Source organism: Helianthus annuus, chromosome 11 (assembly GCF_002127325.2).
Source record: "Helianthus annuus cultivar XRQ/B chromosome 11, HanXRQr2.0-SUNRISE, whole genome shotgun sequence".
Classification (NCBI taxonomy): domain Eukaryota; kingdom Viridiplantae; phylum Streptophyta; class Magnoliopsida; order Asterales; family Asteraceae; genus Helianthus; species Helianthus annuus.
This window is the reverse complement of record NC_035443.2, coordinates 185,111,088-185,178,716: the sequence shown is the minus strand read 5'-3', so window position 1 is coordinate 185,178,716 and position 67,629 is coordinate 185,111,088. Positions and strand designations below refer to the sequence as shown.

Below are 67,629 nucleotides of genomic sequence, written 5' to 3'. Positions count from 1 at the left end.
AAACAGGAACATACCTCTTTACTTGAGGTGTTGTTACGTAGATGGGCTTTTCCATATGCTTCTTAGCTGCAAATTCATTCATAATAGACTTGTAAACGGTTTTATTCTGCAACAAGTAATTAATTAGAAGTTCAAAATTGATGATGAGAACAAACACCTACTGCCACTAGGTTAATAGGCCATTGACAAGCAAATTAACTAAGTGCAAGAGTTTGTAGACATGAAATAACCTTTCATATATATTTTCTTGCTTGAGTCTTTGAGTGATCAGTGATAGCAATATACGCGGACTTAGCCGCATCCATCTCTGCGGCACGCTTATTAGGAAATGTAGTGGTGGACGAAACATTAGTCGCTTTGATCCGTTTTTGTGTAAAAATTGATTTGTTAAAACAGTTTTGTTAGTAATAATTTAAATCGTAATTTAACATTTTATTCAGACAAAAACTCAAAAAGGTCATTTACCATACCTTAGACCTTGTTTGGAGGAAATCGAGAAGCATTTTATTCGAATGAACACTCCAATGTCAGTATCTTCTTCGTTTGGCCTCCAAGTTTTAGGTGTAATTCGGTTGTATCAGTTTAGCCTAGTTATGTGAATGTTTTTTTAATTGCATTTTCACTCTCCCTTAGTCCTAAATTCCTAATCAACTGTTTGATACATCGCAGGGGAGTGGTGAACCCACCACCTACGCGATAGCAGCTGTTGTAGGCTCATTGATTATTGATTATATGAATGACTTTAAATCCAGCAATAGTACCAACGTCCTTTTTTTAATATTCCTCTTGCACTTCATATCCTCCTACACTTTGGAGTCCCCGAATCTCCTTCCAATCAACCTCTTTGACTCTGAAAATTGATGATTAGTCATAAGCCAAAACAAAACACGGTAAAAACAGATACTAACAACTGATAAACTTGAAATATGGTTAACTCAGCGCAACAAAACAGGGTAAAAACAGATACTAACCAAACAACTACAATATATTTAAGTATTAGCAAACTAAAATGGATGGTCTGGGTTTGTATCTTGTTGCTTGGTGAGAAATAAGAGTGTTTTCTAGGTTAATCGTGTAGATCTGCTTTGATACTGTCTTTGTGACAAAACCAATTTGAATATGTTTTTTAAATATTGTTTTATCATTTGTTTTTTAAGATTTGCATATGACTTTCAAGATTTGCATATGATGAGGATAAACAATTCTTTATGTTTATACAATACTTTCAGATTCAAAGAGGTTGATTGGAAGGAGATTCAGTGACTCCAAAGTGTAGAAGGATATGAAGTGCACGAAGAATATTCAAAAAAGGACGTTGGTACTATTGTTGGATTTAAAGTCATTCGTATAATCAATGAGCCTACAGCAGCTGCTATCGCGTAGGTGGTGGGTTCACCGCTCCCCTGCGATGTATCAAACAGTTGATTAGGAATTTAGGACTAAGGGAGAGTGAAAATGCAATTAAAAAAAACATTCACATAACTAGGCTAAACTAATACATGATTAGCAACCAAATAACACCTAAAACTTGGAGGCCAAACGAAGAAGATACCGACATTGGAGTGTTCATTCGACTGAAATGCTTCTCGATTTCGTCCAAACAAGGTCTAAGGTATGGTACAATAACCTTTTTGAGTTTTCGTCCTAATAAAATGTTAAATTACGATTTAAATTTTTACTAACAAAAATGTTTTAACAAATCGATTTTTACACAAAAACGGATCAAACCGACTAATGTTTCGTTCACCAAATAGTGGAACGAGGCGCTGTCGAAACCGTCACGAAATGGAAATAGGCAACAATGGAATGGAAATGGGCAACAATGGATCAAACCGACAAATGTTTCGTTCACCAAATAGTGGAACGAGGCGCTGTCGAAACCATCACGAAATGGAAATAGGCAACAATGGAATGGAAATTGGCAACAATGCTTTATAATTGAATATGCTGTAGCTACAAATGAGAATGATCTATAAATGGTTTTTAATTGAAATTATAATAGCCACAAATGTTTTGTAATGGATTTCTTACTGCAAATTACAATTTTTCCTATTGTGTAATTCTTGTTTATTAAAAAATTTCGTCTGATGCATGATTTGAAACGGCTAGGTACTACAGATTAAATGTCTCGATATAGAACAATCGGAAAAGTTGGTACATTGGGGACAGTCTACAATTCATTAGACCCTGCATGCCTAGGGTGACATAAGGCGTTGAGGTCTGTGCCTTAGTACGCCTCGCACCTAGGCACGGTTTATAAAACCCATGATGGGATACCTAGCTACTTGCTCACCAAGGTTGTACGTTCTGCAAACTAAATTGCCGCCCTTTATGATTTTCTTGTAATTATAGCCAATCATCCCATTAAGTAATGCAAAGTCAAAATAATCTCTTGAAACATAACGGGAATTTAAAACCATTAGGTACAGGGGCGGACCTAGGTGAAGCCCAGGGTGGGCGGGCGCAACCTTTGAAAAAAAAAATTAGTTTATTTTTTAGGCAAAAAACTCAACCGCGCCCTCCTGAAAATATACTTGAACCACTCATCCGCACGACCGCACCCCGAGCAAATAATTTCTGAGTCCGCCACTGATTAGACATACAGATTAAACCACAAAAATGAAATTTGGCATATAAGGAGGATATGCTATTGCCCCCTTTACTGGCTTACAAGGATCATGTACAAATTGCTTACATGTGACGTAAATGTTTTACAAATATTTTATTGTATTACATTAATAAAAACTTGAACTTACTCAGCATAGCTAACTTTTGCATGCACGTTAAATTGAAAGGCGGTGGCACATCAAGTGTAGTGTGGCTACAACAGCGGTTGATGTATAATGATGATCGGAAAATGGAAGAGAGACATGCCTATAAGGAGAAACACAGAATTTCGATTGGATTGAGAGGAGATACTCACGAAATGATGGATATAAAGGGTTGGAGACAAGTTTAATGTGGTGTTCATCAGTTACAAGAACGATTACAAGTTACATTTCAGCAAACATTATGTCAACAGTTTCAACAGTTCCATGTATAAATAATTTTTTTAAATTGTATCTTAAACTTAATAACTAATAATAGTTAAGTCTATAATTTTTTTTTCATTTTTTAGTGTTAGCAACCTAGCGAAAAATGCCATACTGCTTTAAAATATTTATTTTTTCACTAATGTTGCAGTTATGAAAGTTTCAAATACTAAAATTCTTACGTAAATAATTCATACATTAGTTTCTTATTAATATTTACTTAGATCATCGGTAATGCTTACTGCCCCCAAGGGTGTTATTTGCCACATCAGCATCATCGCATCATAACGCTTCCTTAAAAAACATGTAATAGTTATTGTTCCTTAACGATTCAATCATTATTTTCCGTTTTGTTTTCTCTCCATTAGGCGTTATACTAGAAATGCATCTCACTCTTGATGCCCTGAAATGTTATCAAACCCCTTCACGCCCATAATACCCCATTATGTATGATCTTAGGGGATACGGAGTGGTGCGATAAGGGTGAGCGGCAAGGGGGTTTGCCGCGCGGGAACACCGCCGCCGACCCCCCTTTGCCGCTCGGTTTTAATCTTGATCGATGACCAAATGCCGCTGCGGTGAAAGGAGGAAGGAGAGAGAGGGGGTGTGTGTGGTGGGGTCCATGGCATCTCTCAACCAATCACACATTTTTCCTTTTTTTAAAAAAAAATTACCACTTCAGCAAGTGTCTAACCATTGTCAACACTTTGCAACATAGTTTAAACATTTTTCACTGATTGACGTGGCGCACTTTGATTGATTGATTTTTTAATTTGTCACTCTCAAGTGTCTAACCATTCCTTATACCCTTATAATATTAAAATACCGAATTTATTTCCATACCATTAAACTAATTAAATTTAATCATAATTACATCTTAAATTCCATAATCACAAAATTTATTAAGATATCTATTATTATTATTATTTTAGGTTTCAAAAATGTGGGTGATAAAAAAGAAACCAAAATTTAACCATTAATAGTTGTTTGATTTGGTTCGATTATACTTTCAATTGTTCAGTTTCAGTTTTTAATCAAAAACCTAAAAATGTTTGGGGTATAGATTATTTGATACCCAAACACAAAGGTAAAATTGGGGGCGTGAATTTCTGACACGACCCGAAAACCAGACACGAACCTAACACGAAATTCGCGGGTTTAGGTTTACTCTAAACGGGTTCGGGTCAGTTTCAGGTTGAACCCGTGAACCCGTTTAGGTTAACGGGTCGGGTTCGGGTCAACCTGGTCGGGTTGGCGGGTTGACCCATTTAACACATTTATACTATATTATATTTTTTTACAATATATTTTATGTAATAAATTAAATGGGGTGTGTATTTTATGCAAGATTATAACTAAAAAAGAGAAATTAACATAGATTTTATAATTTAAATATGATATTATTATATACATATGTATTTTTTTGTGTAAATTTTAATTTTAATATATTAATTTAAGAAAAAAACAAAAAAATTCGGGTTGAACGGGTCGTGTTCGGGTCAACCCATGAAACTTCGGGTCGTGTTCGGGTTTTTATGTAGTATGCGATTTTCGGGTTCGGGTCGGGTTCGGGTTTGTGTAAAATTTTCGGGTTCGGGTCGGATTGAACCCGCCAACCTGCGAACACGACCCGTTTAACACCCCTAGGTAAAATACAAAAAGAGATTATCTCTAAATATGTTTAGTATAATCAATTAAATATAATTACAGTGGAGAGTTCAAATGAGAATAAATTTTTGTAAAAAGATAAAACAAGAAATTTCAACCAATAAGAATGTTTAATTTTTACTTCATTTAATATAAGTATTAATGTTACTATAAGGGTACATTGGTAAATTTACATAGTTCATTAATTTGAGTTTTCCTCTTTAATAGATAACTACATTAAATAATTTGTTACTTATCCTCAAAATATATATTTTTTCAAAAAAATAAAACAAAATAATTTAAAGTGTAGGATAAATTACGAGTTGTGTAGCATAAATTTCAACGTGTACGATGAATTTCGAAATATGTAGAATAACTTTTGATGTGTGTAGACAAAAAAAGTTAGTGTGGAGGATAATAGTCTTTATGACTAATTAATTAGTCAAAAATGATAATAAATAAGATAACTGAAAAAAACTATTCATTGTTTTACAAAATTACTCTTTGTTCTTTTTCTTCTCAATTAAATTGTCTTCTCAAACGAACCTTCCCCTATAATTACAATAGAATTAATCTCGTATATATCCTTACAAACTTAACAAATTTCATATATACCCAGCTGAAACTAAAAAATATCATATACACCCAAGTTTAATATTAAACTTGTATATATGTACACATACATACATACACACATACACAAATATATATATATAGGGAGGAGCTCATGCGAGAACCACCCTTATTGTGAGAACCTTGAGAACCAATGTGAACACAACCTAAAATAGCTAAAAAAACCTAAAAAAAAACCTAAAAAATCCTAACCCCCAACCCCCCCCCCCAAAAAAAAAACCTAAACCCCCCACCCCCCAAAAAACCTAACCCCCCCCCCCCCCAAACCTAAACCCCCCCCCCCAAGCTAAAAAAAACCTAAAAAAAACCTAACCCCCACCCCCCACCCCCCCCCCAAAAAAAAAACCTAAACCCCCTCCCCCACCCCCCCCCCACCAAAAAAAACCTAACCCCCCCCCCCCAAGCTAAAAAAAACCTAAAAAAAGCTAAAAAAAGCTAAAAAAAACCTAACCCCCACCCCCCCCCCCAAAAAAAAACCTAAACCCCCCTCCCCCACCCCCCAAAAACCTAACCCCCCCCCCCACCCAAGCTAAAATGCAAAAAACTAAACCCCCAAAAAACCTTAAAAAATCTAAAAAAATCAAAACAAAATCTAAAAAAATTTTTTTGATTTTTTTAATATTTTTTAGGTTAAAATCGCTACTTTTCGAAGCAAAAAAAAAATTTTAAAAAAAAATAAAATTTTTTTTTTTTTTGCTTCGAAAAGTAGCGATTTTAACCTAAAAAATATTAAAAATATCAAAAAAAAAAAAATTTTGTGTGATTTTTAGCTATTTTTAGGCATTTTTGGTGTGTTCACATTGGTTCTCGCGGTTCTCACAATAAGAGGTGGTTCTCGCATGATCTTCTCCCTATATATATATATATAGGGTAGGGATCCTAAGAGAAGTCCACCCTATATGAGAAACTTGAGAATCATTCTGGACCACACATTTTTCTAAGCCTTTCGTAATATACACATATGTATAGTTTAAAATTGACTATATACATATATGTATATTGAGTTATACACATATGTATATAGTCAATTTTAAACTATACATATGTGTATATTACGGAAAGCTTAGAAAAATGTGTGGTCCAGAATGCTTCTCAAGTTTCTCAACTAGCCTATCACTTTTCACATGCGTACACATACACAAATACATATATATAGATATTGACATTATACTCATATACATACGTACACATACATACATATCCACATACACAAATACATATATATAGATACTCACATTATACTCATATGCATACGTCCACATAGTTACATAGTTACGTACATTTAATATTTAAAATAAGAATAATTATATAGGTTGTTTCTTACACATTTGTGACAAACCCTTAAATGTCATAAGAAATGTGTCACAACTTGCAATGGATTTAAGCATTTTGTCATAAATCCGTAGGAAATTGTATTGATACATGGATTGTTTCCTACGCCTTTGTGACAATTTGCAATGGATTTAAGAATTTTGTCATAAATGCGTAGGAAATTATATTGATACAAGGATATTTATCGAAAATGTGTCACAAGTTGTGACGCAATCCCGACGGATGGTTTATGAATCTATATTTTGTCATAAATCCGTAAGAATTTATATTGATACATGGATTGTTTCCTACGCCTTTATGACAATTTGCAATGGATTTAAGCATTTTGTCATAAATGCGTAGGAAATTGTATTGATACAAGGATATTTGTCAGAAATGTGTCACAAGTTGTGATGCAATCCCGACGGATGGTTTATTTTAATTAATAAATAAATATTTTATCAGAATTGTGTAGGAAATGCTATCATTTTCCCTTATTTATTTTGCATATATTAATATTTATTCGGTACACAGTTATTATTAACCTTTTGTAGATTATTTGTGACGCAACTATCAATTAAATAGGGTTTTTTTATTTTTTGTCGGAAACTTGTCACAAGTTGTGACGGAATTCCGACGGATGGTTTAAGTTAATTAAAAAATAAATATTTCGTCATCAATGTGTAGGAAACGATATTATTTTTGACAGATTTGTGATGCAACTGTTAGTTAATTAGGTTTTTCTTATTTTTCGTCACAAATGTGTAGAAAACAATATTATTTTCCCTTATTTATTTGGCTTATATAAATATTTAATCGGTAAAGAATAATAATTAACCTTTTGTAGGTTATTTTTGACAGATTTGTGACGCAATTGTCAATTAATTAGGGTTTTCTTGTTTTTCGTCATGGATGCATCGGAAATTTGTAACAAAATCATGAATTTTTTTTTGTAGGAAACTCGTCATAAAGGTGTTGTAATCTGTGACGAAAAAAATTGTGTAGGAAATTTCTGTAGGAAATTATCCCCTTTTCTAGTAGTGAATGAATTTTTACCATTCTACCCCTTTCTATTATATTTGTTTATAACCTAACTTTTGAATTTATTTTGGATTGTGGTTGATGTCAAGAAACCGAAATGTTCTCTCGAAGGCACATAAAAAACAATAAGCAAGCTTCGAATCACATTATCGAACTCCAATAGAAAACAAACCATATGTTATGCTCGCATTACAGAATCGTATTAGATAATGAATTTTGATCACCATTCTTTTGTTCGTTTTTGTTATGAACACTTTCCTACATCATTTTTTGTTGATGTTCAATTGTGCTTCTGTTTTCCAGTTACCAAGAATCATGGTGTTTTACATAGTTTTCAAGTTAATATTTCAATAGTTTTCAATTTCAATCTCAGCTTTTTTTTTTTCTTTAGTTCCATTTTGATCGAATGGGTATACAAAAAATTTGTTAAAGATGGATATAATATGATTATTTAGGGTTTTAGAAAGTAAGGGTTAAATGGGTTAAATGGTCATTTATTGAATTTTTTTTGATGAATCAGGTATATTTGATATTTTAATTACTTTGTAAGAGTAAGTATAGGACACGCACCACAATCCAGTAACATCAGTGTTCTGAAACCATTCTCGTCGTGTACGCCAAACCCTTCCCTTCCTGTCGTTCAATGTTTGAAAATTTTAGGTCCAGAAATTGGCTCTTGAACTCGGTGATTTCTTGTTATGGATGGTGTAACAAGTGCGAAATCCAAGTTACGCCACAACTGAGCGAGAGACTACATAAACGAAAATATTAACTTTTAACAGTTCGTGTATTGAATCGAGCAGAGTTTCATTACAAGTTATACACATATGAGCTCTCTAAAACCCTCTCTCTCTACACTCTCTCTAGCTCATTCAAGCTTTTAAAAATCCAAGTGACAGTGAACCTATTTATACAGACACAACATACATGACAAACGACAGTGAATATGCTAAACGACAGTGTCACTGTCGTGTGGACTTACACCTCAAGGAAGGTCACATTGATTCTTACCAAGGACAGTGATGATCCACCGTCGTTTGGAACTACCTAACAATAAACGAAGGTGCACGTGCATGTTGACTTCTATTCAAACGATAGTAAATGCATTGCATGTCAAACTATGGTATAGTTGTTGCATGTTATTGTATAATATCTTCAGGCGATTGACGTGTTACCTATCATTCACTTGAATCTTGTATCACTTATGTCACTTGAAACTTGTACGTCCATTCGAACCGACGAAGGAGCATCATTTGACGTCGGATGCGAACGAACGTCGCTAGCTAGCGACATACAAAAATGCATCAACAGAAATCGTTGAAACCCACCAAAATGCCAATGAACCTACATTGTTTTGTTGTATCATGAAATGTTTTTGGTATTTTACGTTTTACTCGTTCAATCAGTTCATTTGCTTAGTTTATCTTTAATATGTATCTGATACATGTCTGTCTAATATGTAGCTGGGTTTAGGGTAATCGGTTATGAAGGCCACCTGACTTTCGACCTGGTTTATGAAGCAAGGAACGGGGAAGAAGCAAGTCAGGGTAACGAGGAACAAGCACGGGTTGTTGCAAATCGTTGATGGTAGTCAGGATTTGGAGAAAACGCCTAAAAGTATGTATCTGTGCGAACGATTTTTGGTGTTGACATGTGGCGTTGGTGCTAACTTACACTAAGGGTAATATTGTCAAAAAGCCAATGCACATGCCACTCACATGCCAAAGATCATGCAAGTCACATACATATTTCATCATCTTTTTTAAACTCTCGTAACTTTTTATAAGTGATTATTTTATTAAAAAAAATTACACCATAAAATCAAGTGTTTTATGATTTACATAACCTTATGCATTTTTTCTACAGAACCCAATATATATATATATATATATATGTGTGTGTGTGTGTGTGTGTGTGTGTGTGTGTGTTTTTGGATAACTTATCATGACTTAATCTAGGTATTTTAACTTAATCTAGGACCTGAAAGTTTCGCAAAAATTTAATCTTGGTGGTTATAATTGATATTTTTATTTTTACATGGGTATATATATAGAGAAAGTATAATGTACATCAGGACTTAACCTACATTAACATACACGACAAAAAATATAACGTGCGTTATTATCATAGAACGTGCGTGATTATAGTCCCATGCGTGATTATACCCCTGATCCAACGGTTACCATTGTCTCCTACGTGATGTTGATGTATGATAAGGCTTTTTGTATGTTAACCTTACTCTATATATATATATATATATATATATATATATATATATATATATATATATATATATATATATATATATATATATATATATATATATATATATATATATATATAAGGTAAGGTTCATGTGACAACCGCGAGAACCAATATAAACACAACCTAAAATAGCTAAAAAAACCTAAACCTAACCCCCCTCCCCCCCCCCCCCCAAAAAAAAAAAACTAACCCCCCCCCCCCCCCAAGGTAAATGCCAAAACTAAACCCTCAAAAAACCTAAAAAAAATCAAAAACCAACTAAAAAATAAAAAAAAACACACAAAATTTTTTTTAATATTTTTTACATTAAAATTGCTACATTTAGTAGCCAAAAATTTTTTTTTTTTTTGCTACTAAAAGTAGCGTTTTTTAATAAAAAATAGTAAAAAAAATTGTGTGTTTTTTAGCTATTTTTAGGTATTTTTCGTTGTGTTCACATTGTTTCTCGCGGTTCTCGCAATAAAGAGTGGTTCCTAACGGATTTTTCTCCTATATATATATATATATAGGTAAAGGATCCTGTAAAAAGTACATCTTTTGTAAGAAGTGTAAGAAATAATCTTGGAATGACAAGTGTCCCTCCTCTTAATTAATTCAAAAGGGTAGATTAGTAATTGTACATTTTTGTCATTTAATTGATTTACAAATATAACTGGAAAAAAAAACTGGCGATGAGAAATTTTAGGGATTGATCGTTTCATCTCCATCTCCGATTCAGATCATCTTCTCCGACCATCTTGAATCATAGTCAATTTATCCAGTTATTTTAAAACACCACGCCATGAATCTGATTATACAATGTCTCCATATAAAACACCATGACTTGAATCATAGATGTTTAAAACACCACACCATGAACAATGTCTACAGATAACACCATGACTTGAATCATAGTTATGGTGTTTTAAAATCTGGGAATGTTTTTGTATTGATAAAACACCACGCCATGAATAATGTCTCCTGATAAAACACCATGACTTGAATCATAGATGTTTTAAAACACTACGCCATGAACAATGTCTCCAGATAAAACACCATGACTTGAATCATAGTCATGATGTTTTAAAATCTGGGAATGTTTTCTATTGATAAAACACTACGCCATGAACAATGTCTCCAGATAAAACACCATGAGTTGAATCATAAGCGTTTAAAACACCACGACATGAACAATGTCTCCAGATAAAACACCATGACCTGAATCATAGTTAATTTATCCAGTTGTTTTAAAACACCACGCCATGAATCTGATTATAGATCTATTTATGATAAAGTATGAAGAAATTCGTTGATTTTTTGGAGATTGATGACGGTTACCATATAATTCACTGATCTTTAGGAAGTTGATGGAAGTTTTGAAACGGTTACCATATTTGAAACGTTGGAAAAGTCACTATTGCCCTTCAATTTTTACATAAGGTCCTTCTAATTAAAACACAATTTACATTTTATACCCTATTGATCTCAACCATTAGATCAAATATCCAATGGTTTAAAACACTTCTTACCCTTCTTACATTTTAGACACTTTTTACCATATCCCTACCCTATATATATATATATATATATATATATATATATATATGTGTGTGTGTGTGTGTGTGTGTGTGTGTGATATTTTTAAAGTTTATAGAAGTATACATGAAATTGCCCCAATACAATAAATGGTATAAATAATATAGCACCGACCACTTCCTCCTTGAAGCCCGTTTTGTGGTGGCAGAAGTTGCATCAACTTTCTTGTTTGAAAATTTTTGTACCACTTAGGGGAGGTAGGGTGGCAGCGTGATGAACAAACTTCACGCGTGATGGCAATTTGCACACCGCCGTCACCATACAATTTAACGCGTTGAAAAAAGAATGCGTGGAAAACTTCATGCGTTGAAGTTGTTTGAAATGTGACCGTTTGGCATTTTTGACCGTTAAACGGTAATTTTTAATAAAAAAAACCTTTAAACCATTTGTATATACTTCTCAATTTTTAACCATTTCACCTACACCAAAACACAAACACATATCACACATTCTACATATTTCTTAAATGGATTTTTCTACGGATTCGACGTTTCCGATGGATCACAGCGATATCGATACCCAGTCGTCTTCTGACAATGAGACGCTTAAATATTTTGTGTCAGTGTATAACGAACTTGAATCAAGTTCGTCCTGCCCAAAGAAGAAGATGGTAGATCGTGATCGTATACATGCCAACGAAGTGTTAATGAACGATTATTTTGTAGAGAATCCAATCTACAATGCCGAAACGTTTAGAGATCGGTTTCGTTTACCAAAAGAATTATTTTTAAAGTTTGTTGGAGACATCGAATCAACCGAAGAATGGTTTCAAGAAGGTTGCGATGCAAGGGGCAAACCAAGTTTCACGCCGATACAAAAATGCACGTCCGCCATTCGCCAACTAGCGACAGGTAACCCTCCCGATCAATTTGATGAATACCTAGCTATGGCGGCCAGAACTTACCGTGAATGTCTACAATTTTTTTGCAACGCAGTCATTAAATTGTATGGTAAAGAGTTTTTACGTAAACCGACAAGACACGACATCTCACGTCTTTACGCCGCACATGAGGCTAGAAGGCATTTTACAGGGATGCTCGGTAGCATCGATTGTACACATATCGAGTGGAAAAATTGTCCAAGAGACTTGCGAGGGGCGTATGTTAGGGGAGAAATCAAAAGACCAACCATCATACTTGAAGCGGTGACGTCGAATGATTTATGGTTTTGGCATTCATATTTCGGTGTTCCAGGTTCAAACAACGACATTAATGTTTTGCACACGTCGCCGTTGTTCCAAACTGTAACGGACGGTACCGCACCCTTTTGTCCATTCTATGTTAACGGACGATATTACAGACGATGCTTTCTTCTTGTGGAGGGTATCTACCCATCATGGTCTGTTTTTGTGAAAGCTCCTTCATTTCATGTCGAGGCTAAAGAAATCATGTTCAAAAATTTGCAAGAATCGACAATAAAAGATGTTGAGAGGGCTTTTGGTGTTTTAAAGGATAGATGGGGCATAAGCCGACAGATAGGGATGGCAATGGGTCGGGTTTGGGTCGGGTATTGGTAATCCCACACCCATACCCGGTTGTAAAATCGTGTCCCATACCCGACCCAATACCCGTCGAGTATTTGTCGGGTAATTACCCGTCTGGTACCGGGTATACCCCGCGGGTATCGGGTATACCCATTAGTTTGTTAAAAGATATACATTGAGATTTCCAAATACATTTTTTACTATTATAATTATTATATAATTTTATTTATGCAACAACTATTATAAATTAAAAATATACATTACATACATATAAGTTTTATTATAAATTAATAATAACTTTATAATATTTATACACTTATATGTATACACTTCACAACATACAAAATATAAATACTATTATCAAATAAATATCCTAAAAGAAAATTTATTTTTTTCACATTATGGACATATTAAAATAAATCACTAATAGATAAGGGTTAACGGGAAATAAAAATATAAACTAAAAAATTCGGGTATTTGATCGGGTATATAGTTCGGGTAAACGGGTAGGTGGTTTTGGGTAATCGGGTCGGGTATCACCTAATCCCATACTCGACCCATACCCGCGAATATTTTTAAAACGAATCCCATACCCGGCCCAATACCCATCAAGTATCGGGTATACCCGTCCCATTTGTGTCGGGTTTTGGGTATACCCGTCGGACTCGGGTATTTTTGCCATCCCTACTGACAGGTTCGTGCAATGAACAAGAAATCAATATATAGCATAGTATATGCATGTATCATATTACACAATATGCTAATCAAAGAAAATGGACGTGCAATATCTCCGGATTGGGTGCCGGATCCTCCTACACAAGTTCACGTTCTAGAAAATATCCAACAAGACTTGCGTGATGAAGAAACTCACTTTCGGTTGAGAGATACGATTTAATCGAATTAGTAGATTCTTTAGGTTTGGAGTTTTATGATTCGGACGAGGAGTAAAGTTTCTTTATTATTATTTTTTTAAATTGTAGTTTAAAATATTTCTAGTATGTTTAATTGAACTAGTATGTTTTAATTTTAATGAAATTTATTATTGTTAATTTCTAATTTAAAAAAATTAAAAAAAGTTGTGAGTGATGGAATTCCATCACTAGTGATGACCACCACAACTAAAAAAAGATTGTGAGTAATGGAATAATGGTTGATGACATGACGGAACTTGATTGGATGTTGTGAATGATGAGTGATGATGAACCCCACTCCTCTTAGGGGTAAATTGGAAATGAAATATAAGGCTAGGTTTTCTTTTACCTATTTTTTTTATATTCCAGCTTCTTTCATTAATTTATTTCTTTTAGAAATATGTGATTGTAAACCCCTTTACATTTTACAAACAATTAACTAAGTAAACAAGAAAGTCTAATAGGATCAACTTGTTAATTATGAACTTCAAGGCTGATGTAACGAGAAATCTGTGGTTAATAACTTCATAATATTATTATTGTATGTTTGTATATAGTAATACTAGGCTATCACCCGGGAACATCCCGGGTTAGGAGAATTTAATTTTCGATAATAACAGGTACACAAACAATATATTGAAAGTCGTTAGTAACGTGACCCGCACATTGCGGCAGGTGGGAATGTACAGAAAACTTGACACTATTCAAATGTTTTTTTTAAAAATTGTGAGAACATTCACTGATAATCCTATATAAAATATGAGATAAGATTATTGGTTTAGTGTTTGAGGATATAATCATTGATTTTAAAATAAAGAACATGTTGCTATTGAAACAGCTGATATAATTACATTACATAAAAAACAATACATGAACATTGAGTAATCGAAACTGAAACTTATTTGCTCCTGTATCTTATCTGCTACTGAAGTAGTACCCTATGCTACAGAATTTGTACCAGTACCAAAGGTGTCATATGGTTCGAGCCACTCCAATGCATATCATGTCCAACTTCATTATGCTCAACTCAGCTTTATCACGTACCAATTGAAACTCGGGGCAAATTTTCTTTGCTTCATCACCTCTCATGGAGCTTAACACTGAATGTGACATGAATAAACAGATAGTTAGAGATGAGTACCCAAAATGTCTAAAAAACCAATTCGTGTTTAGCCGGAACCACCACAAAACCTGACCAAAACGTCACTGAAGCGCTTAAATGGCTACAATCAACAACACAGGTTTTGATTACATATGTATGTGTGTATACACTAATATATATACACTAATTCTAAAACGAAATAAAGCATGACAGTTAAGATGACTCATTTTGACCCATTTGCCTATATTTTGACCCAATCCTTAATAACATAATAACCTAAGATAATAATATATAACAGATCATAAAAACCTAAGTTTAACCATCTATTAGCCTAAATAACACTTTGAACCTGTAAATTATCCTCTTTCCCTTCTCCACTACAAATTTTTGTTGGTTTAGAAAGGAAATACAGCTCGGGCTTGAGGAAGTTATTTAGATTAATTATTAGTAGATAAATAAAATTGTACAAATAAATTGATCAGTTATATATTTTGTTTTTTTTTATTTTGTAGCTACTTGGTTCCTTGCCATCCTCCAAACTAAAAAAATAACCTTTAACGACGCCCATCTATTCCATTAAATGTGAAGTCATTATCCACAACTGCGCAGTGTTGTTAAAATGCTCTTAACCATGAATTTACCGGATGTATCGAGTCACCATTTCTACCTAGGGATGAGCAAATACCGATCCCGTCCCGATCCCATCCCGATAATCCTGATCCCGAAATTTCATGAATACTTGATACCGATACCGAAACATGTCGGTTCGGTACGGTATCGGTATTTTGAGGGTAAAAGTCGGTATTTTACCGATACCGTACCGATACCGAAAAAACCAAAATGTCGATACCGTTTCCGATACCGAAACATGTCGGGATCGGGATTATCGGTATCGGGATCGAGATGGGATCGGAAAAGGATCGGTATTTTATACCATTTGCTCATGCCTACTTCTACCTATCATCCTTTTCCCTTTCCCTCCACATAATCTAATAAGGCCACTAACCCATTTGCATTAAAATTTTGAAGAGCTATATTATCAAATAGTTTCCTATCTTTTTACTCCACAATTGACGTTTAACCAAATATTTTTTATTATCTTTGAGATTTGTGACAAAGCCAACGAAAATTTTGAATTTTTGAAACGAAAGTCACTAAACAAAATTAGATATTATATTTGATTAGATAAAATTTAATACTTAATAATTAATATTAATAATCAATAATAAATAAATATAAAAATAAAAAAATATATTAGTTATTCAAATTTACAAACACTAAATACAATTGTGTTTTTTCTCCCTAAAATGTTCACATGAACTGATTTAAGTGTTCCAAAACCATATACGGTCGGCCTTTGGGAAGGAAAAATACATCTTTAAAATCCCAGTATTTTGATTTATTATCATCATTATATATAGGAAACGTAGGAACCACAGCTAGTGTATGCTTAGCAATGTCATATTTCCCCTGTCAGCACGCCAAAGACCAGCAATACCTCTTAGCAAAGAAGTTTTCCACAGTCCCACTTGGTTTGAAAGGGCTTTCCGTTCAGACCAAATAAGCTCAGTCCTAAAGGACTTCCATCCATGAACGGACCCCGTCATGACCAAATGGAGTTGGCTGCAACAATCTATCCAATTGAATAACCGCACCTGAAATTGACAATCGTAATCGGTTCCATTCAATAAATAACACACAAAACCATCAACAGGCATAACGCATACGATCCGATTAACTGATAACATACCATTCGATTAACTTATAACAATGGGCACACTTACATCTCTTTACTATAGAAAACCACACACCCCATGGTATGAATCAGTAAAAAACTTTGCTTAATACCTGATTCAGGAGTGTTTTTGGTAAGAATCGAACACAGCCGAAACACCTGGGTTGAAATCACTGTCGCTTCCTTTATTAATCAAGGATTGTTCTCATGCACCGTTGATCAGAATTAAAGGAAGGCTGGATTGCAATTGAGTAAAAGGCAGGATTCCTTCATGAATCAAGGAATGTCCTCACGTACCATTGATCGGAATTGAAAGAAGGCTGGATCGCGGTTGAGTAAAAGGCAGCTTTCTGTACCAAAGATTGGGTGACTCATATCAATGTTCTGTACCAAAGATTGTTTAGAAAAAAAATATAAAAAAATAAGAATAGAAAATGTCGACAATATGAAAACGAAAAATGAATAGTAAATAATATTGTCTACCAAATTCGTACAGTGTGATTCAGTTTTATGCATTCACGAACATAATAGGTTTTTAGTAATTAATATTTGCCTATCGGTTACCTGGGATTTTGCTGACCAAAATTCGGGCCTTTTTCAACCCGCTTGAGATTTATGTGTGCACCTTTGCTCCCATTGTACCTGCTTTCATCCTGTCACACATATTTCAAACCATCAAAAATGGAATTCTATGAAGATTAATGGTAAAGTTATCAAGCTACAGTCAGGTATACAGGTGGTAATTCCGACCCTTTGAATGGTCAAACAGCTAAAATAAATAGTTAGTCAAACGGGTCAGAACCCAGACGTCACCAAAAACACTTTTTAAGTTACAAAAACTTCCTAATTATCTTACTCTAAATATATTTTTTTATCCTGAACAACATGGCTTCTTTGATCATTTTGAATTACTTATTATTTATAAAAAGAAATGCACTGCCCACAATATCATTAAGCCTTTCATCTGAAAACCATTATACATAAAATCAAATACACAAATGTACAACCATTTTAGCTACATGTATATATATCCTATAGGATTTTTAGCATCCCTAACCCAAATTATAGTTATAATATATGATTTAATGCATAAATCACTTAAATGTACAACCATTTCAGCTACATATATATCAGTTTAATGCACAAAAACACCTTATGTAGAAGAAGCGAGTGCCTCAGTGGGATTTTATTTTCCCAAAAGCTTGCTTTTGTGCGCTTTTTGCACAGAGCTCGCCTTATGTCACACAAGGCGCAACTCTTTGCGCCTAGGGTCGTGTTGCGCTTAAGCACGCACCACTTGCGCCTTTTTAAACCAAGATTTTGACACCATCCAATTCCTGAAAAGCTGAGACTGAAACATCATGATGTTCATGAAATGCATTGACCATATGTGATACAACTTCCCCACCAGCTGAGACCAAAAACCCTGCAGAGTTACCATAAAAGTCATTATGTAATATAGCTATCATATTCAACAAAAAAGCTCAAATAAAAACAAAGTCAAGCAAATGGTTAAACGGGTGGCTTGGTAAATGATTAAAGTAAATGATGTTGAGTTATTAAAAGAATACACCTTTTAGAATAGTAAATGAATAATGCAACAATACAGTAGCATTCAGATACCACTTCTTGACCATACAGTTGTAATCTAACCGGCTTTCGGTCCCACCCATGAATCAGGTCACAGTTGCAGACCTGCCGCCCAAACCACTTACCCAACCACCCAAGTTCTAGGCGGAATGAAAGGTTGTATGTTCCCTCTGCGAACAGAAACTCCACCTCCTTAATTTTCACACTAAGACAAAAAACAATCAATACTGCACATTAAGGCAAAAAACAATCACACAATTTCAAAAATCAAAACATCTAAATAAAGAAAACAAACACAAAATCCAACCTGAACACACTCTCCTAATGAAACAGAAAGGGTTATTCTTTTATGTTCGTGTTCGTTTGGTTAAAATTCAATGAACGAACACGGACATGCCTCTATTCGTGTTCGTTCGGTTCATTTATAGGCCTAAAAATACCTATCAAGTGCCTCGACTTTCTTCCTAATATCAGATGACAGAAGAATTGGTTCAGCATGATTTGGAAGCGATTCCTGCAGTTGCTTTTTCTCCCTCAACCAATTTTCTGCCTCTGAGCACTCGTTCGAGACCTGAAAGAGGGTGGGGTAGACACATGTGAATAGATAAAAATGAACATACGCTAAAAAAATTTATGGATATTAAAATAATTATCTTCTGTTTCTTAAAGCTTAGTGATAAACCCTTCTCTCTCTGAATCCGTAATAAACACCAGATTAAAAGCAACACTTGTAACGGGTCAACGAACACCAGAGATTGATTAAGAAAACTAAGAATGAGATACACTCACTGTTACCAGCTGTAAACACTAAATGCACAGGATAAACACAACTGTAATTAAAATATCGTTACTTACATAGTCGCTAACCAAGCTGTGCTGTAACATGTTGACCTCTGTTTGCGATCGCCATCAATTTCCCACTCACACCAGCCCTTAATCAGCCATCGATGAGGTCACACACATCAACAATTACACCAAAACAAATGTCCTGAATCACCCACTTATTGTGCCCTAACTCAACCCAATATGAACACCACCTATTCTTTCACATAACAAATATCCGTTAATAGCCCCTTACGATGTCGCAAATCGTTACTACAGCTGTTAGAATCATCATTAAAGCCTCCAGAACTACAGAATTTCAACATAAGTTGCTAAATCTAATAGAAACTAAAACACGTGACCTAAACAAATCAAAAGAAGGTCGCCAGACGTACCTTTGTTCTCGAAAAATATACATACGGCCGCTAAATCGGAATCGGGTTGTCGGAACCAACCTTGACCACCATGTACTGCTAGGATCTCGTCTCAGTTGCAACCGATCTGCTCAAGAATCCTACCACCAAAACCATTTTTGATAAAATGAAGTAAATAATAGTAATCATATAAGTTACTAATTAAAAGCAATAACTCCTACTTTTAATTTCTTTATTAACAACATCATTTATAATCCGCCAATCCAAAATTTACAACAATAGCAAGTAATAACAATACCAGAAGCTCTTAAAAAATCATGTTAATCAAAACACATGGTTGGTTGAATCGAAATGATTCAGATATTTTCTTTCCTGTATGAAAACAAAACACATTTATTTTCAAGCTCTCTAAAAAAATTAACCAAAGAAGCTTTACTTACCAGATGGTTGGTTGAATCGAAATGATTGCACCACCATCACCGCCGCCGCCACTTGAGTTACCACACCATTGCTTTAGAGATCTAGGGTTTCATATTAGATGTGAAAAAGGAAAAAGTGATTAACAGCGATGATATCTATGGGTTAAACGACGATGAAGACCTTAGATTTAGGGTTTTGCAAGTTTACCTCTACTTCAATCATCGCTCGTTGGAAATCCAGAACTGAATCAATCAACTCAGCACCATAGATTGTTTGTCACAAAAGATGAGATAAAACCCAAAACAATGCTTCAAGCACAAAAAAAAAACTCGATTAACACTCAGATTAGATGAAACCGAACGAAACATGGATGAATGATAGAAGAATCATAAGAAATTGAACGAAATCATCGATGAAAGATACAAGAAATCATAGGAAAATAAGAATAGATTCGTTGACTTACCAGATGTTAATGAAATCGAAAGAGATGGTGGTAGATTTGCTTGTCGGCGATGAACAGAATTAGGGTTTTGTACGCTTGAATGAAAGCGTGAATGAGAAGAATGATGCGTTTGAGAGATCTAGGCTAATTAGATATTTTTATACCCGGGTCCAAAAAACGGGTATGGATATACCACATGCGGATCCCGTGTGAAAACATAAGGTTTCTCACATTTTTCCCGCCAAAAATCCATTGTGGTTGCACCACCACTTGACACGTGTCCCACATTTTATTCATATTATATATATATATATATATATAGACTAAAGTCAACATTAATTGTTCAAACGCATGCACTCGCGTATATATAGACGACAGTTAAATAGAACAACCAATTAAGTACTTTATGATTTTAAGGACAATTAGTGGGTTACTACTCGCGCTTCACGACGGGTTCAAAACATAGATAAAAATAAGTAAATTATGACAGACACGGCTCCACGATGGTTCAGAATATAGATAAAATAAGCGACTTGCACCAATGCATACGAAATTTAAGAAAACAGTATATCGTTAAAATTAGTGTTAAGGAAAATGAAGGCGAGAAAAGAAGACAAAAAAGCATAATTATATTTCAACCAGCATAAAACATGTTAAAAAAACACAAATTAAAATCTTAAAACATTTCACATTTCGAAAAATAAACTAAAAACTTACGTTGTAAAAATAGAAGACGAGAAAAAAGACATAAAAACATATTATATTTAAGCCGCTCAAAACATGTTTATAAAAATTGCACGATTTAAAATCTATAAATTTTGCATGTGTAGGGGAAATACTAAAAACAAATGAAAAAAATAACGAAGTAAAAAATTAAAATTTCAAGATCTAAACAATAATTACAATAAAGTGTAAAGATAAATAATAAAAATTGTTCAAATAAAAACTATTGGCCATTGACATAGCATATTAATGTGTTATATAATGTGATACGTGTGTATGTATTACTATATTCATGACTTCATCGATCATTAATCGGGTGATCGTCTTCATCGCTCTATGTATTTTGAATTTTTGGCATAAATAAGTGACCTACAAAATAAAAGAGTGCTATTAGGTGGTTTTTGAAAATAATTTCAGAATTAGGTAGGTTGTGAACTGGATCCGCGACCTTCTCTCCATTTTCTGCAAAAGTAAATGGTCTCCTGCAAAAGCTGAATTTGTCTGCAAAAGTCTGGAACTGAAACTGCGACCTTGTGAAGGTCGTGAATCCATCTAGCAATCTTCCCGGAAGGTCGTGAATTCAATTAACAACGTTCAGAAGGTCGCGAATCCATATATCAATGTTATTAAAGGTCGTGAATCCATGTGCCAACCTTATTAAAGGTCGCGAATCCATTTCTAAACCTTGCTAAAGGTCTCAGATCCATGTTCCAACCTTATTAAAGGTCGCAGATCCATGTTCCAACCTTGTTAAAGGTCTCGAATTGATACCACTACCTTGTTAAAGGTCTCTGTTTTGTCTCACAAGCTTATGAAGCTCGTAGAATGATATTAAATGTGTTCTGAAAATCGAAATTTATAACCCAACCACACATAACAGATGCACACCAAATTCATACTGTGTTTGTTTAAAAAAATTACTTTTGAAATTTAAATTCTGCGTGTATGATGTTCTTTATTAAAAAATGTCTTCTGATTGGAAAATTCGGTCAATGTATGATGATTCTCTTGGATCATTCGTCATGATGTTTTTCTCAGTTTTAATTTTCGTATACGTGTTGGGAAGATGTTGTGTGGATGAGAAAGATTATTCTCATCTACCATCTCCTCCCGTAACGTGTACGAGGATAACAAAATCTGCTGCTGTGGATGCATCAACGTCCGCTATTGAGTCTTATGAAAGACTTAGCAGACGCTGAGGTGTTTATCATCTACCACCTCCTCCCGTAAATTATTCTGCAACTTCTGGTGGGGGTGCCCTACTTGGATACGAGAACTACGGTTACCTGTCGCCACTGGTAAGGATATAAATTATTAAAACCCTCCGGAAATTTATTTTAATTGCTCATGTTATAAAAATTTCACCGTTGTAGCATGTGTGTGGGTGGGTAACGAGAATGATGAGGTTCAGATGGATTTTAATAAACAAATCAAAAAGACCAGAACAACTGTTTCCATGGACGATTCTTCCACCTCAGTTTCTCGACCTTTTAGAAGAGAATCCTAACCATCGCGCGTTACCTTTTGCTATTGGAATAAAGGAACATTACCCTCCATTATGGGACATCGATACGGTAACACTATCATCCCCCACTGTATATCTTAAACCAAATACGTTTATCTTATTTATTTTTGTCTCAGGTTTATATTCCAATATGTGTTGACCTTGAAGACTGGTTCATGGTTCGTGTTGATATGCGGACACTTCACCTTACTTTGTATTTTACTGGGACGTGTACTTCTAGTGTTTCTGATGGGTCAAAGTTGATTCAAGTTAGGGTATACCCAACCCTAATAAAATTTGAATCTTTATTCAAAACTTTTTTGGAACAAATTGCATACTGGGAACATTCTGGACGCCCACATGTGGAAAAGACAATGGTGACACATACTGAAGTTTGCCAACATCAAAAGGAAAACCCAGGACCAGATTCAGGGGTGTTAGTTTGCATGTTGTTAAGTAAACTGGTTAACGACGAGGACGTCGGGATTGGGGGAGATGTTGTGGAGGCTTGCGCGAAATACAGAAGAGAGATGGCGGATGAGTTTTATGCAGCTCGTTTTTCACCCCCAAAACGAGAGGATACTACCTCTGGCGATACAACGCAATTTCCTTGACGGGTCTTCATAAACAAGGTTTTTAAATGGATTCACGACCTTCTGCAAGGTTTTTAAATGGATTCACGACCTTCTGCAAGGTTTACAAATGGATTCACGACCTTCACAAGGTCGCAGTTTCAGATCCAGACTTTTGCAGACAAATTCAGCTTTTGCAGGAGACCATTTACTTTTGCAGAAAATGGAGAGAAGGTCGCGGATCCAGTTCACAACCTACCTAATTCTGAAATTTTTTTCCAAATGCACCTAATAGCACTCTTTTTTTTTGTAGGTCACTTATTTATGCCAAAAATTCGTATTTTGAATTTTTGGCATAAATAAGTGACCTACAAAATAAAAGAGTGCTATTAGGTGGTTTTTGAAAATAATTTCAGAATTAGGTAGGTTGTGAACTGGATCCGCGACCTTCTCTCCATTTTCTGCAAAAGTAAATGGTCTCCTGCAAAAGCTGAATTTGTCTGCAAAAGTCTGGAACTGAAACTGCGACCTTGTGAAGGTCGTGAATCCATCTAGCAATCTTCCCGGAAGGTCGTGAATTCAATTAACAACGTTCAGAAGGTCGCGAATCCATATATCAATGTTATTAAAGGTCGTGAATCCATGTGCCAACCTTATTAAAGGTCGCGAATCCATTTCTAAACCTTGCTAAAGGTCTCAGATCCATGTTCCAACCTTATTAAAGGTCGCAGATCCATGTTCCAACCTTGTTAAAGGTCTCGAATTGATACCACTACCTTGTTAAAGGTCTCTGTTTTGTCTCACAAGCTTATGAAGCTCGTAGAATGATATTAAATGTGTTCTGAAAATCGAAATTTATAACCCAACCACACATAACAGATGCACACCAAATTCATACTGTGTTTGTTTAAAAAAATTACTTTTGAAATTTAAATTCTGCGTGTATGATGTTCTTTATTAAAAAATGTCTTCTGATTGGAAAATTCGGTCAATGTATGATGATTCTCTTGGATCATTCGTCATGATGTTTTTCTCAGTTTTAATTTTCGTATACGTGTTGGGAAGATGTTGTGTGGATGAGAAAGATTATTCTCATCTACCATCTCCTCCCGTAACGTGTACGAGGATAACAAAATCTGCTGCTGTGGATGCATCAACGTCCGCTATTGAGTCTTATGAAAGACTTAGCAGACGCTGAGGTGTTTATCATCTACCACCTCCTCCCGTAAATTATTCTGCAACTTCTGGTGGGGGTGCCCTACTTGGATACGAGAACTACGGTTACCTGTCGCCACTGGTAAGGATATAAATTATTAAAACCCTCCGGAAATTTATTTTAATTGCTCATGTTATAAAAATTTCACCGTTGTAGCATGTGTGTGGGTGGGTAACGAGAATGATGAGGTTCAGATGGATTTTAATAAACAAATCAAAAAGACCAGAACAACTGTTTCCATGGACGATTCTTCCACCTCAGTTTCTCGACCTTTTAGAAGAGAATCCTAACCATCGCGCGTTACCTTTTGCTATTGGAATAAAGGAACATTACCCTCCATTATGGGACATCGATACGGTAACACTATCATCCCCCACTGTATATCTTAAACCAAATACGTTTATCTTATTTATTTTTGTCTCAGGTTTATATTCCAATATGTGTTGACCTTGAAGACTGGTTCATGGTTCGTGTTGATATGCGGACACTTCACCTTACTTTGTATTTTACTGGGACGTGTACTTCTAGTGTTTCTGATGGGTCAAAGTTGATTCAAGTTAGGGTATACCCAACCCTAATAAAATTTGAATCTTTATTCAAAACTTTTTTGGAACAAATTGCATACTGGGAACATTCTGGACGCCCACATGTGGAAAAGACAATGGTGACACATACTGAAGTTTGCCAACATCAAAAGGAAAACCCAGGACCAGATTCAGGGGTGTTAGTTTGCATGTTGTTAAGTAAACTGGTTAACGACGAGGACGTCGGGATTGGGGGAGATGTTGTGGAGGCTTGCGCGAAATACAGAAGAGAGATGGCGGATGAGTTTTATGCAGCTCGTTTTTCACCCCCAAAACGAGAGGATACTACCTCTGGCGATACAACGCAATTTCCTTGACGGGTCTTCATAAACAAGGTTTTTAAATGGATTCACGACCTTCTGCAAGGTTTTTAAATGGATTCACGACCTTCTGCAAGGTTTACAAATGGATTCACGACCTTCACAAGGTCGCAGTTTCAGATCCAGACTTTTGCAGACAAATTCAGCTTTTGCAGGAGACCATTTACTTTTGCAGAAAATGGAGAGAAGGTCGCGGATCCAGTTCACAACCTACCTAATTCTGAAATTTTTTTCCAAATGCACCTAATAGCACTCTTTTTTTTTGTAGGTCACTTATTTATGCCAAAAATTCGTATTTTGAATTTTTGGCATAAATAAGTGACCTACAAAATAAAAGAGTGCTATTAGGTGGTTTTTGAAAATAATTTCAGAATTAGGTAGGTTGTGAACTGGATCCGCGACCTTCTCTCCATTTTCTGCAAAAGTAAATGGTCTCCTGCAAAAGCTGAATTTGTCTGCAAAAGTCTGGAACTGAAACTGCGACCTTGTGAAGGTCGTGAATCCATCTAGCAATCTTCCCGGAAGGTCGTGAATTCAATTAACAACGTTCAGAAGGTCGCGAATCCATATATCAATGTTATTAAAGGTCGTGAATCCATGTGCCAACCTTATTAAAGGTCGCGAATCCATTTCTAAACCTTGCTAAAGGTCTCAGATCCATGTTCCAACCTTATTAAAGGTCGCAGATCCATGTTCCAACCTTGTTAAAGGTCTCGAATTGATACCACTACCTTGTTAAAGGTCTCTGTTTTGTCTCACAAGCTTATGAAGCTCGTAGAATGATATTAAATGTGTTCTGAAAATCGAAATTTATAACCCAACCACACATAACAGATGCACACCAAATTCATACTGTGTTTGTTTAAAAAAATTACTTTTGAAATTTAAATTCTGCGTGTATGATGTTCTTTATTAAAAAATGTCTTCTGATTGGAAAATTCGGTCAATGTATGATGATTCTCTTGGATCATTCGTCATGATGTTTTTCTCAGTTTTAATTTTCGTATACGTGTTGGGAAGATGTTGTGTGGATGAGAAAGATTATTCTCATCTACCATCTCCTCCCGTAACGTGTACGAGGATAACAAAATCTGCTGCTGTGGATGCATCAACGTCCGCTATTGAGTCTTATGAAAGACTTAGCAGACGCTGAGGTGTTTATCATCTACCACCTCCTCCCGTAAATTATTCTGCAACTTCTGGTGGGGGTGCCCTACTTGGATACGAGAACTACGGTTACCTGTCGCCACTGGTAAGGATATAAATTATTAAAACCCTCCGGAAATTTATTTTAATTGCTCATGTTATAAAAATTTCACCGTTGTAGCATGTGTGTGGGTGGGTAACGAGAATGATGAGGTTCAGATGGATTTTAATAAACAAATCAAAAAGACCAGAACAACTGTTTCCATGGACGATTCTTCCACCTCAGTTTCTCGACCTTTTAGAAGAGAATCCTAACCATCGCGCGTTACCTTTTGCTATTGGAATAAAGGAACATTACCCTCCATTATGGGACATCGATACGGTAACACTATCATCCCCCACTGTATATCTTAAACCAAATACGTTTATCTTATTTATTTTTGTCTCAGGTTTATATTCCAATATGTGTTGACCTTGAAGACTGGTTCATGGTTCGTGTTGATATGCGGACACTTCACCTTACTTTGTATTTTACTGGGACGTGTACTTCTAGTGTTTCTGATGGGTCAAAGTTGATTCAAGTTAGGGTATACCCAACCCTAATAAAATTTGAATCTTTATTCAAAACTTTTTTGGAACAAATTGCATACTGGGAACATTCTGGACGCCCACATGTGGAAAAGACAATGGTGACACATACTGAAGTTTGCCAACATCAAAAGGAAAACCCAGGACCAGATTCAGGGGTGTTAGTTTGCATGTTGTTAAGTAAACTGGTTAACGACGAGGACGTCGGGATTGGGGGAGATGTTGTGGAGGCTTGCGCGAAATACAGAAGAGAGATGGCGGATGAGTTTTATGCAGCTCGTTTTTCACCCCCAAAACGAGAGGATACTACCTCTGGCGATACAACGCAATTTCCTTGACGGGTCTTCATAAACAAGGTTTTTAAATGGATTCACGACCTTCTGCAAGGTTTTTAAATGGATTCACGACCTTCTGCAAGGTTTACAAATGGATTCACGACCTTCACAAGGTCGCAGTTTCAGATCCAGACTTTTGCAGACAAATTCAGCTTTTGCAGGAGACCATTTACTTTTGCAGAAAATGGAGAGAAGGTCGCGGATCCAGTTCACAACCTACCTAATTCTGAAATTTTTTTCCAAATGCACCTAATAGCACTCTTTTTTTTTTGTAGGTCACTTATTTATGCCAAAAATTCGTATTTTGAATTTTTGGCATAAATAAGTGACCTACAAAATAAAAGAGTGCTATTAGGTGGTTTTTGAAAATAATTTCAGAATTAGGTAGGTTGTGAACTGGATCCGCGACCTTCTCTCCATTTTCTGCAAAAGTAAATGGTCTCCTGCAAAAGCTGAATTTGTCTGCAAAAGTCTGGAACTGAAACTGCGACCTTGTGAAGGTCGTGAATCCATCTAGCAATCTTCCCGGAAGGTCGTGAATTCAATTAACAACGTTCAGAAGGTCGCGAATCCATATATCAATGTTATTAAAGGTCGTGAATCCATGTGCCAACCTTATTAAAGGTCGCGAATCCATTTCTAAACCTTGCTAAAGGTCTCAGATCCATGTTCCAACCTTATTAAAGGTCGCAGATCCATGTTCCAACCTTGTTAAAGGTCTCGAATTGATACCACTACCTTGTTAAAGGTCTCTGTTTTGTCTCACAAGCTTATGAAGCTCGTAGAATGATATTAAATGTGTTCTGAAAATCGAAATTTATAACCCAACCACACATAACAGATGCACACCAAATTCATACTGTGTTTGTTTAAAAAAATTACTTTTGAAATTTAAATTCTGCGTGTATGATGTTCTTTATTAAAAAATGTCTTCTGATTGGAAAATTCGGTCAATGTATGATGATTCTCTTGGATCATTCGTCATGATGTTTTTCTCAGTTTTAATTTTCGTATACGTGTTGGGAAGATGTTGTGTGGATGAGAAAGATTATTCTCATCTACCATCTCCTCCCGTAACGTGTACGAGGATAACAAAATCTGCTGCTGTGGATGCATCAACGTCCGCTATTGAGTCTTATGAAAGACTTAGCAGACGCTGAGGTGTTTATCATCTACCACCTCCTCCCGTAAATTATTCTGCAACTTCTGGTGGGGGTGCCCTACTTGGATACGAGAACTACGGTTACCTGTCGCCACTGGTAAGGATATAAATTATTAAAACCCTCCGGAAATTTATTTTAATTGCTCATGTTATAAAAATTTCACCGTTGTAGCATGTGTGTGGGTGGGTAACGAGAATGATGAGGTTCAGATGGATTTTAATAAACAAATCAAAAAGACCAGAACAACTGTTTCCATGGACGATTCTTCCACCTCAGTTTCTCGACCTTTTAGAAGAGAATCCTAACCATCGCGCGTTACCTTTTGCTATTGGAATAAAGGAACATTACCCTCCATTATGGGACATCGATACGGTAACACTATCATCCCCCACTGTATATCTTAAACCAAATACGTTTATCTTATTTATTTTTGTCTCAGGTTTATATTCCAATATGTGTTGACCTTGAAGACTGGTTCATGGTTCGTGTTGATATGCGGACACTTCACCTTACTTTGTATTTTACTGGGACGTGTACTTCTAGTGTTTCTGATGGGTCAAAGTTGATTCAAGTTAGGGTATACCCAACCCTAATAAAATTTGAATCTTTATTCAAAACTTTTTTGGAACAAATTGCATACTGGGAACATTCTGGACGCCCACATGTGGAAAAGACAATGGTGACACATACTGAAGTTTGCCAACATCAAAAGGAAAACCCAGGACCAGATTCAGGGGTGTTAGTTTGCATGTTGTTAAGTAAACTGGTTAACGACGAGGACGTCGGGATTGGGGGAGATGTTGTGGAGGCTTGCGCGAAATACAGAAGAGAGATGGCGGATGAGTTTTATGCAGCTCGTTTTTCACCCCCAAAACGAGAGGATACTACCTCTGGCGATACAACGCAATTTCCTTGACGGGTCTTCATAAACAAGGTTTTTAAATGGATTCACGACCTTCTGCAAGGTTTTTAAATGGATTCACGACCTTCTGCAAGGTTTACAAATGGATTCACGACCTTCACAAGGTCGCAGTTTCAGATCCAGACTTTTGCAGACAAATTCAGCTTTTGCAGGAGACCATTTACTTTTGCAGAAAATGGAGAGAAGGTCGCGGATCCAGTTCACAACCTACCTAATTCTGAAATTTTTTTCCAAATGCACCTAATAGCACTCTTTTTTTTTGTAGGTCACTTATTTATGCCAAAAATTCGTATTTTGAATTTTTGGCATAAATAAGTGACCTACAAAATAAAAGAGTGCTATTAGGTGGTTTTTGAAAATAATTTCAGAATTAGGTAGGTTGTGAACTGGATCCGCGACCTTCTCTCCATTTTCTGCAAAAGTAAATGGTCTCCTGCAAAAGCTGAATTTGTCTGCAAAAGTCTGGAACTGAAACTGCGACCTTGTGAAGGTCGTGAATCCATCTAGCAATCTTCCCGGAAGGTCGTGAATTCAATTAACAACGTTCAGAAGGTCGCGAATCCATATATCAATGTTATTAAAGGTCGTGAATCCATGTGCCAACCTTATTAAAGGTCGCGAATCCATTTCTAAACCTTGCTAAAGGTCTCAGATCCATGTTCCAACCTTATTAAAGGTCGCAGATCCATGTTCCAACCTTGTTAAAGGTCTCGAATTGATACCACTACCTTGTTAAAGGTCTCTGTTTTGTCTCACAAGCTTATGAAGCTCGTAGAATGATATTAAATGTGTTCTGAAAATCGAAATTTATAACCCAACCACACATAACAGATGCACACCAAATTCATACTGTGTTTGTTTAAAAAAATTACTTTTGAAATTTAAATTCTGCGTGTATGATGTTCTTTATTAAAAAATGTCTTCTGATTGGAAAATTCGGTCAATGTATGATGATTCTCTTGGATCATTCGTCATGATGTTTTTCTCAGTTTTAATTTTCGTATACGTGTTGGGAAGATGTTGTGTGGATGAGAAAGATTATTCTCATCTACCATCTCCTCCCGTAACGTGTACGAGGATAACAAAATCTGCTGCTGTGGATGCATCAACGTCCGCTATTGAGTCTTATGAAAGACTTAGCAGACGCTGAGGTGTTTATCATCTACCACCTCCTCCCGTAAATTATTCTGCAACTTCTGGTGGGGGTGCCCTACTTGGATACGAGAACTACGGTTACCTGTCGCCACTGGTAAGGATATAAATTATTAAAACCCTCCGGAAATTTATTTTAATTGCTCATGTTATAAAAATTTCACCGTTGTAGCATGTGTGTGGGTGGGTAACGAGAATGATGAGGTTCAGATGGATTTTAATAAACAAATCAAAAAGACCAGAACAACTGTTTCCATGGACGATTCTTCCACCTCAGTTTCTCGACCTTTTAGAAGAGAATCCTAACCATCGCGCGTTACCTTTTGCTATTGGAATAAAGGAACATTACCCTCCATTATGGGACATCGATACGGTAACACTATCATCCCCCACTGTATATCTTAAACCAAATACGTTTATCTTATTTATTTTTGTCTCAGGTTTATATTCCAATATGTGTTGACCTTGAAGACTGGTTCATGGTTCGTGTTGATATGCGGACACTTCACCTTACTTTGTATTTTACTGGGACGTGTACTTCTAGTGTTTCTGATGGGTCAAAGTTGATTCAAGTTAGGGTATACCCAACCCTAATAAAATTTGAATCTTTATTCAAAACTTTTTTGGAACAAATTGCATACTGGGAACATTCTGGACGCCCACATGTGGAAAAGACAATGGTGACACATACTGAAGTTTGCCAACATCAAAAGGAAAACCCAGGACCAGATTCAGGGGTGTTAGTTTGCATGTTGTTAAGTAAACTGGTTAACGACGAGGACGTCGGGATTGGGGGAGATGTTGTGGAGGCTTGCGCGAAATACAGAAGAGAGATGGCGGATGAGTTTTATGCAGCTCGTTTTTCACCCCCAAAACGAGAGGATACTACCTCTGGCGATACAACGCAATTTCCTTGACGGGTCTTCATAAACAAGGTTTTTAAATGGATTCACGACCTTCTGCAAGGTTTTTAAATGGATTCACGACCTTCTGCAAGGTTTACAAATGGATTCACGACCTTCACAAGGTCGCAGTTTCAGATCCAGACTTTTGCAGACAAATTCAGCTTTTGCAGGAGACCATTTACTTTTGCAGAAAATGGAGAGAAGGTCGCGGATCCAGTTCACAACCTACCTAATTCTGAAATTTTTTTCCAAATGCACCTAATAGCACTCTTTTTTTTTGTAGGTCACTTATTTATGCCAAAAATTCATGTATTTTTATGTTCAACGATTTGTGAATTATTAAAATGTTCATCGCTCTGTGAGTTCTTATTGAGTTCTTGAGTTCAATTAGGTTTGATAACATTGGGGGGCAAAGTTTTGGGAGAAGGGATAAAAATTTAGAGAAACAAAGGATGACTCTTGGGCCGACGTCTTAAAAATTGTATGGAAATTACATTTGTGTACATGTCAAATGCTTTATATAGTATTATAGATAGATATAGATATAGATTATAGATCATAGAAACGTGTGTATGTATTACTATATTCATGACTTCATCGATCATTAATCGGGTGATCGTCTTCATCGCTCTATGAATTCTTATGTTCTTGTGAATTATTACTATGTTCATCGCTCTGCGAGTTCTTATGTTCATCGCCTATTGAGTTCCTGAGAAACGAGAAATAAACATACAAATCTTCGCCTTTGACTTCCTTAAGTTGGAACATAACTATATCACTCGCCTTTAAATGATAATCTTTTAAAATATCTTGACAGTTTGTTAACATAAAGGTTGAGTTGCCTTTATATAACGATACTTTGTGATGATTAGACGAAGAGGCTTCATCTGTTGTGGGGATCAAAACAACATCCAAAACTTCTTCTTTGCAAAGGAGTTTACTTTGCAAATGATACTCTAGACGAGACACTATATTAACACCAACCTCGTTTTTTGGCAAAGCGAGTGTTCCGTAGAAGTCCCAGTCTTCGAGTGTTTTAGATACAGGTTGAGGTTCGTCGAAGTCCCAGTCTTCGAGTGTTTCAGATACAGGTTGAGGTTCGAATGACATTTTCACTAGCTTAAAGAATGGGTTTTTGTCGGGTTCTATTTAAATATAAGTCAGATAATTCAAAATATTTTATGTTTAAAGATGTTGATTACAATATTTATGAGTGTCATATTCCAGTATTATTCTACACGTGAACTCAAATATTACTTATATATATCCGCTGATTATATCTTTAAATGCGGGTTATGATGTATCCTGCTTTTTCTAATCATGTTTTTTTAGTGGCAAAAGTATCCTGCTTTTTCTAATCCACAAGAAGTCACTATATAATCCCAAAAACATCATCAAATCACCATACAATACACATATATTACATCAAATCAAAATATCTAATCATCACCAAATATTTATATAAAACAAATTACCAAAAGTTATAATTACCAAGATTAAATTTCAAACATTAAGTTCCTAGATTAAGCTAAAATACCTAGATTAAGTCATGATAAGTTATCAAAATACACACACACACACATATATATATATATAGGAGAATGATCCGTTAGGAACCACCCTAATTTATTGCGAGAACCAATGTGAGCACAACCAAAAAATACCAAAAAAAAATCTAAAAACCACCCAAAAAATTTTTTTTTTACTATTTGTTTTGGAAAAATCGCTATATTTCGTCAATAATAAAAAAATTCAAAAAAAAATTCGAGTAACAGTTATCCATGCACATATGCATATGTATCATTTCTTTGACAAATTCTGTAATTCATTACAAATATCAGACAATTGCACTTTCATTTACACTACCGTTCATATACACTACTTATTACATTAACAATAATAGAAAGGCACATGTGTATCTATATGTATGAACTTGTTATAACATTAACAACACTAGACACGTGTGCATCTATATATATGAACATGTTATAATGTGTTTTAGTACACCACTTACACCACTTTGAATACACATTCCCTTTCATCTATCATACTATCCATACTACACTACCATTACCTCCTACCATCCGTAATCCAATACCATTGCTTTTTACCATCCATAATACAATATTATTACCAATATTTCACTTTATTATATGTACATCAACACCCTTTATACCATCCAAATAACATATTACATCATAAAGTGACAAATATAATCAAACCTTCAACGACTAGATATAACTAACCAAAACAAATGTATATGAGCTTACTTCATCATTTAAAATCACAAACTTTTTGTACCAAAACACCTTATTTCATGTTGATACATATAGATGCACATGTGCATTTTTAATATTGGTAATATAAAAAAGTAATGTATTACATATGGTAGTGTAAATGAAAGTGTATTTTTTTACTACTCGTAATATATTATGGAATTTGTCTAAGAAATGATATATACACATGTGCATCCATAACTGATACTCGAAAAAAAAAGTTTTTTTTTTTGTAACGAAATATAGCGATTTTTATTAAAAAAAAATTGTGGGTTTTTTGGATTTTTTAGGTATTTTTTTATATTCACATTGGTTCTCGGGGTTCTCACAATAAGGGTGGTTCTCAAATGGACCTTACCCTATATATATATATATATAGAGTGGGGATCCTACGGAAAGTGTGTTTTTCCTAAAAAGTGTAAAAAGTCATAAAACACGATAATTTCAGGCATAAAACACACCTAAAACTCACAAATAATAGAATGAATATTACTAAAACACCATATTCAAACTCTAATAGTCCATAAAAACTTCAAACGCACCATCGTAGAACTATGAATATAAAACACAAAATGCTAAACAACATAAAACACAATAATATTTGTCATTCCATAATCAAAGCCTTAACATCTAAAACACAACACAAAACCCACATACATGATGTTTTAGTAATCTTCATCATATTATTTGTGGGTTTTTGGTGTGTTTTATGGTTGACATTATTGTGTTTTATGACTTTTTACACTTTTTAGGAAATTTAGACTTTCTGGCCAACTCCTAGCATATATATATATATATATATATATATATATATATATATATATATATATATATATATATATATATATATATATATATATATATATATATATATATATATATATATATGTATATATATATATATATATACATATATATATATACATATATATACATATATATATATATATATACATATATATATATATATATATATTGGGTTCTGTAGAAAAAATGTATAAGGTATTGTAGATCATAAAACACTCACGGAAAGTGTGTTTTTCCTAGAAAGTCTGGGAAGCGATCTGGTCCATCCGATTGGTGTGTTTAAGGGTTGAGATTAAATCAATGGCAATCTTGTAATATTTGAGTTTAATTAATTGATTGTTTTAAATGAGTAGGGGCAATTTTGTCAATGGTCGTGTTTTAAATCAATTAGATAACCGCCCAGTTCCTAAATTTAAGCGATTTTCCCTCTCTTTCTCTCCAAACCCATCTTGGAAACCCCAATCCCTACCAAAAATAACTACAATCATGGAAGAAGATAACTTTAGAAACGATGGAGAGCACCGGATCAAATTAAAACACTTCTCCAATCTCCACCATCTCCAAGTTCATCATCACCATTCAAATATTGTTCTTATCATCTTCGTTTTCTTGACGATGTGTTTTAACAGCAAGCAAATTAATACAGTTGTGTTTTAGCGGCAAGCAGATTCATACAGTTGTGGTTTAGCATCCAGATTCATACATATGTGTTTTAACAGCAAGCAGATTCATACAGTTGTGTTTTTGCATTCAGATTCATACAGATGTGTTTTAACAGCAAACAGATTCATACAGTTGTGTTTTAACAGCAAGCAGATTCATACAGATGTGTTTTAGCATTCAGATTCATACAGATGTGTTTTAATAGCAAACAGATTCATACAGTTGTGTTTTAACAGCAAGCAGATTCATACAGATGTGTTTTAACAGCAAGCAGATTCATACTGTTGTGTTTTAGCATTCAGATTCATACAGATGTGTTTTAACAGCAAACAGATTCATACAGTTGTGTTTTAACAGCAAGCAGATTCATACAGATGTGTTTTAACAGCAAGCAGATTCATACTGTTGTGTTTTAGCATTCAGATTCATACAGTTGTGTTTTAGCATCCAGATTCATACAGATGTGTTTTAACAACAAGCAGATTCATACAGTTGTGTTTTAGCATTCAGATTCATACAGTTGTGTTTTAACAGCAAACAGATTCATACAGTTGTGTTTTAACAGCAAGCAGATTCATACACTTATGTTTTAGCATTCAGATTCATACAGTTGTGTTTTAACAGCAATCAGATTCATACAGTTGTGTTTTAGCATTGAGATTCATACAGTTGTGTTTTAATAGCAATCAGATTCATACCCTGTGTTTTATCATCTTTATATTGTGGGATCTATAAAAAATTGACTTTAGCCATGTAAACTGTTAAAACACAGCACCAAGAACATGCTGATAAATTCCAGTAATCTTCTGAACAATGGAATATGCGATGTAATGTGACATGGAATTTTAGTTAATGAACACATTGACTTCCAGATTTTAATTCGAAAATAATAAAAATTCCAAAAATCATGGAATTTTAGTTAATGAAGATACATTCCAAAAATAATATTAAAATGTGAAATTACATGATAGCCCTTCTACTTAAAATCCCTCAATGACACATGTCCAATTCTTATTCCTTCCTAGACTTTCTAGGAAAAATAGACTTTCCACCCAACTCCTACTCTATATATATATATATATTGGGTTCTGTAGAAAAAATGTATAAGGTATTGTAGATCATAAAACACTCAATTTTATGGTGTAATTTTTTTTAATAAATAATCACCTATAAAAAGTTACGGGAGTTTTAAAAAAGATGATGAAATATGCATGTGACTTGCATGATCTTTGGCATGTGAGTGGCATGTGCATTGGCTTTTTGACAATATTACCCTTAGTGTAAGTAAGCACCAACCCACATGTCAACACCAAAAATCGTTCTCACCGATACATACTTTTAGGCGTTTTCTCCAAATCCTGACTACCATTAACGATCTGCAACAATCTGTGCTTCCTCGTTACCATGATTGCTCTTCCCCGTTCCTTGCTTCATAAACCAAGTCAATAGTCAGGTTGTTCAAACACCATAAAAACAAACGGACATGCATCACCAGGTGGCTGATGTGTGTAAAATGCAACATATAAAATACATCAATTGAGGCACAAAACTAACCTTTTTTTAGTACTAATGTTGGAAAAAGTGTGCTCTTGTCTTCCTTTTGTATTTTCAGGATTAAATGAGCGTAAATGAACAAAAGGAGCAAATATGCAGCAAAATCTAACATAATTACAAGAAAAGGGATAAATGTGGCTTGCCCGACCCCTCGACAGCATATTCCCAAGCAAAAACAAGTGAACAGAAGGCTGACCACGGCCACGTGCCCAGCGGACACGGGGGCGTCGCCAGGTGTCTGTAGAAAAGACAAAGCAATAGAAGCTTCTATTCCCGACACGAGGGCGTGCCCAGCTCAACACGGTCGTGGTCAATGCTAAGATTCGCAGAATCCAAGCAAATCTTGATAGTACAGATACGCTTCTGCACACGGGGTCGTGCCCAGCGGACACGGGGGCGTGTGGAGCTAATGCAGACAAATTGCAATTAATGAAGAAAGAGAAAGTGCAAGGACACAGGGCCGTGTTCGGGCTTCTGTGCAGGCTATAAATAGAGGTGCTTGGTTCACTTCAAACGCATTCCTTGGCAAACCACCTCTCTCACACTTCACCCACACTCCACCACCACTACAACCCACATCTACCACCATCATCCATCATCCATCATAGAGTGTGTGTAGTAGTCTCGGGATCCAAGATTGATAGTAAGAGTTCTTGACAATCAAAGGCCATGTTTGCCTAAATCTCCTACATCACTTGGTGAAGACAAGCATTTAGTGTAATACTTTTGATTTTTAATCTTTTCGCACTTTTTATTTGGTTTTGTATTAATGACTTTAATAACTAGTTTCTTATGTTGAATGTGAAACTTCCTTATCATTTGTCCGTGGTGTCTTGGCGTTATTTTACTGTCTATATAAAATAAAAGATTTACACCATTCATATCTCTACGGTCTATATAGAGATATGTTGGCTACCTGGTCAGGGGTTAAGGGAATGGTTTGGTAAGGTTCTTGCCTTGTTCAATGTATAGATCCTTCAAGGACCTGGGTCAAGCTTACTAGGACCTCCACTGGTATTGGATGGCGGGGTTGCGAATAGCTTGATTCCCTCATATGTAAACTACTATTAATACTTTAACCCGGCTACTTGAGATTGTATCCCTGCTGACTCAAACCACTTAGCCGAGGGTAACGTCACCTTCAAAAGAGGGGCCTACCACACTACGCATTAATAACTTAATTAATTATCTTTCAATATTCCAACCCTTTAGGATTGTATCCTTGCTGACTCAAACGACTGGGTTGAGGGTAACGTCACCTTTAAAAGAGGGGCCTACTACTATAACTAAGATAATCTCTTAAAAAGGGCAAAAGTGTGGAAATCATCAAAGGTTACACTAAAGGCGAGTCGGATCCAAGTGATTCATCTTGTCTATCTGTTTTATTTTATTTTTATTTATCAGCATTTTTAGTTTTTATTTTTATGTTTAAAACTTTTTCTAAACTTTTGATTTGATAAGACGTTGAGGATAAACCGGTACTAAAAGCTCTTGTGTCCTTGAACGACCTCGGTATCTTACCAACGTTATACTACGCTCATGATGGGTGCACTTGCCCATATGTGTGTTTAGTGTTAGTAAAATATCGTGTTTTATAAATTTAAAACTTGACTAAAGTGTTAAAAAGGGCTTAAAATATACATAAAAATATATTCACACCAACACACATCAAGTTTTTGGCGTCGTTGCCAGGGACACAAGGATTTTAAGAAAGTTATGAATCGACGGCCTAATCGTTTTTCTTGTTTTTCTGTTTTTTTTAGGATTTTTCTAGAATTTTCAATTTCTGCAGAAGCTTAGCACGGGGCCGTGCCCGCTGAACACATCTCGTGCCCAATCTTTGGTACTGGCAATCCTGTTTTAAGTCAGACAGTAGCTGAACACGGGGCCGTGACCACTAAACACGCCCCGTGCCCAAGCTTCAGATACTGAAAACAGAGCCGTAAGATCCCGACGGCTGGTAATTTCTGACGCAATCATGAGTGATACTGATAATTTTTATTTTCGCTCCTCTTATGGTACGTGGTGTCAAATATGTGGCGGAACTCATGAAGATTTAAAATGTTATTTTTTAAATTACAATCCCCACTATATAGACCCATTGTTTTCCTGTAGCCTTAAGATGGGCGAAAGTAAAAACAATCCCTATCTCTCCCTCTAATGCTCTCAATCATCCCTTCGAGATGAAATGATTCTTGAAGAATGATTTCAAATGGAAGAACTAATTCTCCGATGGATAAAAGAACTTGAGTGGATATAACTAATTCATCTCAAGACAACAATCAATGAGAATTGTTGAGATCGCATTCGGATTATAACAACATCGTTGCTCCCGAAATCACCTCTAACTCTTGCGAGGACTTGAGCGATAGTCGTGCCTGTGTCGATTGTGCCGTGAAGGACTCCCCATCGGTGTCCGCCGATGCATACATAGACCTGAGCAATTCAACATACACCTTCTTTAACGAGAGCCCAGATAAGGGAAATAAAGGTTGGTTTTGCCCACCGGCATTTAGCTTAACAATCACCCTTTCCGATAACCTCTTGCGTTCATGTCCAAAACTAGGGCAACTTAGGTATCTTAGGCACTTCGGTGTTGTTCCGTCTAGTAAAGAACCACCCAATCCGGATAAACTCCTTGAAAATAGACGAAACTTCATAAACACTTCTAGCCACGGGGCCGTGTCCAGGTCAGCACGCCCCCGTGTGCACCAAAAGATTCCCGTCTGACTTTTGGTCAGAATACGGACAAAAAGTGTCAGAATCTTGTCTGTACACGGGGCCGTGTCCAGCGTGCTGTCGTTTTCTATAAATGCAGCAAGATTCCTGCACTCTTGGACCCATTCCAAAGACAAAGATCTGGTGGGATCTTCACATATACCATACTAGGTATATTCTAAAGAAGGTTCTCAACAACCATCTTGTCTTTTCTACTTTTGTCCATTGCCTTCTTCTTCATTTTTCTCCTCAAAACCTTCATTAAAGTTTGAAATCTCTATGTTTTCAAGCTTTATTGTAATATTTGTTAGGTTTTTATTTAAAGAATCTTGTTAAAAAAAAGTTTTACAACACTGTTTTAAGTTATTTTTGCTTAAAATGCTTCAAAAGTCAGAAAATAATTTAAAGCACTAAGATTCCTTGTTTCAAAAATCTGCAGAGAAGTGAACACGGGGCCATGCTCAGTGAGCACGGGGCCGTGTCCAAGGTACTGTTTCATTAAATTGAACTTTTTTTGACTTGTTTTTCGTAGAATGTCAAGCCAGAATAGTGGAACCTCTTCAGCACATTCAAGAAACAGTTGTAGGGAATGAAGGCCTTCCATCGAAGCAACTCTTGTGCGCTATGTGATGGCATTGCGGGAAGCTCTCGATTAAATGACATCCGTAGAAGAAGTCCTAATCGACCGTATTAATTATCTCACGGTGGGGCTAGAAAACAGTTTTCAAGAAATCAACATCTTGCACCATAGGTTGAACTTTCTTGTAACACCTCCCATGGAACCAATCCTTCCCCAAGAGGATTGGAACCTAGCACTTGGAGTCGTTAACCCCACCGGGTGGGATGACATCCCCGCGGAACCTACTTATGAAAATCAACAAAAAGTTCCAGTGGAAGTCACACCCCCTCTAATAGAAGACGCCAATGAGCCCGCCTTTCTTCTCCCTCGGGAGATAGAGGAATGGCTCAACGATGTATGATGGGCCATTCCCGGAGAAGAAGTCTTCAAGCCACATTCAACCGAGAGTTATCTTTCTCGGAAATTTTTCTCTTAAAATAAACTATAGGCTAGGACTTCTTTGTGGTTTTAGATTTCTTGCGTTTACTGACCTACTTATCTAAGATTTAGTTTATGCTTTTATTTTCTAGGATGTTATGTAATTCACTCTTTAATGAAATGATGGTCTTTAATTACTAAATGGTGTTTGGATGATGTTGTATTAGATAAAACACACTCGAGATGATGGAGGTCACTAAGGGAAACTTGAACCCACACCCCATGCACAAAAACAGAGCCACCCGACAATTTTTCTTCATTACAGCAAGTTCAGCACGGGGCCGTGCTCAGCCAACACGCCCCGTGCTCAAGGATCTGCAGAAAATGCCCAGTTCAAGTAACTGGACACGGGGCCGTTTTCACTTAACACGCCCCCGTGCCCATCCTTCTGTTAATTATGATACTTGCAATCTGAACACGGGGCCGTGCCCGGTCACCACGGGCCCGTGTCTAAGTGCCCAGTAACATAAAATTTTGCTTTTAACCCCTTTTTACACATTTAAAAAGTCTAAAAACTTATTTCTGGGACACTTTGAGAACAATGTGTAATTTAAGTGTGGGGGGACGCTAAAATCTTGAATTTTGCAAGTCCTAATAACAAGCCTTACACAAAACTCTATTCGAACCGCTAATCACCCCAAATTTTTTTCAAAAACTCTTCATTTTTTTTTACTTGTCTTGGTTTAATTTGGGAATAAAAAGTTCTAAAAAGGTTATATTTTTACAAATTTACAACCAATAGCGTCGTGATAAAAAGAACCAACATAAGAAAATTATGAAACGGCATGGCAAATCTAGTTAAAATTTGATTATATATACTTGATCACATTAAAAACTCATTCCCAAAAAAAGTGAGTTTTGAGCCTTTATTGAGCATACAAATACACATCTTTAAATTAAATGCTCATTTTTCGTTTCTTCTGTGAATAGCCGCTTGGTTTCTTACGACTCTAGAACTTGCCATGACGATACATTCCCAGTTCTTACCAACTTAAACCCAAGTAAGTAAATGATGGAGGCATTAGGACTAACCCTTTTTCTTTTCAACACCATTATTTTTCATTTTTTACCACCTACCCAAGATCCCCCTAGTTAACCCCTTTAAGCCTAAATCTTTTCGTTTCTAAACCCACAAAACAAACACCCTTTACCCACCAAGACCCTTTTTATTTTTAACCCTTTATTTTAGTAAAAAGCTCGGTTTTCATGTGACATTCCTTATAAAAAAATGAAGTATAGCAATAAACAAACAAGTTCCTCAAAAGAAACTTTGTTTGAAAAGGCTTCGTTCGAATAAAAAGTCACAAAAGCAAAAAGTTTTACGACGACCGACGCTTTTTACACCTTTCGCCCTTTTTACTAACCACTAACCCAAAACCACCTACCTTTAACCCAAGACTAACCCTTCCCCAAGTCCTCTTGATATTTACAAAGGTGTATAGTTAAAAAGGAGGAGGATTGATTGCTTGGCAAGCATATGGTAGAAGTAAGTTCCATGCCGGTCTCGAGTGTCTCACAAATACATCTTTGGCCGAGTGTTAAGTGATCTCCCGTGAGGTATGTGAACTTGCATATAAATGAAATTTTAAAGAGGCATGTTATGCCCAAATAAGTAATTTCTCTTATGAAACATTCTAAATAAATCACAACGAATAGGATTGTAAATAACATAAAAATAAAAGCCTAATAGAGATCTTGGATTCCCGACACTAAAGACAAGCCCAAAAACTTCTCTTCTACCAATCCCATTTGGGAGTGTAAGCCACATTATAAAGAGTTTTGCTTGAGGACAAGCAAAGATTCAAGTGTGAGGGTATTTGATGTGTATAAAATGCAACATATAAAAAACATCAATTGAGGCATAAAACTAACCATTTTTAGTACTAATGTTGGAAAAAGTGTGCTTTTGTCTTCCTTTTGTATTTTCAGGATTAAATGAGCGTAAATGAACAAAAGGAGCAAATATGCAGCAAAATCTAACATAATTACAAGAAAAGGAATAAACGTGGCATGCTCGACCCCTCGACAGCATCTTCCCAAGTAAAAAAAAAGTGAACAGAAGGTTGACCGGCCCCGTGCCCAGCGGACACGGGGGCGTGGCCAGGTGTCTGCAGAAAAGACAAAGCAATAGAAGCTTCTATTCCCGACACAGGGGCGTGCCCAGCTCAACACGGCCGTGGTCAACGCTAAGATTTGCAGAATCCAAGCAAATCTTGATAGTACAGATACGCTTCTGCACACGGGGCCGTGCCCAGCGGACACGGGGGAGTGTGGAGCTAATGCAAAAAAATTGCAATTAATGAAAAAAGAGAAAGTGCATGGACATGGGGTCGTGCCTAATGGACACAGGGCCGTCTCCGGGCTTCTGTGCAGGCTATAAATAGAGGTGCTTGGTTCACTTCAAAGGCATCCCTTGGCAAACCACCTCTCTCACACTTCACCCACACTCCACCACCACTACAACCCACATCCACCACCATCATCCATCATAGAGTGTGTGTAATATTCTCGGGATCCAAGATTGATGGTAAGAGTTCTTGACCATCAAAGGCCATGTTTGCCTAAGTCTCTTACATCACTTGGTGAACACAAGCATTTAGTGTAATACTTTTGATTTTTAATCTTTTCGCACTTTTTATTTGGTTTTGTATTAATGACTTTAATAACTGGTTTCTTATGTTGAAAGTGAAACTTCCTTATCATTTGTCTGTGCTGTCTTGGCATTATTTTACTATCTATATAAAATAAAAGATTTACACCATTCATATATCTACGGTCTATATAGAGATATGTTGGCTACCTGGTCGAGGGTTAAGGGAATGGTTTGGTAAGGTTCTTGCCTTATTCAATGTATAGATCCTGAAAGGACCCGGGTCAAGCTTACTAGGACCTCCTTCAATACCCACTAATATGGGATGGCGGGGTGCAAATAGCTTGATCCCCTAATATGTAAACTTCTATTAATACTTTAACCCTGCTACATGGGATTGTATCCCTGCTGACTCAGACCAATTAGCCGATGGTAACGTCACATTTAAAAGAGGGGCCTACCACATTACGCATTAATAACTTAATTAATTATCTTTCAATATTCCGACCCTTTAGGATTGTATCCTTGATGACTCAAACTACTGGGTTGAGGGTAACGTCACCTTCAAAAGAGGGACCTACTACTATAACTAAGATAATCTCTTAAAAAGTGCAAGTCACCTTCAAAAGAGGGACCTACTTCTATAACTAAGATAATCTCTTAAAAAGTGCAAAAGTGCGGAAATCATCAAAGGTTACACTAAAGGCGAGGCGGATCCAAGTGATTCATCTTGCTATCTGTTTTATTTTATTTTCATTTTTCAGCATTGTTAGTTTTTATTTTCATGTTTAAAACTTTTTCTAAACTTTTGATTTGATTAGACATTGAGGATAAACTGGTACTAAAAGCTCTTGTGTCCTTGGACGACCTCGGTATCTTACCAACGCTATACTACGCTCACGATGGGTGCACTTGCCCATATGTGTGTTTAGTGTTAGTAAAATATAGTGTTTTGTAAATTTAAAACTTGACTGAAGTGTTAAAAAGGGCTTAAAATATACATAAAAATATATTCACACCAACACACATGAGTGGCCTTAATGACTGATTACCCTAAACCCAGCTACATATTAGACAGACATGTATCAGATACATATTAAAGATAAACTAAGCAAATGAACTGATTGAACGAGTAAAACGTAAAATACCAAAAACATTTCATGATACAACAAAACAATGTAGGTTCATTGGCATTTTGGTGGGTTTCAACGATTTCTGTTGATGCATTTTTGTATGTCGCTAGCTAGCGACGTTCGTTCGCATCCGACGTCAAATGATGCTCCTTCGTCGGTTCGAATGGACGTACAAGTTTCAAGTGATACAAGATTCAAGTGAATGATAGGTGACACAATATCCATGGTCAATTGCCTGAAGATATTATACAATAACATGCAACAACTATACCATATTTTAATATGCAATGCATTCACTGTCATTTGAGTAGAAGTCAACATGCACCTTCGTTTACTGTTAGGTAGTTCCAAACGACAGTCGATCATCACTGTCGTTTGTAAAGAATCAATGTGACCTTCCTTTAGGTGTAAGTCCAAACGACAGTGACACTGTCGTTTGGCATATTCACTGTCGTTTGTCATGTATATTGTGTCTGTATAAATAGGTTCACTGTCACTTGGATTTTTAAAAGCTTGAATGAGCTAGAGAGAGCTCATATGTGTATAACTTGTAACGAAACTCTGCTCGATTCAATACATGAACCGTTAAACATTAATATCTCCGTTTATGTAGTCTCTAGCTCAGTTGTGGTGTAACATGATTTCGCACTCGTTACACCATCCGAAACAAGAAATCACCGAGTTCGAGATCCGATTTCCGGACCTAAAATTTCCAAACATTGAACGACAGGAAGGGAAGGGTTTGGCATACATGATGAGAATGGTTTCAGAACACTGATGTTACTGGATTGTGGTGCGTGTTCATGCGCTGGTGGTGCGTGGTGACCGGGAAGAGACAAGTGGTGCATGGTGGCGGGAAGATATGGTGGCCGATGGTGTTTTGGGAGGTAAGTGGATTGGGAAATGTTAGGTGTGTAAAGTTATGTGGGTTTGGAAATGTGTGGGGCTTTATTTATACCGTGGGGTATGGTGGGGCGGGGGTTTAGGGCATGGGTTGACACGTGGATATGGGGTACTCAATACACAAACCCAAGTTTCATAGGGGTATGGTGGGCGTGGCTGGGCTGGCGTGGTCAAGCCACATCATTTTTTTTAAATTAAAAATGTTCCGCTATGCCCTAGCCAACAAGCCAATAAGAGCCGGCCACATAGGATCGCTAGCATGCCCCACGCCCGGCCTTAAACTCCCGCCCACCTGGAGTGGTGATTTTGGCGTTTCTCTCCAACCCACGCCCAAACCCCCGCCTCATACCCTATAGCCTTAAGAAAATGGGGTTTGGTAAGGGTGAATTGACTATAATACCCATGTGAGTCTTACAAACATCACGGTCAAACTAATGCATGGACGGAGTGGTGTAAACTAATGCGAAGTGCAAACGTGAGTGACTTAAGTGTCCAATGTTTTTTTAGGGGCATGTAAACTTATATCAGTCAGGGGCGGACTTACGCTGAATAGTACGGGTTCTCAGGAACCCATTCGGTTTCGAATAATTAGTAGAATTATATATAAATATAAAGTGAACCCATAAATAAAAATTTGAAGGAACCCATAACAAAGAACCTCAGGCAGTTCAGTGGTTTCTTGTGCTGTTTCTAAACTTAATGTCTTGATTTCGAGTCCTGTCCCTATCGATTTTTATGGAACTTTTATTTAATGTTAAACCTAAATTATGAAATTGCCCTTAGGGTTTCTTACTCAAAGCTCAAAAGAACCCGCCTACCAGCATCACACCACTAGATTTAGGAATCTCACACACTCCTCATTAAATTTACCGTTTGAACATCCTTCCGAACTCATATTCCGGCGACAACTTATTGATTTTTAAGCTAATAAGTTCCATTTTTTCAGGTAGGTAATAATTGAAAAGAATTGTATAAATTAATTCACCTCTAATGACCAAAGGTTGAGTGTTTCTTTGTTCATGTTTAATCTCTTTGATCTCTATTATGTTTGGTTTTTTTTGTATACTTCACCTCTAATTGGTTGAGTTCCTCTTTGTTTAATTCAATCCTTTCATTAATAGGTTATATCGATTTTTAAGCTCCATTTTTTAGATCTGGCATGACGATACTCCCCCCTCCGGCATCCCCATTCGTGAATTAGACCTGAGTATCCGACGTCACTCAGATTTGAGATAAACTTAATATATATTAACATTTGATTGTGAGAAATTTGACCCGACCCGATCCAAAAATTTTAACGATTGGTTGTGAAAGTTTTGACGACTGAAAAAAGTGAACCCATAAAAAAATATTCTGGATCCGCCACTGATATCAGTGTCAAGCCACAAGAGGGAGGTAGTGTCAAACCACAAGAGGGGAGTGGGTAAACTGACGTTTATTCTTAACAAGATCATAAATAATTAGTTAGTAGTTACACTTTATCCTATTATATAATACTAGCAACCCTCGGGATTATAACTTTTTGTACCTTAATACGTTAAAAAAATACACTATAAAAATGGGTATTTTATTCTCTTAAATTTGAGTATAGGATTTCCATATTTTTATTAAAAATAATTGAAATCTTACGTGATTAACAATGTCTAACGGTGAGCAACAACTAAATCGCTAATCGAAACCGAATCGAAAACTGACGAAACCGAAACGAAATAAACCAAAAACTGAATTAATTGAAAATCGATTAACCAAAACTCGAATTAATCAAATCCAGTTATCCTTTTTTATACCCTTGTTTAACCAAAATTAACTAAACTGAACCGAACCATTCATATGTTCATATATTTCTAGTGTTTATACCTGCAGTTCATGTATTTCATATTTTATACTTTCATTTTATGAAATTTTTCTTCCTTTTCATATATTTGTACATCTTTTATACCTTAATATCATGTATTTCTACGCAAAAGTTTTAGGTCAAGTTTGGTTTTGACTATTAATTGATATTAAACGATCCAAGCCAAAAACCGTCAATCTAACATAATAAACCACACTGATTAACCGAATAACGATAATAGACTAACCGATGACTTCGGTTTCGATTGAGGGTAATAACTGAACCAACCGAACAATGTACACCTTGACAGTACTTGTGTTTCTCGCTGCATCGTGCAACACCTTTCTAGCATTTTACTATTGTTGAATTGGAATGTGGAGGATTGAGTTATTGGTGAAGATCAGTTAATATTAAATAAATTGGGTCGGTGTTTAAGAATGGTTTAAATGTAATATGGGTTGGGCAGGACAAAACCAACAATGATAAACATTTCTCTTTTGGTGGTCGTTGGGCTAAGAAAACGGGCTTAGTTATGGGCCGTTTTGTTGCTGGGTTAGGCTAAGAAAATGGGTTTAGTTATGGGCCGTTTTGTTGCTGGGTTAGGTTGTGTTTGATGCAGTATTAATAATGTAGTATTACTTATGCTACATTATATTATATTATATTTATATTTATATTTATATTTATATTTATATTTATATTTATTAATATAAAGTTTTTATGAATAGTGTTTTAAGAATTTTTAAATATTAATTGTTTTTTTATTTTAATTATTATATTGATGTATTACAAGTTATATATATTAATATAAAGTTTTCATGAATAGTGTTTTAAGAATTTTTAAATATTAATTGTTTTTTTTATTTTAATTATTTTATTGATGTATTACAAGTACCCATGAAGTGATCGAACTTTTAGAGTAATTGTTTTGTTGTTTTAATTTATCTAATGATATTAATTTGTTATGTGATTTGATTTTTGTTTTTAATAACCTCTGTTCTATATAATTTCAAGTGCCCAGTGATTGTATTTTTTGAGTAATTGTTTTGTTGTTTTAATTCTATTTAATTTGTTACGCAATTTGATTTTTGATTCTATTAAAACCTGCGTTCTATATTTTATTTATTTTTTCAGCATTGTGATATAAATTTATTGAGAATAGGTATTGTGATGCTATCATACCAAATCGAACCGAGACTGATTGGGTTTTTTCCACCTTTGCGATATAAATTTTATTAAGAACTTATATGATGTCGCTATCATACTAAATTGAACCGAAACCAACCGAACAACATAAGTACCAGTACGAGTATTTATTTATATTGTTTTTTTTATTTCGATAAGATGACACGGTTTCGCTACCATATCGTATGAAACATCGGTACTTGTACCTGTATTATTTTTGTGGTTTATTGTTTGATAACTGATTCCATGCTGCTACCGTAGTGAACCGAAACCGACTGAACATCGATATTGGTATTTATTTTTATTGTTTGTTCTTTCGATAAACTAACACAGACTCCGGAGTATCGCTACCATACCTTACCAAACAACATTTGCATTGGTACATGTATAATTTAATACAGCTATGTCTACGATAATAAACGGATATCGGTACAAGTACCGTGACGATTTGAACCGATCCTATCGTTCGAACAACATCGGTTCCGATACTGGTGTTCGTATTTATCTTTTCGATCGGTATAAAACACGTCTTATTTTCTATACCAAGTCCATGTATCGAACTAGTACTGTAATGAACCGAACCGATATCAACTGAATGCCCACGAGAACGTACCGCGGCAACGCGGGGGGAAATAACCTAGTTACTAGTATTATTTTGGGCGCGATAATAAATATTAGATTAATGAAAATATTAAATGAAATAAATAATAAACAAAAAATGTTAAAGAAAAAATCATTGTTGTAATATAGGTTCGTACTGTGTTTGTTGTTCATTTAGGTATATTTTTAGTGGCTCAACCCAGGTCATGCATCTTATAAGGGGAGAGGGGTGGTTCACTACTCACTAGGGATAGAATTTATCATTCACAAGCACCAATCAAGTTTCGCCATGACATCGACCATTTTTCCATCACTCACAACCATTTTTAAGTGGGGGTGGTCATCACTCATCACCACACCCAACAATTTCCTCCCAACCAACAAATCCACTCACAAAACCACAAACAAGTTCAATATACAACGCGTGATAGTGGTCACGCGTTGTCAAGTTAACGCGTGATGGTGGTGACCGGCGGCCGTGTATAACGCGTTAAAACAAGTTCCCGTGATAGATTAACGTACGAGCCCGGGTGCTCTAATGCATTGAAGTTATTAATCTTTAGTGTTATTTGTGCAGGACTTGATGGGCTCTTTATGTGTCGATGTTAACACCATGTTGACAGGTTGACTCTATTTTTGTTATAGCAACTTTTATTATAATGTTTATAGCCTTTTCTTTTTTTACGATTTTGTTGTCTACATTTTTTTATTGTTTTAAAGTTTGAATTATGTTCTCGTCCCGTATTGTCGACTTCGCTATAACGCGCGGGTTCCCAACTAGTGTAACTAAAACTAATGACATTTTTATACTAATGACATTTTCATATGAATTTCATATTTAAGAAAAAAATGTGAGTTTCTTAAGGAAAACAAAAGGAATCATAAGTTTTCACATTATATATAAGTATGTGACACGCGACAACTTCAATTCAAAAGTTTAATGAATCATCTAAATGGGCTACTGGCAAAATTCACCACATCGGGATACACTCGCCTCCGAACCGGGGAAAACCCTCACCTAGGGCCGAAGCCCGTGAACACTCGCCCGAAGGCACGACAGTGCGTGAGGGGTAAAACCCACTCAGTTCAATGATCGAACTAGCGATCTCCACCTTTTCACCTAGTCTCTCATCATCATCAGGTGCTGCAGAAAATAATGGGGATGCCAGGAATTGAACTTGGATATCTTAGAACACCAAGCAAAAAATCTTGCTTACCACTCCACCACCACCTCATTGGCCAAAAGTTGTGATTTTACCACCTTTTGTTCTAATTATTCTCTACCAACAAATGTTGAACACGTTGATTGAAAAAAAATCTATGGCTTTGAGCATTTTACATTTTGAGAACTTTTGCATCCAAAGAATTAGTATTGATCACCAATGACTTATCAACTATACTAAAAACGACATAGATAACTATATATAAATTCTCACCAAATTTGGTATTAATCACCAATAACTTATCTCTAATTAAGGTAAAGATCATGTGGAGGTAATCCCTAGATAGACAAGTGTATGTGTAGATTGTGAGCTTTTTTCCTCTCTTCCTAAGCGTTCTTGACATGTGGATATACAATTACAAATATTTACCATCACTTAAGAATGTAATGCATCTATGTTTTTAAGTTTGCAAGATGTGAGTCAATGTGTCAAAATAAAGGTTGTATGAATAAAATCATTTGAGAGACAGCAAAATAATTGTTATTATCATTAAGGTCGATCACGTTGTCAGACAACACATGAATTTGTAAACCTATGCATTAATTTTTTATAAAGATTTTCAAGAATGAGTATTTTAACCTCATTGTTTTTCTTCGACATATTCATATTTGCGTTTGTTGCAGAATCTAGTTCGAGGCTATCACTTTAGCTAGACTAGAAATATTGTTCAGAGTGTGGGCAGCCGATTCATGGTAGAGCCTTGAAATTGATCACTAGACAGTTAATACATGGTATGACCATAGTATCAACCGCAATCTTCCTTATGCAGTTTCCTTGGTTGAACTAGGATAGAAGTAGAACATTGGCTAAAGATCCACTAGATTTGACAAGGACCATAATTAGATTTAAGCTTGGTATCTATAGTACCTTCATTGTCTACATCTTCTACTTATATTTCCATCAACCTAATTCCATCCCACTAGTGAAGATCTAAACCCTTATAAGTCTTATGAGCATCTTGAAATAGTTCCTCCCACTTGTACTAAACCAACCTCACATGCTTCTCCTTCCCCGATAAATAAGCTCACCATTCATGTATCTTAACCATCTACCGACGCCGACCCTAACCATGCTCATTGCTCTTCTTCTCGAATTCCAACCTCAACGTCTCACTAATCAACCCATGTCCTTTCTCCTCATACTCCAAATTCTTAGAATAATATAGTGGGAAATTTGTTAGCTTCTCCGGACCCACCCCGTCGGTACTACCCTCGAACTTTATACCATTACACTAGCATTGAAATATCCCCTATGACGAAAAGTTATCGGCATTGATGGCGGAACTAGACCTTCAACTCAGGGGTATCCCAAAATTTTTTAGGGGTGTCCTCGTACTTGTTCAGGGGTGTCATGTGTATAAAATCGGAAAAAAAAAAATTTTACACTACTGGTAAAAACTTGAATATAATGCTCTTTTACAAAATGGTCCTAGGAAACTTATCCCAAAATCCACAAACATTACAACCACACGAGTTATTAACCAATGGATATAATTAAACAAACCCATGTGATGATGTGAGTTAAAAAAGTTTGCTAGTAATATATTTTGAAGAAACTTTGGGTTGCTATATTCTTACCATCATGTTATATCTTCAATTGTTATCACTCGAAGTTCGAACACTTTGTAACTTCATGGTATAATTGTCTCATTATTTTTCTGATTATATAAGTGTTCAAAATTAACCTTAAAATTTGTCCTTTTGTCCTAGTGTACATGCACCGTCAATATCCCACATATGAAGGCCAACTCTTCTGGTACTATTTTATATATCGTGGCAGATTTTTGTGAAGAAAGTTAATTTAGTACCAACCAATTCACTATTCCATTGGACAAGCATGTCACACTATCTAATCATACCATACCAAATATTCGAATTTCTCTAAGCAATGGGGCCTCAAACATCAATCATACTTTTATCATTGGTCTTAACTATTTCCACTCCCTTCTTACCAGGAAAACCCATGTCTGAAATTAGGGTTCTACATTTTTTTTCATTCTCCCACAACTTGGTTTAGGGTTTTCAATGTTTTAATTAAGAAAAAGATAGAAGTTGTATGGGTTTTTCGAACTTACATATAGAATTTTTACCCACAATGTGGATTCAACTCCACTTTACATAAAAAGAGAATTCAAGAATGATCGTACTTACAATCACAATGAGATAATAATAATAATAATAATTACTACCCACTTGACACCAAATAAGTAGGCGATTATATAAGGCTATGCGGTATGGTGATGGTCCTTCCTTGGAGGATGGTTCGCCACATAGGCGCCACGTAGATTGGGTGTGAGGATGTGGCAAAGAGGATTGAGGTATGGAAATGGAGGATGGACCTAATATATATGTATATGTTGTATGTATATATGTGTTTGGGAGGAGGGTTTGTCCTCTAATGGGACGGCTTGAACGTCCCATACCCGACGTTCAGGACACCGTCTGGGGGGGGGGGGGAGGGAATGGGGGGCGCTGGAGCAAGACGTGAGGGGGACGAACCCCATACCATGCACCCTAAGGCTTCCATTATTCTCACATCCCTAGATCTTATTTGCACATTCCTTTTCACTATCTCTCTCTCTCTCTCTCTCTCTCTATATATATATATATATATATATATATATATATATATATATATATGTAAGATAAAGGGAAAGGATGTGTGAATATTAACTCACTTATATAAATACTGCCCGAATTTTAGAATTAGCACATTTCTTGGGTCAAAACGCTTTTTTTCTCCCGTTATCATTGTTTTAAGGTGACACTGTCAGAAAACTCTAGGGATCCCACCAATACCCTACTAGTCGATAAGATGAGATAAAACAAAATTTGCGCAAGGTAATTGGCTTTCAAGAAGTGAAAGGCGAAAATCATTATCATTTTTCACTAAATTACAAGTGTGTTTGTCCTCAAAACAAAGAACAATGGAGTTTCAATAAGCGAATATTGGAGCAACAAGGAATATTCCCAAGTAAATGCATGTTATTACAGATATTTTGGAAGAATCTTCAACCAAATTTTATGGGTCAAATATATAGCATATGAACAAGGACCAATATACCAAAGTATGAGAGCCACATGAAAATAGTCGATGCACATTATAGAGTGACCTTTAACGTACCACACGAGTGACTATTGATCAAAAAGTCTTGTGGTAATCGGATGGTTCACATAGCCCAGAACGTGTGCGGATTGAAACTAGACAAGAATATCAATAATTGCAATATGGAAATAATGCATTGTTGAGTGGAAACTTGGAGGATCGATCAATTGGGTATAGATAGCGAAGTATGCGGCTGTAACCAAAGTGTGCATCAGTACTCTAATGATATTAACATCTCGGATTGACATACAACATAACCTCCGACACAAAATTCATGATCTTTGATCTTCCAACAAAAGTTGTTATCAGAATGTAGGCATTGTCAGTGTATATATAGTGGGCACTTTATAATCATTGATCATATATATATATATATCAGATATCATGGTCATGTTATATCATGTAGATAGTTATGGGGTCAAGTGTCTGAAACTTGCATATCCATCATGTATATGTCTTCCACTTATACCATAGATAATATTTTGTTATAAAATCGTAGAAAGTAGTAAATCGAACTGAAAGAAAAAGAGAGTCAATCTAACTCGATATGAAGATGCTGATCGAACCAAGTGAAGTTTATAAAATGAAAGGTGTATTTAACCTAATTAAGTTAGTGTGTGCTGTCGATCAACAAATTTGTCACTCTGTGATGTCGATCAACAAGAGCAGGTGTCGTGAACATTATTGATGTCGATCGCGTTAATGCAGATAGGTGCGATGAAACAAGGTTCGTCGTGATTGGAACAACATAAACCATCTATGAACAACCAGGGGCGGCTCTAATGGTGTGCGGGGAGGACTTCCGCACAAGGCCCGTGATTTCGAGGGGCACGAGATTTAAAAAAAAAAAATATCGAATATACCAACAACAACCAACAACCATACCCAGTAAATCCCACAAATAGCAAAGCTACTTATAGGGTCTGGGGAGGGTGAGATGTAGACAGACCTTGCCTCTATCCCTAGGGATAGAGAGGCTGCTTCCAGAAGAGACCCTCGGCTCCAAGACGAACAACATACCAACACATCAAGTCAAAGAATATAGACAAATAGAATATAGAAAAAAACAGTCACCTATACCAAGAAAGTGATCAGAGTGACACAGTATAATGTAAATCATGTATAATAGCATACAACCTCATTCCGGCATAAACACAAGAAGTCAATCGCTGGTAAAGTCAGTTAAAGAATAAGAAAACCTACGTCCCTAAAATGCCCCTAAGACCTTACTGCAATATTCTCTAGAAGTCCTTAACTCTAATCCTACGCCTCCACGAAGTCCTATCTTGGACCATGTCCTTGGAAAGATGCAACTCTAGTAAATCATGCCTAATCTGCTCTTCCCATGTCAGTTTGGGCCTCCCTCTTCCTCTCCTCCCCTCCACAGTAAGAGTTTCCACCACTCTAACTGGTGCCGTCATTTGCCTCCGCTTCACATGCCCAAACCATCTCAATCTCCCCTCCTTAATCTTATCCGATATACTAGCCACTCCTAATCTTTCCCTAAAAACCTCATTTCTTATTCGATCCAACCTCGTGTGTCCACACATCCACCTCAGCATCCTCATCTCTGCTACCTCCATCTTGCGCGCTTGTGTCTTCTTGATAGCCCAACAGTCTGTTCCATATAGCATAGCTGGTCTAACTGCTACCCTGTAAAACTTCCCCTTTAGTTTAGTTGGGAATCTCCTATCGCACAATACTCCACTTGCTGCCCTCCATCTACACCAGCCAGCCTGTATGCGATGGGTTACATCACTATCTATGTCACCATCCCTTTGTACAAACGACCCTAAATACTTAAATTTAGTTGCCTGTGGGACCAATTGATCCTCAATGGTGATTTGGGTGTCATCGTCATCGGCTACACCACTGAAATCACAGTGTAGATACTCAGTCTTAGATCGACTAATCCTTAGGCCCTTGCCCTCTAGAGCGACTCGCCACTCCTCTACCCTCGCGTTCAGGCACTGTTTAGTTTCTGCACTCAACACAATATCGTCCGCAAAAAGCATGCACCACGGGACTGGCTCCTGGATCAAGTTGGACAACTCATCTAAGACCACCGCAAAGAGAAAAGGGCTCAACGCAGATCCTTGATGGAGTCCTACGTCCACAGGAAAGGAGTTTGTATCCCCCACAGGCGTGCGGACACTAGTTTCCGTTCTATCGTATGTATCCTTAATTATGTCAATATACTTCCCAGGTAGCCCTCGACCCTCCAAACTATCCCAAATCAGTTGCCGTGGGACAGTGTCATATGCCTTTTCAAGGTCGATGAACACCATATGCAAATCTTGCTTCTTCGCTCTATATGTTATTTAAAAAAAATTGTACACATATAAATCCAATCTAGAGGCCCATTATCAAATATCTTTTTATGTTTTATAATTTACCCAACTTAACATTAGGTTTATTTGGCCCAACCCAATACTAATATGATTGTAAAAAATAATTTTCGTTAAAGCATATAGGCACATTTTTCGAGCTCGAATAAGACACATGAATTCTCAGAGACGTCACTATCAACAACAATAATATGGTGGAATTTCTTACACTAAGATACCAGAAAATAAAAATATCAACTTCCGGATTGCTAGAATATTAAAACCTTATAAATAACCAACAAGTTTATGCATATAGTAGTTGTAAAATTGGCTTTGGGAGTTTTTCAAAAAAAAATGGATTTTTTATTTCTAACCCTAAAGTTTCAAGCTTTGGCAAGTTAAGTTTAAAGTTTAATCTTTGTTTCCCTTTTAACCCTAAAGTTTTAATCTTTGACAATTTAAGTTTAAAGTTTTAATCTTTGTTAATTTAACCCCTTTGATTAATTTGATTTTTCACTTCTAATTCAAAAGTTTTCATCTTATACAATTTAACCCCTTTCATTAACTTGATTTTTCATTTCTAATTCAAAAGTTTCCATCTTTTGCGATTTAACCACTTTGATTTTTTTTACTTATGTGTTGTAATCTTGGCTTTGATTTTTTTACAAATCTATCCTCACAACTTTTTTTACTTTCAACTTTGGTCCTTTATAATTTTCATTTTCTACAAATTTTTCGCTTTATGCTTTGGTTTTTACGTTTCGTTCTAAATTTTGCGAGTTAACACGACGCAACGTGCGTGTGTGGGTGAACGTTTTTACATCGTCTATTTTTTCCCGTTTGACAGGTTCAACATAACGTGTGCGTCCTAAATCGACTTAGTTATAACTAAAGAATCCCCGCCGCATTGCGGCGGGTCGTAATTCTAGTTTTGTTTTATTTAATTCAGTATGTCATGTATAATACAACTTTTTATTGCATTCAAGCCTTGAAGATACTAATCTAACAAGTCAGAAGACGCTAGGATTTGGATTCTAACACCAGAATCGTACTCAATCAACAACTCCAACAACTAAATTTTAAAATAGTATATATTTTTATTGCATTCACGCCTTGAAGATAGTAATCTCTCTCCAATCTCCATCGGCCTTTTTCAAGAACTCCACATACGTGATGAGGAGCTGATCGAGTTGAACTTGATCAAAACTGCACTCTAGGGGCAAAAGAGTCTTTTTTTTGTTTGGTTTATATAGGTTTTAGAGTTAATTGCCATTTTAGTCCCTGTGGTTTGGGCCATTTTGTCAGTTTAATCCAAAGGTTTCATTTTTAACATCTGGATCCAAAAAGGTTTTATCGTTGCCATTTTGGTCCAACTGACTTAACTCCATCCATATCTGTTAAGTCTGCCAAAGGCATTTTTGTAATTTCATTTAAAAGAAAAAGCAATAAAGAAAAAATGGTTAATAAAAAGAAAAATGAAATGACAAAAATGCCCTTGGCAGACTTAACAGATATGGATGGAGTTAAGTCAGTTGGACCAAAATGGCAATGATGAAACCTTTTTGGATCCAGATGTTAAAAATGAAACATTTGGACTAAACTGGGAAAACAGCCCAAACCACAGGGACTAAAATGGAAATTAACTCTAGGTTTTATTTGGGTTTGTTTTTTAATTGTTAATGTTTATAATTATAGGTTAATTTGGGTTATCTATTTGTTAGGATTAGAGTCATAATAAGTTTGGGTTTATGAGTATCATTTATAGGGTCGCGGGGTTTTTATTTATTTATTTATTTTTTTTTTGAATGACGAATGTTACAATAACTCTACTATATTACACCAAATTAATCATAATCTACCCTCATGTCAGGAATTGAACTATAGTCTTCTCTTCTAGTGACAAGAGCCTCTACCACCCAACCAAAGTTGGAATCACAGGTTTTTTTTATTTGTAATGTAACTTTTGGTTAATTCAATTCAATAAAAGGTGTTAATATATTTGATCAGAAGCTGTTTTTTCTTTTTGTTTCATCTTGTTCATCGATTTGATCCATACCAATAATTGGTACAATAGCAAGGTCTTGAAGGTCTGATCAACAACATAAGAGTTTAGTGATCGAATAACAAAAGATGAGGTTTATGGGGATCAGTTTCCGCAACTTCTTTGTTGAAAAGAAGACAGCTAGCGACGCGTATCTTTCGGCATGTAACAAACCAATGTATTTGGTTGTAGATGAAAAGAGATCAACATGGGTTAATGGGTCATTTCGGAACCAAGGAGACAGTGTGGCGGTGGCTCGTCGCGTTGGTGGTCGATAGGATGAGGCAGATTGAACAGAGAAGTTTTGGTTAGAATATGATCAAGGTTAGTTTTTCTTTTGTTTGTTCACAAGTGAGAAAGATGGTTGAATCACACACAAAGTTGGTGTATGTACTAGTTCGAGAGGTGGGCTCGATAAACTACTAGAGTCTTGTTTTATCGGCTACGAATTATCTAGTATGGATGGTAAGGGTTAGGATGATCATGGATGCAAACGGGTTTCTGGAAACTCTTGGACTCACAGCTGGGTAGTTCTGGATCCAAAGAAGTTGAAGATGGCAGTTGCATCCTTGTATCAATCATTTCCAAAGAGGTATGGGATGCCTTGAAAGGCTTATGGGGTGGATTGGATAAGAACATCTAGACTTCAAACTCTCAAAGAGTTGAAAACCTTTAGATGAAGGAGGAAGATTGAAGGAAGATTTTGATGAAAAATTCATGGAAAAATTAAGTGGTTTGGTGTCAAAATTAAATTCTTGAACCGTCACCGAAGAAGGGGGTGGATTGGATAAGAACATCTAGACTTCAAACTCTCAAAAGAGAGTTTGAAAACCTTCAGATGAAAGAGAGAGATTTTGATGAAAAATTCATGGTAAAAGTAAGTGGTTTAGTAATTAACTTCTTGGAACTGTCACCGAAGAAGGAATGTCGGTAAGAAGATTGTTGAATTCAATGCAAGAGTAGTTCATTCAAACTATAGCTGCAATTTATGTGACAACCCGAACTTTCAAGGTCGGTAACGTTCCATCTTTTGATCCTTACTTCTCGTTACCTCTCTCAAATATGTCAAAACATTCTATTTGTATAACCGTTGTTGATTTAATTGAGTTGTCGGCCATTGTTGTGTTTATTGATATGATAAATTGTTATCATGTGATAGTTATAAATGTCTAGTAGGCTAAATCAGTTTGTCAGAACCACTATCTTGGTCCAATAGAAGGACAATAGGTTTAATGTTGGTCAAATAGCAACTTGAAAGCTATATACAATTGTCGGCCATGGTGGATATTTTAATGATGATTTTGTGAGTAAACCAAACAGTAGGTTAGTAAATCTAGATCACTTATCATATGGTTGTGTTACTTGAGCCGATTCCGAGCCCAATTCAGCACTGGTCCTAATTTAATCTCGGCAGCCTACTCACTTTGACCTGATCTTGGCCCGATACATTGTGCAATACGTGTGTGTGAGTATTGTTCGGCCCACTCCATTCCTTATGTATATCATGGCCGGTCCACTTTTTAAATGATTGGCAATAGTACAAGCCCACACTTTAGATCAGGTAGAGGCCCATCTAGTATGTATACGTATAATATGAGGATTAGGGGTGTGGTTACGTGAGAATTGGAAAGTTAGCAAACCCTATTTCTTCCCTTCAAGATTACGGACGACAACAAGGAGACACCCCATCCCCTCCCGGTTGCGACTCCCTTCTCTCGTTGTTCTCTTCTTGCTCGCACATCTCTCACGGTTAGTACGAGATTCTTGTTTAGTCCGAACAGTTGGCGTTGTTGTGATGACCTATTGTATTGTTTCTTTGAATAAGTATATGGTTGTGATTTATGATTCCTGTTGCTTGCTGTGTATCCCGTGTTCGTAAAAGTTTCGGCAAGCCGTTCTTATACAGTAGATTAGGATTACATGATGTCCGTATGCTAATATTTTCGTTGATATAAACCTGGTTATGATGTTCATTATGTTGAACTAGGGATAAAAATCGGATGATGATGTTTATGATTCTAATCGGATTGAATTGGTTCTTTGATGTTTCGTTGGTATTAGTATGGATAGGATGTAAGAGTGTTTGAGAGTGCTCATTGCTAGTTTAAATATGGTCTGAGTTAACATGATATGTTAAGGAAAAATTGTTGTGGCGTGATGTTAATACCCGAAATTACATGATCTCGATATGATTTTTTTACGTGCAATTAAAGATGTTATGTGTTGTTTCTTTTCATGCATGGACCATCGTTTATATAATTGGATTTAAAGTTGTTGTTGGATGGTAATGATTTAACTATTTGGTGACTGATAATGGAGGCCCAATAGGAAGTTGTCAGCCATTATATGTAAACCATGAACATGTTGACTATTTTTAGGATTGATGGTGATAGAGTGATAAGTCCATGCATGAGAATTAATATGTAATGTCAGATCATGAGTAGTCTCACATGAAACACTAAATTAAAAGGTTGTTAAAATTCTAAATGCAATCATTTGATCATGTGCTTGTAGAAATCGAGATAGTGGGATGGTAACATGAGATGTGGTTTTATGTGATGTAATTAACAAACATAATAGGATCTGATCCCTTTCGGCTATATATAAATTATTGATATGTGATTTTGAACATTGGATGTTATCATATATTGACTGTGCATGTGCAATATAACAATGAGATATAGTCGACATTAACTTATGACTTCAAGACTGTTTGTAGACGAAATGTGAGTAATATATGTATGTGAGTATCATGTTATGGGTTGTTACTTGTTTGAATTGTAAGTTAGTGTTAGCAATGGAGTATGCTTATAAATTAATTCAGTAGGCTAATACAACTATATTAAATGGGCCGAAACTCTAATGAACAGTTTCGTAATATGATTGGCTACTGTGACTTGCATGATAATACGTGAGATACTTGTATGCTACTTGTGTAATATGAGTATGAAACTATGCGACTTGAGTCTATATGAAACTGATTGGCTTTGAAAACTATGCTAGGACTTGATTGATCAACTTGAATACGTAAATAAACATACCGAGCAAACCAAAGGTGAGTTCATCTCTCTTGAGCATGCGTCCCGGTGGTTGGGACAGTCAGTGGGTATCCTGGGGAGGGATAAGTCTTTTGGGTAAAAACGGGAATGTTGGATAATATACTCTTCCTATCACCTTTAAAGTCCCTCCGTGTTGTTTGGTTACTGGGAAGGTAACATGGTATTAGTTAGTAGCGCTACTTAGGTTTGGCAACCTCACCCCGTTCCTGGGAGGACGGGTGTTGAACTAATGACCTAGTCATGACCAATGCTTTGATAGGAGCATTGGAGAAAGGGCAAAATAATCAGAAGCCGTCTTGTATTGGGGTATTATCAACATTGTTTTTAACATTACTTTCAGAATCAAATTCAATGGATTAACTGAACACTTGGTAACCAACGTTTTTGTAAAACTATGAACTCACCAGCGTTGTCTGATACACTTGTTGCATGCTCGCAGGTCGTTAGATATCTTGGATTTGGGAACTTGCTGTCTGGAGTAGCCGAAGTGGTCATGGGTCGACAGGAAGGATTTATGTGACTGATTTCTTGATACTATACTTTGTTTTTGAAACAGTTTAACTTCGTTTACTATTTGCTTCCGCTGGACTTATTGATTTTCGTTTAAACTTGTTGAGAATGTTTTTATTAATAATGGGGATTTTATTTATAACTTGTATGGGTTCGATGTAATTGGTGGCTCGTTATTGGTATGTCACACGCCTAACAGGGACACTCCCTATGTGGTAATTTGGGGGTGTGACAGTTTGGTATCAGAGCCGCTGGTTATAGTGAACTTGGTTTTAAAACGTTTTTATAAAACCAGACTATAACCGAACAAATCTGAAATCGACCATGACACTCAGCTCCAGATTGCAAGGTTCGTTTCTCGTTTACTATTGCAGAACATATTTAGTGTACGCTTATGTATGACATTACACGTGAATGAACACCTGACACCGTAGTATGAGTCCTTATGTTACCAACTCTTGTTATGTGAACTGTTAGTGTGACACTACCCTTCGACTATTGTGATTCTTGATCCTATAAAACCTTTCGCTTGCTATTTGAATGTGGGGAAACTTTTTGCGCAAGTTAAGAGGCACTGAGATAAGCATGCAGATCGCCTTATTATTATGGGTGCACACGTAATAATAACGCGAGGTGCATGCAAGTCCCAGTGAGGCTTAACGAGCGTGAGAAGGGTTCTGCCCTATTGTGTGTAAACTTGGTAGATTGTAGATTTCAACGTGATACTTGACCTGTACCTCATTTTGACTCGTAACCTTTTCCCTCTTCTCCTAAAGAACCATGAGTGGACGTGGAGGAGGCCGAGGTGGTGGACGTGGTCACATTGCTATGACCCAGGCCGAATTAACCAACTTGATCAACACTCGTGTAGCTGAAGCCCTAGCGGCTTACCAGGCTGGTACGATATGTTGCCAATTACTCTCTATCCTTATGACGTATACTCGAATCTTACTTGTGTGTTGTATGTCCCTTCGTTTTAGGCCAACCTGCGAATCAAAACAATCCGCCTGCCTGCACGTTTAAGACCTTCATGGATTGTAAGCCACAGACCTTCAGTGGGACTGAAGGGGCTGTGGGACTCTTGCGTTGGTTCGAGAAGGCTGAATCAGTATTTGCTATGTGCAACTGTCCCGTGGGGGACCGTGTGAAGTATGCTACAGGCACTTTGGAGGATGGTGCCTTAACTTGGTGGAATGCCCAAGTACAAATGTTGGGTATTGAGATGGCGAATGCCACTACCTGGGATGATTTCAAGGAGTTGATGCGAGAGGAGTATTGTCCTCGTGATGAGGTTCAGAAACTGGAGAACGAGTTCTACAATTTGAAAATGGAGGGATCTGAGATTGAAGCATACACTAGGAGGTCTAATGATTTAGCAACTTTGTGCCCTAACATGTCTCGACCTCCACCCCGGCGAATTGAGTTGTATCTCAAGGGTTTAGCACCAGCTGTTAAGGGGTACGTTACTGCTGCAAACTTAGACAATCTGCCCCGAATCGTCCGTTTGGCACATAAGATTACTGACCAAGAGGTCGAACGTGGCAACCTGCCGCCACGTGTTTCTGCTACCACCCCGACTGCTACAGCTACAACACCTGCTAGTGATAACAAGCGCAAATGGAATGATACTGACAAAGCAACCAGTGCCAGCCAATCTCAGAAAAGGGCAGACAACAGCATCCACCGTAGTTTTAGCCAGTCGTCTTCGGTGAACCAGAATCAGAGCAACAATTCAAATCAGGGTTCTTACGCGGGAAAGTTACCAAAGTGTGATAAGTGTATGTTTCACCATCGCGGGCCATGCACCCGGGTATGTCATAGGTGCAACAAGGTGGGCCATATGGCTAAAGATTGTAGGGTCTGGCTCCCGAAGCCGCCGCAGCAACAGGAGAGGCAGCAGCCCCAACAGAATCGGGGAAATCAAAAGGGGTGCTTTCAGTGTGGTGAAGAGGGTCATTTTAAGAGGGATTGCCCTCAGCTTAATCAGAATGCTGGCCACAACAACAATCTTGGGAATGACAATAATGGGAACAATGGCGGGAACGGAGCACGTGGAAGAGTATTTACTATTGGCGCTGGGGAAGCTCGCAATGAAGTGTAATGCTGAGACCGGTACGTCTTCTTTGAATGATCTTTTGCTCCTGTTTTATTCGACTTTGTTACCAATTTGAGTTATGTGTCTCTGGGGTTCAGTCGCCAGTTAGGAGTGACTCCCACCCCTCTTGTACAATAAGTATGTAGTAAAATTAGCTGATAGCAAAACAATAGAAGCCTCTCATGTTCTTTTTGGTTGTAAACTTGATCTCATGGGTCAAGTGTTCGACATTGGCCTACTTCCCAATACTCTTGTAAGTTTTGACGTGGTCGTTGATATGGATTTGGTTATCTATGCATCAAGCGGAAATTCTCTGTAAAGAGAAAATCGTGCGTATCCCTCTCCCTAGTGGGGAATCCTTATCAGTTCAAGATCATAGTAGTGGTGCCATTGTTGGCATCATCTCAGCCATGAACGCCCAAAAGTGTCTACGAAAGGGCTACCCTGCTATTCTAGCTCTCGTCACCGATTCGCAACCTGGAGAAAGGAAGATCGAGGATCTTCCAGCTGTTCGAGAATTTGCTGACGTGTCTTCTGAAGGGTTACCTGGTTTACTTCCACATCGTTAGGTGGAATTTCAGATTGACCTTATGCAAATCCTGATTTCCTTCTGGGATACAGCAATCCCTCGGGTTCGCTGGATACTATCACAGATTCATAATGGGATTCTCGAAGATTGCGCAACCTCAACCTCTTTAGCACAGCGGGGGGCTGTGAATTCATGGGAGATAAAACAAGAGAACGTCTTTTCAGCTTTTGAAACCCAACCCTGTAACGCAAGGAGCATCACTTCTATCCGAGGGTACTGATGATCCGGCAATATATCATGATGGTTCGATTCAGAGTCCCGGTCACACGCCAATGCAACATGAGAGGGCGATGGCTTACGTGGTGGACTTACAGGAAGAGCTGCTCAATTCACGACCTGCGGTGGAAGCCACGGTCCTTGGAATTAAGATGGAGGCATCACCTGGACGGTACCAATTGCATCATTTAGACGTGTCACAAGAGGCCTCCCGTCCACCTTTGTTTTGAGAGAGTTAATTATGTGATGGCATCGCTGGACGAAACTCCTGAGCGAATACGACTATGGAACCTAAACGCGTATGAACCTGCAACTCACCATCAACTCTAGCCTACACGATCAGATTTGCCCTCTCCAAGCCGAATCACTGAAGGAAGAGAATTCCCAAGTTGGGTTCATGTGGGACATAGATGATAAGGTCAACCTTCTTGTTAGACTAAGACGGTTGACAACTTAATTACTGGAGACGATTGGCGGCAACGCGTGACTATCGGGAAAGCTGATAAACTTGGGAAACGCTGGAGGCAATCGTATTGTGTTGAAAGTCTCACCTTGGGGAGGTGTGGCATGCTTGGGAAGCGCGACAAGCTTAAATTACGTACGTCGGGTTATTCCAAATTCTGGAAAGAATCGGTCGCATCGCCTAAAACTCGAGTTTCCCGACGAGTTGGGTAACGTTCATGATGTCATTACGTCGCGAGTCTAAAGCAGTGTTTGTCCGACGAAACACTTGTGATACCCTTGTTGAGAGACCCACTGTTAACACAGACAAATTTTAATCGTGAGAGTTCGTTGGAACTCAAGACGTGAACTGAGGATCCTGTGAGAACACAAAGATCAAGTAAAGCTCTGTTATCCCTGATTGTTCAAACGGTGGGACCGACTTTCGATATCATTAGCGAATTTCGGGACGAAATTCCCTTTCAAATTGGGGATGATGTAGCACCCAACTGACCTCGCAATCCTGTTTTACAATTTGGTTTACGTGGTGTCTGTGCAGTTATCTGGATGCCTAGGGATTGCGTGTAATGCTTGACTATTATTTGTAATTATTATTTGTGTGGTATTACATATAGTTTAACTGGAGTTTCTATCGCTTCACTTTTTCGTGCTTACTTATCAAATTTCGGGACGAAATTTCTTTCAAGTTGGGGATGATGTGACAACCCGAACTTTCAAGGTCGGTAACGTTCCATCTTTTGATCCTTACTTCTCGTTACCTCTCTCAAATATGTCAAAACATTCTATTTGTATAACCGTTGTTGATTTAATTGAGTTGTCGGCCATTGTTGTGTTTATTGATATGATAAATTGTTATCATGTGATAGTTATAAATGTCTAGTAGGCTAAATCAGTTTGTCAGAACCACTATCTTGGTCCAATAGAAGGACAATAGGTTTAATGTTGGTCAAATAGCAACTTGAAAGCTATATACAATTGTCGGCCATGGTGGATATTTTAATGATGATTTTGTGAGTAAACCAAACAGTAGGTTAGTAAATCTAGATCACTTATCATATGGTTGTGTTACTTGAGCCGATTCCGAGCCCAATTCAGCACTGGTCCTAATTTAATCTCGGCAGCCTACTCACTTTGACCTGATCTTGGCCCGATACATTGTGCAATACGTGTGTGTGAGTATTGTTCGGCCCACTCCATTCCTTATGTATATCATGGCCGGTCCACTTTTTAAATGATTGGCAATAGTACAAGCCCACACTTTAGATCAGGTAGAGGCCCATCTAGTATGTATACGTATAATATGAGGATTAGGGGTGTGGTTACGTGAGAATTGGAAAGTTAGCAAACCCTATTTCTTCCCTTCAAGATTACGGACGACAACAAGGAGACACCCCATCCCCTCCCGGTTGCGACTCCCTTCTCTCGTTGTTCTCTTCTTGCTCGCACATCTCTCACGGTTAGTACGAGATTCTTGTTTAGTCCGAACAGTTGGCGTTGTTGTGATGACCTATTGTATTGTTTCTTTGAATAAGTATATGGTTGTGATTTATGATTCCTGTTGCTTGCTGTGTATCCCGTGTTCGTAAAAGTTTCGGCAAGCCGTTCTTATACAGTAGATTAGGATTACATGATGTCCGTATGCTAATATTTTCGTTGATATAAACCTGGTTATGATGTTCATTATGTTGAACTAGGGATAAAAATCGGATGATGATGTTTATGATTCTAATCGGATTGAATTGGTTCTTTGATGTTTCGTTGGTATTAGTATGGATAGGATGTAAGAGTGTTTGAGAGTGCTCATTGCTAGTTTAAATATGGTCTGAGTTAACATGATATGTTAAGGAAAAATTGTTGTGGCGTGATGTTAATACCCGAAATTACATGATCTCGATATGTTTTTTTTACGTGCAATTAAAGATGTTATGTGTTGTTTCTTTTCATGCATGGACCATCGTTTATTTAATTGGATTTAAAGTTGTTGTTGGATGGTAATGATTTAACTATTTGGTGACTGATAATGGAGGCCCAATAGGAAGTTGTCAGCCATTATATGTAAACCATGAACATGTTGACTATTTTTAGGATTGATGGTGATAGAGTGATAAGTCCATGCATGAGAATTAATATGTAATGTCAGATCATGAGTAGTCTCACATGAAACACTAAATTAAAAGGTTGTTAAAATTCTAAATGCAATCATTTGATCATGTGCTTGTAGAAATCGAGATAGTGGGATGGTAACATGAGATGTGGTTTTATGTGATGTAATTAACAAACATAATAGGATCTGATCCCTTTCGGCTATATATAAATTATTGATATGTGATTTTGAACATTGGATGTTATCATATATTGACTGTGCATGTGCAATATAACAATGAGATATAGTCGACATTAACTTATGACTTCAAGACTGTTTGTAGACGAAATGTGAGTAATATATGTATGTGAGTATCATGTTATGGGTTGTTACTTGTTTGAATTGTAAGTTAGTATTAGCAATGGAGTATGCTTATAAATTAATTCAGTAGGCTAATACAACTATATTAAATGGGCCGAAACTCTAATGAACAGTTTCGTAATATGATTGGCTACTGTGACTTGCATGATAATACGTGAGATACTTGTATGCTACTTGTGTAATGTGAGTATGAAACTATGCGACTTGAGTCTATATGAAACTGATTGGCTTTGAAAACTATGCTAGGACTTGATTGATCAACTTGAATACGTAAATAAACATACCGAGTAAACCAAAGGTGAGTTCATCTCTCTTGAGCATGCGTCCCGGTGGTTGGGACAGTCAGTGGGTATCCTGGGGAGGGATAAGTCTTTTGGGTAAAAACGGGAATGTTGGATAATATACTCTTCCTATCACCTTTAAAGTCCCTCCGTGTTGTTTGGTTACTGGGAAGGTAACATGGTATTAGTTAGTAGCGCTACTTAGGTTTGGCAACCTCACCCCGTTCCTGGGAGGACGGGTGTTGAACTAATGACCTAGTCATGACCAATGCTTTGATAGGAGCATTGGAGAAAGGGCAAAATAATCAGAAGCCGTCTTGTATTGGGGTATTATCAACATTGTTTTCAACATTACTTTCAGAATTAAATTCAATGGATTAACTGAACACTTGGTAACCAACGTTTTTGTAAAACTATGAACTCA

At 36.6% G+C, this 67,629-nt stretch overlaps 1 protein-coding gene and 1 long non-coding RNA gene across 2 annotated transcripts; both read right to left on the bottom strand.

The window, feature by feature from the left end:
* Nucleotides 1–19,904: 19,904 nt before the first annotated feature.
* Nucleotides 19,905–20,508, bottom strand: LOC110887477. Its single transcript, XR_002563338.2, has 3 exons — nt 20,405–20,508; nt 20,149–20,249; nt 19,905–20,042 (listed from the first exon to the last, which is right to left on the bottom strand). It is a non-coding gene; the product is annotated as an uncharacterized LOC110887477 (long non-coding RNA).
* An 11,635-nt stretch (nt 20,509–32,143) lies between these two features.
* LOC110888973 lies at nt 32,144–55,449 on the bottom strand. The gene is made up of 3 exons (XM_022136465.1): nt 54,716–55,449; nt 36,596–36,687; nt 32,144–32,658 (listed from the first exon to the last, which is right to left on the bottom strand). The coding sequence occupies exons 1-3, from the start codon at nt 55,447–55,449 to the stop codon at nt 32,144–32,146; spliced, it is 1,341 nt and encodes a 446-aa protein (XP_021992157.1).
* Between the last annotated feature and the right edge of the window lie 12,180 nt (nt 55,450–67,629).

Excerpts from the sequence above, each read along its gene's own strand:
- LOC110888973 (XM_022136465.1), bottom strand. The coding sequence starts at position 55,449 with ATGGTGTTCATCGACCTTGAAAAGGCATATGACACTGTCCCACGGCAA. Across the intron at positions 36,688-54,715 it reads GCAGAGATGAGGATGCTGAG|CAAGGAACGGGGAAGAGCAA; the intron begins GTGGATGTGTGG and ends TGGTTTATGAAG. Across the intron at positions 32,659-36,595 it reads TTTGGAGAAAACGCCTAAAA|AACCCGACAAAAACCCATTC; the intron begins GTATGTATCGGT and ends ATATTTAAATAG.